The sequence below is a fragment of the Nuphar pumila genome, chromosome 1 (genome assembly GCF_984573655.1).
Source record: "Nuphar pumila chromosome 1, dmNupPumi1.hap1.1, whole genome shotgun sequence".
NCBI classification, from domain to species: Eukaryota; Viridiplantae; Streptophyta; class Magnoliopsida; order Nymphaeales; family Nymphaeaceae; genus Nuphar; species Nuphar pumila.
The window spans coordinates 47,440,409-47,512,497 of NC_143249.1; the positions used below are offsets into that span (position 1 = coordinate 47,440,409).

At 37.4% G+C, this 72,089-nt stretch overlaps 1 protein-coding gene and 1 pseudogene across 1 annotated transcript; one reads left to right on the forward strand and one right to left on the reverse strand.

Moving 5' to 3' along the window:
• Positions 1–9,189: 9,189 nt before the first annotated feature.
• LOC149848879 (lysine-tRNA ligase) lies at positions 9,190–28,747 on the reverse strand. The gene is made up of 6 exons (XM_089997842.1): positions 28,426–28,747; positions 26,971–27,120; positions 25,740–25,998; positions 24,871–25,089; positions 10,057–10,199; positions 9,190–9,782 (listed from the first exon to the last, which is right to left on the reverse strand). The coding sequence occupies exons 1-6, from the start codon at positions 28,702–28,704 to the stop codon at positions 9,483–9,485; spliced, it is 1,350 nt and encodes a 449-aa protein (XP_089853968.1). The 5' UTR covers positions 28,705–28,747; the 3' UTR covers positions 9,190–9,482.
• A 24,808-nt stretch (positions 28,748–53,555) lies between these two features.
• Positions 53,556–55,871, forward strand: LOC149848880 (uncharacterized; annotated as a pseudogene).
• Positions 55,872–72,089: the final 16,218 nt, after the last annotated feature.

A 72,089-nucleotide genomic window follows, 5' to 3' on the forward strand; every position in this document is an offset into this window, starting at 1 on the left:
AATATATTCTGTCGCTAATTAGAGTCAAAAAAATCATGATGGAAGCTATCCGTCGCTAAACAGTTTAGCGACAGATTAGCAGCAGATTAGCGACGAATTTTGGTCATCGCTAATCCACAGATTTCTTGTAGTGGCACTAGTATTGTGAAATTACTTTTTCTTGCAAAATTTTGTCTCATATAAATAATGCTTTATTTCTCAACCCTTTTTTTTAATCTGGATGCCCTATTTCCGCAACACCTAGCATTCTTGTGGTATTCAACCAGTGGTCCTTAATCTTTTAGATGATATTCAGGCGAATATTTTGGTGGATGACGACTTTGCAAAAACCCCTCATCGACGGCGGTTCATCGATGGTAGAAAACCTCAAATTTTCCAGTGAATCTCTTGTGAATATTCCTATAAAATCTTCGACAGTGACTTCATCGGTGTCCCTCAATCAAGTTTTTTTCCAGTAAGGTTATTGATGGCTACATTTTCCAGTAAATAGTTTTTCAATATTATTTTTTCAGTAAAAAAACATAATTTTTTAAAAATTGGTTGTATGTGTTTGTTACATCTCTCATTTTTTTCATGCATATTAGCCAATTTAATCAGTTGTCTTTTGGGTTTTTAGTGTGTAGAACATTCATGTTAGTTTCTTCAATTTTTTTTTTGATTTTTGCATGTATATTATTCATTGTTATCATTTTTTATTATGAGATGACACCAAAGTTTGTTTCAGGTATATTATGCAGTTGTTATCAGTAAGGTCAACCAAGTTTTATTTCAATTTTTGCATGTATAGGTGTTATTAGTTTTTGCATGTATATTATCTAGTTGTTATCAGTAAGGTCAACCAAGTTATATTCCAATTTTTGCATGTATAGGTGTTATTGGTTTTTGCATCTATATTATCCAGTTGTTATCATTTTTTATTATGAGATGACACAAAAGTTTGTTTCATGTATATTATCTAGTTGTTATCAATAAGGTCAACCAAGTTTTATTTTGGTTTTTGTATGTATAAGTGTTATTGGTTTTTGCATATATATTATCCAGTTTATTGTTGTTATCGTTTTTTATTATGAGATGACACCAAAGTTTGCTGCATGTATATTATCCAATTGTTATCAATAAGGTCAACCAAGTTTTATTTTAGTTTTTTCATGTATAGGTGTTATTAGTTTTTGCATGTGTATTATCTAGTTTAATATTATTATAGTAAAAATTAAGTTTTTTATTACGAACATCAAAGAAGAGAAAAAATACATAATTTACACCTATCATCACAAAGAAAAAAACTTAACACTGAGCATAATCAACCTAACAAGTAGAATGAGCCTAGAGGGCCTATAGCATTTGACGGTTAGGTGGTGTTTTATAAGACATATCTTGACACATACAATAGGCTTGCCACTTCGATAGAGAGGGATCATTCTCTATCACCAAAAATCTAGCTATAATATCTTATCCACCAAAAATACAGCTTAAATGTTCTACAACAAAGAAATTTGCGCTTATCCAAGCAGACATATACAATTCCAACTAATGAGCTGTCAAAATTTTTAGACTGGCCCACAAAGTTCTGTTGAATCTGCAAAAAAAATTAATGATATTATGGCCAAATATTTGTCTCTCGTCCTAGAAGCATCGAAGGAGGGGAAGGGGGGAGGGGGATTCATTGGTGAAGTAATTTAATCCATTAGCTCACAGTGAGGTTGTTGCCATCCTCGATACCTAGCTTGAATAAAATGGAGACATGGTCACTTTTAGTAGTAGTGGCAAGAAAGAGATGAAGGCAGTTCTTCAGGATGTTTTCAAATTGAAGGAGAGTAGTCGGCCAGATATAGAAGAGAGTGAGGCTGTGGTTAGGGCAATTATGGAGGGTCCTTAGGCAAAAGATATGATTATAGGTTCAGAGGTAGAGCAGAGTGATGATCTAGAGGTAGAGCAGAGTGAGGGTTCAGAGGTACGTAGAGGAGAGCAATGTGGTACCACATAGTGCATAAGAGGTTCTCCATCCCCTCCTTTGGCAAGAGTGGATACTTCGAGTAGGAGGTCATAACAACAAACAAAGTCTGGTGTCGAAGGGCAAGTACTTTTCTATATAATTGTTACTTGATGTTTGTAAGCATTGATGAACCACTTGATATTTGTGTGTTTGTAAGCTTAATTCATGAACATAAGGCTTAAAACAACATCTTTGAGTCATCTTTAAAAAATAAAAATAAAAAAGTATTTGTGGGTGTATATATATATATATACAACCATGTTTTTTTTTGTATTTGTGTACTTGCATTTTAATTAGTGAAAATGCTATAACTACTGAATATGTGCATGTATATTTGCAGCCACATCAGCTTCCACAAACCTGTGTGCATTGATTCTTCTGGCACAAAGTATACTTGTGGTTTCTAGCACTGACAAAGTCTCATAAGGATTTGCCAGATCGGATGCATTTTCAAAAATTCTTGGAGATCACTCCATGGAACATCGACCACAGTCTCGTAGATTCTATTGTGCAGTTTTGGAGTTCATTTTTAAATACATTCATCTTCGGAGACATTAAAATTATAATTTGTTAGAGGACGTGGCATGAATTACTGGATTGAAGTGCCATGGTAAGCCAGTTATTGGACGTCGTTTGGGGGGAGGGGGGGTCAGTCAAGGATCTAGGTTGTATCCTCATATATGCGAATGATGAGGCATGAGACGGTGGTAGGGTCAAATTATTATGGTTGAGGAATCACTATGACCCCACATTGACAAAGAGTTTGAGTAGAAAATTGGTGTCGACTTTTAGAATGAAGGGCAGAAAGAATTCGCAGAATGACATCAAAGTATTCTTACTCTACTTTTTCGATACATGCTTATTCATCGACTCAAGTGAGAAGACAATTCATGGATCATACTTAAAATTGTTGCAACCATTGACTTCTATCAATGAATATATAGAGAGAGTTGTCATACTTGCACACATGTATGCAGAATTATCTTAGTGCAAGACTGACAGAAAAAATATTGTAGATGTTTTTATTTTATTAGAGGTATTCATTCTTTCATGTTTCTTATTTGATATTTATTTGCATTCATTATTTATAAATTATTGATTTGATATTAATCCTTATATTGGTCCTTACAAATTTGGTTATGAGAGCACATATTCATTGGGAGGCCCTTGAGATGTAACCCTTTTCCTGAATTTCATGTGCTACAATATGGAGACAGACACATGACAATGAGGGTTAAAATAAGCGAAGCGGGTTGGGTCTTAATATCAATAAGTTATCTTGTATAGCATAATTACAGAATATCACTAAAGTACATGTAAGTTTTTTTCAAATAATCTATTGGAGGTATTCATTTTGTTGTTGGAGGTGCTCATTCTTTTGTTGGAATCATTCATGATGTTTGTTACGTTTTAGGTAACGTGGTGCCCCTACATGGACATGGTATATGAGGACCGTGCAGTTGTATTTGTGCATGTGAGAAACCTCGCAAAGAGTGATATTTGGTTGCATAACATGAATGAAGTTGAGCAATAACTAGCCAGTCGAGTAGTTTGACAATTTGGCTTTGTTTAACAAACACCTCGTCACCTTAGAATAGTTAGTAAAACAATCCATGGCACAATAAATGATAAAAAAAGGATTACCCCATTTTGTTTGAATATGAACTGGAAGATTGGTATGATAGTGGAAATGACATCAACAAGGAATTAATGGCTACACAAGAATGAAGAGGGAGATAAGGTCTGCATCTAGGAGGAAGTTGAGGCTACAACAAGTACTACTCGGGCATATGTTGGAAATACCCATTTAAGAGAAGAAAATGCTCGTTTAAGAGAGATGCATATTTTTCAAGGTGCTCTCATTGCTAGTGTGAATTAATTAGACTTTGTATATTGTTGAAATTTGTTATACACATTAATTGATTAATTGAACTTTGTATATTATTGAAGTTCTTTGAATTTTGTTATGTATATTAATTGAAGTTGTTTGAATTTTGTTATGTATATTAATTAATTGAGGTAATTAAAGTTGTTTGACTGTTGTTTTTTTAGGAGGATGAATTATATATTTAACACGAAATAAAGTTGTTTATGAATAAATTGTATATATAGCAGGGAATGAAGTTGTTTGATTCTTTTTGTTTGAGGAGAATCAATTGTGTATATAAAAGAGAATACAATTGTTTGAATCTTGTAAGTTGTTGAATATGTATTTTTTTGTAAAAGGTGATTAGTATGTTTATGAGAACCATTTGTGTATAATGTGTGAAAAAACACAAAATGAACATGTGTTTGTAACTGGTAAATTATTTTACTAGAAAAGAAATTTGCAAGGTACATGTAAATTTTCATTCATTTTTAAAAAAATAAAAAGTAAAATGTTCGTACAATTTTTTATTAATACTTGTTTAAATATAAAAGAATGAACAAAAATTAGCACGTACCTTGCAAAATTTCTTTCTTGGTTTAAATAGGATGATAAAATTTATTCATATTAATTATGAGGATGATTTAGTTGCTTGTGAATTTATTATAGAGAAACAATAGTGAGTTTGGACAAACTAATGACTAAGTTTGCCAATTATGCATATATTTTTGACATGATTCAGTATCCCATGTGACTCTTAGTAGAGATAATTAGGCAAATTCTCTTATATGGATGAGTCTTGAGGGCCACAACCAAAAGTAAAAGATACTCTAATTAGAAAAAATTTAACTCTAGAATATATAGTATCATTGTGTGATGAAACTAATTCATGTAAAATTTTAGTATGTATGGTAATTTTATTTTCAAAATATCAACCGACTAACAACCTCAAAATCAAATAAAAGATACCATGGCCAACTACAAAAATACAAAAAAAGGGTCATTAGCTCATTGCTTCGTTATGTCACTCATGATTGTCAAGAGCTCTTGTAAACACTCATCACTATTCTATGTCATCTCTACATCCTCAAGGGAAAGAGCATCCTCTAACTTATATTCTTCATCATCTATCATTTTCGCAAGCTTAGCCTTCTTTTTTTTTTACTGCTCATGGGTGATCTTTTTTTCACGTTTATAGAACTTTATCATTTGACACCTAACTGTTACTACATTAACTTGAAAAAATGTCACTCAGTAAACGTGCGACAAATATCATAGAAAAAGAAACAAAATATAAACTCATAGTCAGTAAACATGCGACAAATATCATAGAAAAAAAAACAAAATATAAACTCATAACATAGTGTACCTGTATAAAATTTAATAGTTCACATAATCCAAAGTATTACATATACAAAAGGACATATATTCCACAATCATACTTGTAACATTTATATACCAAGTAAACAAATATGTATAAAAACAATTATCAGTTTGATTATTTAGGAATGTTTTGCACAACATTGGTCGACTATTCTGTGTAAATATTGTAACCAATCCATCCTTGAAAAAAATAAACTAGCAACAAAATATTAAACTGAATGAGTACTTGAACAAAAGAATCACAATATAGAATATGTAATAACATTATGTACTATTTTACGGTATTTCTATCAGCAAGTTTTGTAGTCCCCGTCGAATTGTATAACCTTAACTCCTTTGCTTTCATATTCATCTCCCAAAGAACCCAATGATAATTGTCTTAGTTGACAGAAATCAAGATCTGCAATATAAATCAATTTTAAGGTAGTTGTGCAGTTCAAATTTTATGTTACTTAAGCATATACATTGTCACATTCATAGAATAGATATGGCACATAGTCGGACTCCAACATGCGTGTATCCTATCTCGATGTAGGAGAGTTTTGAGCATTTGCTGTAAGTTTCAATATTTATCAATTAGTTTTTATTAAAAGGAAAAAAAGAATATGAACATTGCTTTATAGATTCACATAGAAGTATGGGGCCATGTAAATGGTCTTCGGCAGTGCATATCTTTTGGCTATTTTTTTGCTGTGAAAATTACTAACTCTAAGCATGAATCATTCTAGGTATTGTATCAAATAGGTAAATATACTCATGTTATTTTTAAAAGAATCAGCATACGATCAGTGCATTCGGCAGATAAAAAGTTCAACATTTTCATGTAGATTTGTAAATTGAAGGCTCTCATGTTTTAATGGCTAGAAGACTTTTATGTTCTTTAAAATGATGCATTGATTGAAGAAAAGATCATAGAATTATGCAATATTTGATACCAATTGCTTTTAACTCATAATTACAACCTAAATTATAGACAAACATAGTTTTCTTAAGAACAATTATGTTTGATGCATTCAATAAACTATAAACTAGAAAGCAAAATAGATAGGTAACAAAAATTGTTGACAAAACTCCATAATGACAACATGCTACTTAAAGGCAAACCCCATGATGCAGATTGGTGCTAACCTTTATAGGTAACTATATGCAAAAATTCTTAAAAATCATAAACCCTAAACAATAAATATGGTGATAAATATTACATGTTTATATAGTGTAACATCCACAACAACGAAACATACATAATAAGTCAACAACAACCAAACAAAAAAAAAGAAAATATTGTGTTGTAAAGAAAAAGAAAAAGAAAAAGCAATAAAACAATAGATACATAGTATGAAACTCACCTTAATAATTAACCAAAAAAATAGAGAAAGATACCGCAACTTTGCATGAGGTGGAGCAAACAACTTTCACTAGAATGGCCAAAAGGGTTAGGGTTCTAAAGGCAGGAGGATTGGAGTTACCACTTTTTATGGATATAAATGAGAAAGAAAAAAAAAACATGCATTTATATGGGATGAAATTTCACAAGAAAAGTAATTCACAATATGGGTGCGATTTGAATAAGAAACTTTGCAATATCAGACTTTCATAATTTTTCATAATTTCACAATACTTCATGCAATACTCATCCATAATTTCATAATTATCAGATTTTCGCAAATTCTATGATTTTCGTTGTTGATCTCGTGAAACTCATTACAAGTTTCACAAATTGTTTGAAATTTCACAATAATTTTTGAAATATCGCAACCTCCTATGTGATTTTGTTGACGATTTCTATCTATGTATTATTTTAGCATCATGATGTGCAAAAATCAAAATTCTCATAGGAATAAAACCAGCAAAAAAATTGAAAACCTGCAATATTGTCCATTCGATGGATTTGGTAAATTGTAGGGCATTTTCGAAAACACATCATTTTTGCTGTAGAGTACGATCATTTTTTCAAATAAAGAAACTCTTGGCAAGCCTAATCACCAGTATTGAATCCCCACAAAATATGCTTGCAGTTGCTCCAAGACGTGCCTCTACGTGAATGATTTAGACACCAACCAAGCTTTGTTTACTTGAAATTGATAAGAAAAAATAACATGTGAATAGGGGCCCTCTACTGGGTCCAAGTGGGTTAAGACCCAAATCTAGTCTGAGGTGCTGGTACCGGATAAGTATCTCGAGCCCCAGTCCTATAAGTATTCCATAAGCTAGACCTGGTCTATACCCAACAAAACAACATTTTTTAGTTTTTAATTGCAAAATTGCATATACTAATCGGAACTCAAGTGACCTGATCATAGTATGAAATTTCATAAACAATACTAGGCTCTATATACTAATTGGATCCTATGGGCCTGATCCAGATTCCTAATTGGACCTCCTTTTTTATTACCAAGCCCAGATCCTATTAGATCCAGCACAGGTTGGGTGTCGGATCATATCCAAGTGGTTAGCAAGATGGTCATGTCCTAGCATTGCTGAATCAGAACTGGTTCAGATAAAGCTTCAGAATGTGACTGTGAATGCTTGGGCCTTACCTGACCGGACCTGGTACGGACCCAACAGTATTATGGCATAGACCTACTAAGGTAGATTTGACGGATTCGATTAGCTAATGAGGTCGCCCACAAGATCCAAATAGTGACCAATTCAGGCATGGTTTTGGAAGTTTACAAACGACCCTAATTCTGGTTAATATATGAAATGCTTTACTAAATGGTACGGAATGTTGGGCTGCCAAGAAACATCATATTCAAAAAATGAGTGTAGCTGAGATGCGTATGCTTAGATGGATGTGTGGAAATACAATAAAAGATAAGATTCGGAACGAGGAGATACATAAGAAGGTAGGCGTTGCACCCATTGAAAATAAGATGAGAGAGAATCGTTTACGGTGGTTTGGACATATTCGGCGAAGGCCTAATGATGCTCAAGTTAGAAGGATGGAAAAATGGGAAAATATATTAGTTAAAAGAGGTCGAGGTAGGCCTAGGAAGACATGAGTGGAGATGATAGGAAAGGATATGAATGATTTGAACCTCACCGAGGACATGGCATTGGATAGAAATGATTGGAGGAGAAGGATTCATGTGGAAGACCCAGAATGATTTTCTTTTTTGGTTCATATCGCCGACCCCAATTGTTTTGGGATGAAGGCGTAGTTGTTGTTGTTGATATGAAATGCTTACATGTAAAATATTTTTAAAAGAGACTTCAATGGGTCCACTTGGATCTGGTCCTGCCTATGTCAAATTTTTTTATATAATGCTGTCAAAAAATAAAGTGGTCATTTATCAAATCCCACGTCTACAAAAACCATAAATTTGGTTGTGCCAATATTGAACAAAAACGTGGATTATTAAGAGTTGGGAATCCTTTCTGAAAGTGATCAGTTATGCTGCTTTTAATTAGATTTTCAGGTCATTTCTTCTGACCTTTGTAACTACCGTGTACTTTCTGACCAATCTTTGCAAGTTGAGAAAAATGGTTAATGAATTTCAAAGCTCAAACAAAATAATTAAACACAATTTAGGCAATGAAGAAATAATAGCAGGATCCATGATTATGTGACTTTAACTAGATTAATATCATCTAAATCTAGATAACATGAAATAGTGAAGCAGATCACAGAAAATCAGGGCCCCCACAAGACCATCGGATTGTGTGGAAATGCATCCTATCATTAGTGAGGATATTCACTTGGACAAAAGCACAAGTTCTGTGGACTAATTTCCCCTAACATTTTAACATCCAAATTGTGTTAGCTGCAGTATCCTACAGCATAAACACTTGTTTCAAGTGTAAATGCAAAAATTTGAATTCAAGTGTGTGTGTGTGTGTGTGTGTGTGTGTGTGTGAATGTCCTAGACTTGTTCCATAAACCTGTGGTATGACATTATATACTCTTGCTTTCTTGCCAACCTCATATTAAAGAATAACAAACTCATTAAAGAACAATGAAACATGTTATTCATATATAGATTGCAAATCTGCAGATTCATCTCAACAGCTCCTAGCCTGTGCTTATGTAAGACACGCACACATGCACTTTTTCAAGTGTGGCACTCAACCAACGATTACCAATCTGTGGGTATGAAAAACATGTACACACGTATATGAATATATGCAAAAAGAGCCTACTACTATCAACTATCAAGCTAAGTGGGATGGAAGGTAGTAGAGGAACAGACAAGCTTTACATATTTTACTTTGACTACAAAAGAATGTACATGGTGCAATCTACCGCTTCCGTCCTGAAACGGTCTTCTTCACAGCTCCAACAGAAACTAAGAACTGATCAAGGGAGGACAAGGTTTTCATATCATCAGGAGGGAAATAACTTGCTGCTTTCCCCATCAAAGATGTAAACAGTAAAGATAAAGATGGCCTTGTGATGTAACGTTCACCCAAGAGATCATCAAGGAATGCAAAAGCAGCCAACAATTCTGACCTGCTTGCATTCACAGGAGCAGCAAAGTGCGCAGGAATTATTCTTTTGAAGGGCCAATCTTTAACAATGCTTTCGATCCAATCTCTCACCTGAAAATATTAAACATTAACAAACACCTGTATAGTGAACCTGCTAATGGAAGCATAAAAGCAGGAACCAAGTGCGTGCTACAATGTTGCATGGTCATGAATAGCATTCATAGGTACTAAAGAACATTGATGAATGTTCCAAATACGGAGAATTGAGAAGTCAGGAGAGCCGTATAGATATTTGACTCAAATCTGAATAATGAAATTCCACTAACTGAAGAAGGAAACGGAACATCATTTCAGCATGCATTTTGAGAGAGAGAGAGAGAGAGACCTTTTCTGGGACTTTACTGAAAACCAAGGTTTTGACAATGGGTGAAACTATCAATTTCTGAGACATCTGAGCAAAGGATGCATTTGGCTCCAAAAGATTGGATGGTCCTAGGAACAATATCTGGAGAACCATTCTCTCCCACCCTGAATGACAGAAAACAACTTTCATTAGTGTGACATTCACTGATAAATCTAAGTTTTTTGTACGTACATAATCATCTACTCAGGAAGCATGTGCTTGGCACCATATTCACAAATATTATCGAGATTTTGAAACCTTGTTATATCATTGAGAGAGATATATTCACAAGCCATAAAAAATTTGATAATATCATGAGATTTTCAAAATCTAAAGCAATTCCAATATATCATGATATCATTATGATTTTATTGTGATGTTATTGCGAACTTTAAATTTTATATTTTTTCATTTTTATTAGATTTTTAACTGGAAATTTACTGGTCTTTTGGCAGAGAGAACAAAAAAAGTCCAATTATGGTGGGATTTTCCCTTGCAAGAAACTCCTGAGCATGAGACTTGTGACTATGCTTTAAACTTATCAATTTGAAGTGAAACAACGAGAAATTCATATAAAACATTTTTGGAGACAACAGTTCAACAAAAACATTAAAGTGACAACAAAGTTAACAGATGAATTCAAGTCAAGCAACTTATAATGTAGTCATATTGAAGAATATTTTTGCCTTTGATATAAATAATGGTTTTTACTTTTGCTCCACGGAACCTTATCTCTAGGGAGCAGAGCCTTGTTGTGGGTAGGGTGGGCACTATTAAGATGGATGTATTCTTTTGTATATATACACGTATATATTTATAATATATATATATATATAATATTAAATATATGTATATACGAAGTTGTATATATATATATATATATATATATATTGAGTCAACTTAGGTTGACTTTGTATAGCCGTTGGAGACGTTCCAACAGCTAGATTTCTAGCCGGTGGACCCTCTCCAATGGCTAGAAGGGATATCCCCTTCTCTCTCTTCTCTCCTCTCTCTTCTACAAGTATGTGGGTGTGTGCATGTGTAAGGGTTGAGAGAGTGATGGGCAGTTTTTATGTTTTTGAGTGTTTGTAGTGAGGATTGTTTGTAATTTTGTATTTCTTTTTGTATTATTTGAATTTTATTCGTAATGAAATTGTTTATTTTTAAGTCTTGTGTTCCATTGTTTTTTTTATGGTGAATGTGTATTCAAATACATTGTATTTTTTGTTATTGGTATCCATTCTAAAGTGCATCGGGATTCGTGTCATTTTCATGACATGGTATCAGAGCAAGACAACGTGGTCTTGGAAAAGATTCATGTGGTATGGATTCAATGTCTTTGTATTCCGATATGTATCTTTGGTCCTTTTGGTTTCATATGTATGTTAGGTATTTTTAAAAAGATTATATTAAAATGTTTTTTTTTGAAATTAGAATTTGTTGTCTTCTGATATATAAAGTATATGTTTTAGATTATGGATATGTACGTTGAAAAATTATACTTTACAAAAGAACGTGATTTCTTGTATTCTTATATATGTCTCATGTTTTTTAAAAATACTAAATTTTTATGTTGTATTTCTCTCTTAAATGTCTCTTAACGTATGTGTATGCTTGTTCTTATGCTCATATATGTGTATACATGGCTTATCCTCGAAATTTTTAGTGTATCATGATGTTTCCTTAACAATTTTAATTATGTGACCGAGCATGATTTGTTTTGGGAACTTAAGATTATGAATTTTAGAATTTTTTTGCATAGTATTGTCTTTAGTGATAACATGAATATCTTCCATGAGTTTATAAGGTCCTTCTATCATTATGTGAATGTATTATTCTATGTATGTTTTAGTGATATTGTTTTTTTTTGAAAAAAATATCTTATTGAGTAAAAATTATTCTCAAGTTGATGGCTTGAGTATAATGCTGATTTAAGGAATTCTTGAATTATATTCCTACGTATATGCCATGAATAGTCTACATGATTACTATTGATGGGATACTTATGGTTTGTCATCATGTATTCAAATGCATGTTTTAATAATTTTGAACATATTATGCATTTTGTGTGCATTTCATCTTGAATAAAGATTATATTTTTTAGTGTTCTTTTAAGCTCCTAAGTAGATATTGTGCTTATATCTCTTTCGTTATGAGTTCGTATTTGCCTATTGTTTGAAATATGTGAGTAAAATCTCTATATGTTTGTCTTCAAGTGTCTAATAGTAGACTTTAGATCTAACTTCTTAAAAGCTTCTTTTTAAAAATAATATATATTGTTCTTGTCTCCTTGTGGAGAGTTATTGGATCTTTTGTATGTGATGTGCCTTAGTGCACTTGTTCCTTGATTTGTGGATTTATAATTTCATTTTAAAGAATTTTCAAATTTCATCTCTTCTATATAGATTGCTTATATTGAGCATGATTCTTGTTTGCTTATTCAAGGTTGTAAAAATTATCATGTGACATATTGTTGTTCATATGATTGCACTATATTCATTCTAATATTTTATCTCCTTTATTGGATTTTCATTTAAAACTTTTTATTTTCAAATCGGTTCTTTCTTTATGAACTCACCTATTTGGAAATTAATTTTAGTGAGTATGTATTGCCTTTTTATGGCATTTGGATTATCCATCACTGAATTTTATACAATGCATCATTTATTTTTTGCTTGTTATTGAATCAGGGTCTAGATTCTCAAGTTTATGAGTGACGTGTTGTCATTTGCCTTAGGTCTGATTGATGAATGATTGGCCTCTAAACTCATTGTTGTTGGAAATTTGAGTTAATCATTGGGATGAGTTGTGTGTGCACTTCATGTCATCTTGTCAGTTTAGGTATGTATCTATCTGGCAGGTGATTGACCTCGATTTCTATGAGTGTGTTTTACCTTTTTAATTATCATTAAATATGAATAATGAATACATGACTTTGGTTAAAACTTAGAATTTTAAAGTTTTTTTTTGTTCCAATTAGCATAGATGAGAATTTTAGGGTTTTTTTCAATTAACATGTATCTGTTTTCAAATAGCAATAATCATGATTTCATCTTTGATTTCTATTATGGTTTGATGTTTTTTTGTGTTTTTTTCTGATTTGCTTTAGTATTCGATATATGTACATTTTATGGAGTTAGTTTAACCATTCAAATATTTTTGCAATGTAGACACTGGATTGATATTTCATACTTGAGACTTCATTTATCAAAAGTCTCTAGGAGATTATATCGATGAGACTCATCATTAACCTCATCGGTATGTTTTCAAACTTGATTATTTTCACTTTTCATATCTTAAATACTTGAATTAATTTAGTTCTTATTCACTTATTAAATACTTGTTGTTAGTAATCATTAGTATACAAGTTTTTTAGAAGTTCCTTGAAAAACTTTGGTTGGTTAGTGATTTGATTATATAAATAATTAAATAGGTTTTATTTAAATATGTTAATATACAAATGCACATTAATGTTTTTCTATTAGAAAGTATGTGTGTAATTAATGATAAATGATTCTTACCTTTATTCTTATTTGGTTTGTTAATGTATAGGGATAGATAAATTTGTTATAAGAAAGTCTATTTCTCATCAATCTTCTTCAATTGAAGAAGACATAAAATGTGACGAAGGAAAATCACAGGAGAAACAAAGTCGAACAAAAATTAATCTAACCGAATTATTTGTAGATCCAGAACTTCGTATTTCTATTTCTAATTATCATCCCAACAAACAAGATAATGTTCATAGGGAGTATCTTATGTTAAAATAAATAATTTAAATATATTTATATATATATATACATTTATGTATATATATATATATTATATATATACCTTTGTAATTAATCATAACCCATAAGGGTATTTTGGTCTTTTTATTGAATCTATAAATAGAATAGTCCACTAGGGACTATATTGTAATTTTCTTTTTAATTTTTCTCTTTCTTTTTTTTTTGGTTTGACCAAGGCCTTTTTGGGCAACTCATAGAGCCCTTGAGAGCCACCCCAACGGTCATAAATATGACCGTTAGGGGGGCTCCCAACAGCTCTATGGGAGCCCCCCTTGGTCTCCCTTTTGTGTATAAATAGAGGGGATTGGACTCTCTTTATATCATTGCCTTATTAGCACTTTTGTGCTTATCTTCTTATGTATAAAGGTTATTGTCTTTATGTGTTTGTATTCTTATGTTTGGTTTAACATTATTAGCACTTTTGTACTTATCTTCTTGTATGTGGCTCTTTATAAGCCTTACTAGCACTTTTGTGCTTGTCTTCTTGTGCATTGCCTCTTGGCTCTTGTATAGTCCCTTAGTGGACTCTTTTGTACTTGTGCACTTATGTTTCATTATATGGTATCAAATGTTAAAATGTATCATTCAACATTTGTAATATTATATATATTATATATATATAAAAGATAATACATATTCATATATGGTATATATGCATATGTATTATCCTAATTATATATATAAAATATATATTTCTCTATTTATAGGCATAGGAGTAGTTTAGACATTTCACAGTTTTACGCATATTCCATTTGGAATATGTTTGTAATTTTACTTTTAATTTTCCTTTTTTATTTTTCTCTTTTTTGTGGTTTGCACCACCTAAGGAGGCTCCCCAAAGAGTCGTTGGGGAGCCCCCAACGGTCACAAATGTGACCGTTGGGGGCTCCCAACAACTCCTTTGGGAGCCCCCTAGGTGGCTCCTCTCTTGTGTTATAAATAGGGGTCTCCCTCTTGTAATTCCTTCACTCCTTGTAGGAGCTTATGCTCCATTGTATAGGGTTTTTACCCTTTTCTTCCTTTTTCCTCAATAATATTCAACTTATGACTTTAAGTCATATTTACCCCTTTTATGGGTTTATGTATTAGCACATGATGTGCTTGTGTTGTTCCATTGAGTGGGTATATTCGCACTTCGTGTGCATGTGTATGGGTTCATTATTGAACTCAATGTATTCAAAGTCACTTTCTAATATCAAATCCCATTGGATTCATTTAATCTTGGTGCCCTTGTTTATGGTGATTGAAGATCGGGTGCTCGTGATTAAAGTGTATTGCTTACTCTTCTTCTCTATTCAACTCTTTTTCATCATGGAGCATGAAGCAAGAATATAGCTCTCCTATAAACTCAATAGAACCAACTATATAATGTCTCAAAGGTAAGAAACTTTGGGGGTTTGTAATGGGTACTACTCTTGAACCCTTTCTAAAGCTTACCAAAATTGAAGAAGGTGTTGAGAAGGCCCTTATAGGAGATGATCGAGATAAAGCTATCTATGAACACCAAATAAAGATAAAACATTGGGAAAGCAATCATGAAAAATTTTTGGTATGGTTCATGAACAATGTTGACTTAAAGATATGTGCCAACATTGCTAAGTTTAGAAGAGCCAATGAAACTCAATTTTTTCTTAAGGGTATGTATACCTAAAAAAATCTTGTTAGACAATATTTTTGTCAAGACAAGATTAGAACCACTAAACAAGGAGACACATATCCGTGACTATTTTAGTGCTTTGTCTCCTCTTTGGGACGAATTGAGGCCAAAATGGTGTTAAAATATGTACACTATATATATAGTTCATTATATACCGAAATACCCATCAAGGGTATTTCGGTCCTTTCACAGTAATTAGCGTCAGCCCACTAGGGGCTGACAATCACCTTTTTCTTTTCATCTTTTATATTTTTTTTGTTTTTTTTCTTTTTGTCCTTATTAGGAGCAGCTCCAAAGTGACTGTTGGAGCTGCTCCCAATGGTCATAAATATGACCGTTGGGAGCAGCCCAACAGCCACTTTGGGCTGCTCCCTTTGCATCCTTTGTATTATAAATAGGTCATATGTGGCCTTGTACATATCATCTCTTTAGAGAGAGTCTTTATGCAATATTATTTTCGTTAGACCCTTGTGTGGGTGGTTTGATTCATGTTACCCTTGTGTGGGTGATTCGATTATTCAATCAAGTGGTTCACTCACTTGCTTGAGAGTGTGTTCTTGCATGTATACTGGATTCAATCCATTTCATTACATGGTATCAGAGCTTTGGTGGTTAAAAAAAAAACTTTTATGAAGAAAGGTCATGACAAGATCAAGAGGAGGATCATGAGCTTGGCGGAGTCATCTAATCGAAGATAGTTGCATCGGGAAGTGTGTCTCTCCTTAAGCAAGTTTTGTATCACTCTTTTTTTTTCTCCTCTTTGCCTTTATTTTTTTTTTCTTCCTTCTTCTTCACATTATAAAGAAATGGAGAATGAGAGGGAATTAGTTGTCTCCATTCCTGTATGCCTAAATGACACCAACTATGTGATGTGGGCATCCATAGTGAAGCACAAAATATGGGAAAATGGACTTTGGGGTTTGGTGGATGGTACAAAAAAAGAGCCTAAGCTCATTCTTACAAAGATTGAGGATGAAAAAAAGGTTGCCATTCAAGGAGAGGAAATAGGTAAAGCCGTTTCCGACTATAAGAAAAGGTGGAAAGAGTGGAGGATGGGCCACTCTAAAATAATTGGATGGCTCATCAATACTGTGGACATCCACAAATGCTTTAGTTTGGCAAAATTTGATTTCGCTAGTAATGCGTGGAAATATCTTAAAGATATGTATAATCTTAAAGATATTGCGCATATTTGCAATGTTCAAAACAAGGTAAGGGTCATGACACAAGGAGAAATGAGCATTAGGAAATACTATAATGCTCTTTCTCTTCTTTAGGATGAATTGGCTCTTCTTGAGCCAAAATGGCATTGCCCACAAGATGTAGAGCTTCGTGAAAATCAAATTAAAACGGAGCATTTCTACCAATTTATTAATAAGCTTAGGCCCAAATTTGAAGGAACCAAGTCCGCTCTTCTTCACAGAGGAGGTATTTCTTTCATAGTTGAAACTCTTAAAGAATTAACTATGGAAGAAAATAGATTGAAAAGACCAAATATTTCAAAGGATGAAGAATCTGTGTTTGTCATGACAAAGCCCGAAAATCACACTAGAAGCTACAAACCTCCTCATTTTATAAAAAATGAGAATGGAAGGATCCCCAACAACTATGAAAGAAATGACAAGAGGGGTGATCATGATCACAAAAAGGGTGGAAAGATAATTTGTTATCATTGCTATGAACCGGGACAAATCAAACATTTTTGTCCCAAAAGAAAGAAGGATGATCATAAAGAAGACAAGAGAGTTGCTTCGGTTGAAAGGAGTTATATAGACGACTCCAAATGCATCGACTCACTCTCTTTGGCCCAACTAGTAGAGGCACTACAACCCATGCTTAAAGCTCAAACCTCATCTTTTTCCGAAGCGGTCATATCTACAAGCGGAGACCATGGTAAGACCTCTTGGATCCTTGACTCCGATGCTTCTTTTCATATGACACCCAATGAGTCCATATTGTCCGAACGTAAGTCTAACCTAAATAATTTTTATGTTTCAACCATCCATGGCACATCTTTGAAAATCAAAAGTTTTAAAAGTTTTCAAAAACATCCAATCTTTCATGTACCAAATATTAAAGTAGTACCAAAATTAAATTTAAATTTTTTATCAGTTTCTCAAATTTCTTTTGAATTTCTTTTTTTTGGTTCATATCGCTGACCCCAATTGTTTTGGGATGAAGGCGTAGTTGTTGTTGTTGTTGTTGTTGTATCAGTTTCTCAAATTACGGACCATGGTTGCAAAGTACTATTTTTATCTAATGATTGTCTAATACAGGATCTTCAGTCCAGGAAGCCGATTGGGCGAGGCCATAGAAGAGGAGATCTATATGTTGTGGACAATCTTGAATTACCAAAGCAACCATTTTGTAATTTTGTGGAAAAAAAAGATAATGATATTTGGTACAAAAGACTAGGACATCCTAGCGTGGCAAAACTATAATTGTTTCCATTTCTTTCAAATTATAAAGAAAGTGATTTTGTATGTGAAGGTTGCATTCTTGGCAAAATGAAGTCCTTGCCTTTTGGACCAAGGCATCTTATAACTAAAAACACATTTGAGTTAGTACATTTGGATGCATGGGGACCGGCTCCAGTCGTATCCAAAGGAGGGGTATCTTATTACGTTGTGTTTGTAGATGACTATAATAGACATTCTGGGATATTCTTTTTAAAACAAAAATCGAAAGTATTCGAGTGTTATAAAAAATTTCATTGTTATATTAAGAATCAATTCAAAAGTGATATTCAAGTTTTTAGAACCGATGACGGGGGGAATTTGTGTCAAAAGAATTTGAAAATTATCTTGACCTAAATGGAATTATTCACCAAAAGTCGTGTCCATACACTCCTCAACAAAATGGATTAGCCGAAAAAAAACATAGATACATTATTGAAACCACTAGAACTCTTCTTGTGTCTAGAAATGTTCCAAAAGACTTTTGGGCCGAAGTGATCCCCATGACAGTTTATTTGATAAATAAAATGCCTTTCAAAAACATTGAAAATATCTCTCCTATTGAAAAACTTTTTAAAATTTCTTTTGATTATAAAAGATTAAGGGTTTTTGGATGCAAATGCTTTGTTCTTACTAATGAAAATGACAAATTGTCTCCAAAAGCAATCCCTTGTGTTTTCTTATGCTATGGCAAAACCCAAAAAGGATATAGATGTTGTGACATTGAAAGAAAGAAATTATATGTTTCTCGAAATGTCACTTTTCTTGAAAATGAAAATAGCTTTTCCAAAGAGAAAGTTAAAAAAAATTGTGACTACTCGTTTCTTTTTTACCTTGCCAATGAACATGAACGATGTGAAAATACCCCTGACACACATGAAAGTAGAAATGAAGACGCACATAATGAAAGTGAAAGTATGAATGGGGATCTTTATGATATAAACCCATCTCACAATGGTATACAAACCTATACTCGACGTATCGAAGATCATCCACCGTGTGCTTTAGAAAGATATTCCTAAAATCAAGAAGTAGATTCTTCTTGTCTTAGAAAATCCACAAGAATCTCAAAAGCTCCTAGTAGATTTGTCTTAAAATGTAACCAATATAATATATATATATATATTTATATATATAATTATTTTTCTTTACCGTTTTTCTTTTTATTATTTTTTTATTTTGTTTAAACATATTAGTATATTCTAGTTTCTTATTAGTTTTATTATCTTTTGTTCATTAGATTGGTGTTTTCATTTATTGACCTTATGATAAAGATAAATTGGTGAAAGAAAAAATTTAATAAATATGTTTGATGTTTCGCTTCATTTTGAGTGGCTTGTACTTTTTTAACTATTTATAAAACATTTATGATGTTCTTTATAGATTTTTTGAATGATTAACTAATTAATTGAATATTTATTTGTAGAATGTTTGTGTTCCTTTGTCACGTCTTGATAAATGCATTTCAAGATAGAAACTTGAGCTTAGTCACACTTTCCATTATTCATGGAAGGTAACGTAGACACCCAAAATTTTTACAAATCCCTAAAATGATAAATCTAGGGATCTAGGAAATAACCCCATCAAAAAGATGTCTGAAAAAACTTATTTCAGTATAGGATGACAATCCAATTTGTAGTCCCATTACTAGACATTCAAGTGTGTAGTCCCAAGGGACGACACACCAGCGTGTCATCCAACCTGGGACGACATACCCTCTGTGCCGTCCGATCCCTTCAAATGTGTGGATAAACCTCTCAAAGGAGGTGTGTCTCAGTTGGACTCAACCTCCTCCTGTGTCTTTTGTGTGGGACTCTTCCTGAATGAGTTTTATTCCCATAAGTATAAGAACAGATCCATTTGAGTTGGATTAAAATCCAAAAAACCCTTATACATATCCCATCTACGATTATTATAAATAGGGGTAGCCCCTTAGAAACTAAGACATCTGAAAATAATATACCTAAGTGTTGGCCCTAGAGAAGAAGCCTACCCAAGCCTTGCCTGTGCTCAAACTCTTCCTCTTATGAGCCCTAAATTGTTATATCTACGTGGAAGTGATGCCAAAGCCATTGCAAGAACTATCGAACCTATGCGGAGGTGTTGTTGAACCAAGGAGGAGCTCCAGAGAACTAAACATACCCCAAAAGTCTGAAAAGGGTATTTTTCAGATCAATCTACACATTTCTTTTGATTTTATACAATATGTTAATCGATATTCATACACATTTAATCGAGGATCCATGCAAAAAAATATTGTGAGGTGAGATGCCTTTGCATAGTGATTCTAGTTGCTTCTGCTCATTATTGCAAGAAGCAGGTGCCTTTAGGGTATGCCAACTATTTGGGTATATAGTCATCTGCATAAGAGTGGTTTAATCTTTTATTATTGTGCTTGTACTAGAGGGTTGTTTTCTTTCCTTTTAGACTATTGTAAACATAAAATAACTGAACCTCAATGTTATTTATTGATTGGGCATTAGAAGCTTTTTGGGTTTTATTGTGGATATATGTCAGCTTTTTGGCTTTTATTGTGGGATTTGGTCTACGTGCCTTTTCTAGTTTTATATAATCTTATTCGCAGTGCTCATGAGTTTGTTGATCTTTTATTTTGTATTTTTATTTTTCTTAGGATCCCTTATGGTTTCTTTGTTTTATAAATAAAGTATGGAATATCAACGGCTGCATGTTTGAAGTACCTTCATCAATTTTTTCTTAGCTGCTAAAAGCCATGGAGATCATATAGCTAAAAGAACTATTCATCATCAAGCATGGGCATGTTGCGGTTCATGCTTCTGCTTGCAAAATTTCACTCCTATAAATACATATATATTTTTATTGTTATCGGCTACTAATGCTTTGCTATGGTACCCATCTTCTAACTCATAGATCTTGTCTGTTATCATGCAGGAATCAAAACTTAAAGAGCTATTTCACAACGTTCCTTCTGTTGATGAGCTTTACTCTTTGGGTCTTGAGGGACTCAAAGCAGATGTTATCCTTGTTGACTCAGAAAAAGATAAAAAACTATGTAAGCTAAAGAATTTCATTGTAGCATTGGTGAAAGGATTGCACTCAAATCCAGCGTCAATGATAAAAAAATAGCAGGAGTTGTCAGTATTCTAAATTTCTAACATTGGTTGTAAGGATTCTGTCCATTATGCTGAATTGCATGTCACTGCTATGCACTCTCATCAGACTTTCATGACCAAAAAGTAGTCTTTGGGCCCTTTTACATATTACGGTTGTGCTGTTAATTGTTGCAATAGCAATCCATATTGGTGCTGAATTCTCTAATCTTTTTTCTATTCTAGACCTTCTAGAACTCTCTACGTGACTCGCCGTAGTGTAAAAAAACGTACCTTCTGTTCGATGAAATCATGAGACATGCCTCGTTGTTTGAATAGTTGAATTATGCAAAAGTCCCATACTTATGTATTTGTATTATGGGTATTTTGTGGAACGACGTTATGTTCTTTTCCTCTTCTGGATAAATAAAATTTTTTATTTTGTATATCAGAGTTATGTATTGGTGATTGTAAAAAATGATATGTAATAATTTTGATATGAAGTATAAAAATGCAGTTATGCACTATTTAGGCATATAGAATTTGATATCCGAATTTGGATGTGATCACAACAGCCATCATTCCCCTGTATCTATGTCACAATGATACTTGTACTCTGGTGTTGTATTGCATACATGCTATTCTTAACATGCAACACCACAAAATTAGCTACACTATATCCTATATCCACATCTATGTGATTTAGAGGATAGTTATTTGGTTGTGAATGCAGATAGCATTTCTAGTTAGTGTCTTGGAAACTGATACAACTATTGAACAGTTGCAAGCATGAAGTGATAATTTTACTATTTCTTTAGGAGTGGGAAGTCAGTCTAGTTTTTGGGATGGTCACCTGTAGCCTAGAGGTAACCACCTAACTAGTTAGGCTGTACCTAAAAAGATTTTTTTTTTTTAAATTTTGTGACGGATTAGCGATGGATATTATCTGTCGCTAATATTCAGCGATGGATTTTCTAAAGAAATCCAGTCACAAAATGGCAACGATATTTGGCGATGAATAATATGTGTCACCAATTTAGCGACGGATTAGGGATGAATATTTATCTGTCTTAAAAACTGAATCAGTCGATGTTTTGCGACGGAATGTAATCCATCGCTAACATAGCGACAAAATTTAGAGACAGATACATATTCGTCGTTAATTTTTCGCGATGGATTAGTGACAGATATGTATCTGTCACAAAACTAAATCAGCGCCTATTTAGCGGCAGACTCGCGATGGATCATGGCATTCGCTAATCCATCGCAAATTAGCGACGAAAGTAGCGATAGATCAGTTATGTCGTTAATTAGTGACCAAGGAATTGAGACGAATGCTATCCATCGCTAAACAGTTCAGCGACGGATTTGCGACGAATTAGCGTCGGATAACATCCATTGCTAATCCACAGAATTCTTATATTGAGCATGTTATGCGATTGTTATTTTTTGATGGCTCGAGCCCAAATGAGTGACTCCTGACCTTGTGCATGGTCAACTGGACCAATATGTGATAGTACTTCAAATGAGTGATAAAAAACCTTATGATAAGGTTAATTAAAAATGATATGTGCTTATGGTCCATAGAGGCTATTGAAAAGATTAATTATTATCTAAAACATGTATTTCAAGAGAGTTAATCAAAAGATAAAGAATGATACAATGATTCTCTTGAAGCTTACAATGAAAGGATAAGCGATACATAAGGCTCAGTGAGATATTGTTAAGCATGAAAGGTTGCATCTTCGGCCACAGAGAGAGGGGATAGTTACCACCGATGTCACGTGGTGGTAGTGACTAAGGCTTCAACTGAAAGTAAATTATGATATATCAGGTTATGGGTATCAAGGTTTCTCTCTCCACTAGGTCGTCCCTCACCCTGGGACCGGAGAAGTCAGTATATGTGTCATACCCCTAGAGAGTTATGAAAGATAAACAAAAATGTATTGTGAATATGGCTAAGCATGACATGCACAATCTAAGAAAGAAAATGTAAATGAAAAGAATTATAAGTTATCGATGCCCGTGATGATTGCTTCGCTAGTAAGTCACACATGAACTGAATGATCATACATAAGTAAAATTGTTGTGTATGATATTGAACTATTATTTACACCGATAATTATTTATTTATATAAAAAAATATCATTTCAGGTTTGTCTGTTTCTATACAAATATGTGTTGTTATTATATTCCTGCTTGGGGCTATTATGATCTCCTACTAAAACTTCTTTAGGTACTGAGTAGCTGAGACAAAGCAGTTACAGGAAGCTGAGGTGACGCCATAAAACCGATCATTTTCCTTTATTGGGAACTGAATTTTTGGACAAACATTACTAGGTGTTTTTGGAACATTACTATTATTCTAAATTTTGTAATTAACCTGTTATATGAAATTGAATCATTTTGATAAATGTTAACTGCCTTAAATTCAATATTATTATTATTGATCTATCAGTAGTTAAAAAGGTTTTCGCTAATGGAAAAAATGTTTTAAAATTTTTGCATTTTTTCGAGTTTGAAATCTTGGGGCATAATTCTTTTTTTACAATGACTCTTTTTTCACCAGTCTTTGCGTATCTGAATCCCTGGTGGTGAGCTTCAAAACTACAAAGATCGAAAACCTACCTTCACTTTACCATTTTCTTGGAAAAAGGACGGCAAGGGCTTGAAATGAGCATTCCCACATCTTTTAAAGGATTTTAAAAAAGGAGCTTGCAAATCCAGGTAAGTTAAACCTTTCTATACAAATTGTTTTATCAAGAGGTACTTTATTTGGTCTTTATATCAAACAAAGCTAAATTTTAAAGTATACAGGTATGCAATTATGGCACTCTGCAGTTCATAAATAATTTTCTTTATTATTGAAAACATGTTATTTAGTTTCAACCAAGGTTCCTAATTATGAATATGGCACTCTGTATTTCCTGATTTTTTTTTGCACTCGCTAGTATAGTATGTTGTTATAAAAATTATTTTTCCTTTTCACTGGGGCATTTATTCCCACCCCAATTTAAATTTCTGGCTCTGCCCCTGCCCCTGCTTAACTTACCATATTTGATGTGACAATCCTAATTCAACTGAAAGCATTTTCTATAATGAAAATTGAAAAGTATAGAGGAAAGGTATTAGAGGGTTTCTTGAAAATGGAGCATAGAGAAACTTCAAAACAGAAAATGCCTTGAAACTGAGAAGCTACATCTTTTAAGAATCAATACATCAGTTCCTTTCTAAAATTAATTAAGACTTTAATATATAGAAATTTACAAGCTCATACTTGTAACCCCAAAATACAAATACTGTATGCAACTTCTGCAAATGGGAATTGCAATGAGAACCAGAGACTCTTTTGTGAATTTGGATAACCACAAACATGACTCATCAAAAAGACAAGCATACCAAAAATGGAAAGTCATCCCAGTTAAATCTAACAAATAACACAATGAGCACACAAGATAACATCGAAATATTTAAACTGGAGATGAGCTCCATGTGTACTCAAAGAACAAAATTAATGCTAATTTTGTTATGAAATATCAAAATAAAAAAGACTAGGGCATGAAGATAGAAAAGATTAAACATATACAGATCTAAGCATAGCTATGGCACTATTCGTCATAGAACTTAGCAGAAAACAGCAATCAACAGTATCAGGACAAGTAATGAAGGATATGGAATACACTTAGAGAATACTAATAGTCTGGGGATATACCTTGCTTTACCATTAAAAAGGGAAAGGAAAACAAGCTACTGCACAAATAAAACTGAAACTACAATGGTGAAATTGGTGTAGATACCCACAAAACATCAAGCAAGAAACTGACCTTTTTGTCTATTTAATTTGTTGTCAATTACAGGTTCTTCAGGTACATCTTTTCCTTTACTGAGGAGCTTCACAGCTAAACCATTCTTTGCAGATGCTAACAATGATTCTTTACTAATACATTCAGGAGGTTGTCTGGGTACAAAAATTACAGCATCAGTTATCAACAATGTGCGGGATCGTTTATGATAAAATGCTACCTCCACATAAGGACCAATACCTGAAAAAAGGAAATGATGTTGTCAGTTGGCACAAGAGATTACTCCAAACTTTGAATCAACAGTACAAATAGAATAGACCAAGCTTAATTTCACCAAAGAACTTTTGGACATCTATGAATAGGTGGAACGGGCAGCAAAAAGAATTCATAATATACCAAGTCAGATCATCTATGTAGTCCATATGATATGATACACCCTGTTCAATAAGAAAAACAGAGTGTACCTCACAGTACTGGACTGCATCATAAGATATGGTACATATTGTGCAGTATTGCGTGATACATGCCCTATTGCAAGATACAACTAGTTTTTCAGTTGAAAACTTTCAAACTAAAGAGACCTATTTATATATACAATACTTTAATAAAGTCTTTATTTATTTCATAAGCTAAGAAATAAAAGAGAATTTTCTTCTCAGTTTACTGTGGTTAGTGAAGACAACAACAAAGAGAACTACTATACTAAAAGGCTGATTATCTTTTTTTTTTAATTTTAAATAACTTTTTATGTACCTTATGGTAAGAAGGTACGATAAATCCTGTATATTGTAACACACTTTTTACAACATTGATTCTTAGAGCATAATAATTGAAGTGACAGCATCACTGACAAAAACTGAAGATAAATAGAAAAACAAAATCCACCATACCTACTTCAGGAGAGCTTAGAACCTTCTGCTCAATCTCATCAGACCAAGGTGTGGACATGTCCGCATCTCTCAAAGTTTTGGCACCAAATATTCCAAAGAACTCAAGTGGCAAATTGAGTGGCCAGCTCCACTGTCTCGGAGTAACCCAGACTTTTGCTTTGGGAAACTTTCTAGAAAATGGTCCCACAAATATTTTGTGTTCATAAGCAAATGTGGGGAGGACAATGCACTCAACAGGAGCACCCAACTCCTTTACAAGCTATATCAATTCATGCAAAAAGAAAAGAGAGGCACAAAGAGCATGAATAAAGTAAAACAAAAAAGTTATGTAGAAAATATAAGCATGCAAAAGGACATGAAAATGGCAGAAAGTGTATTGCCTACTCATGTATAAAGAACACGCATGCACACTCCACACAGAGCAGTGAGAAAAGCCAAATCATTGCTGTAATAGTTGAATAGATATTTCATGTTTGTGTTTTTCATCATCATCATTTCTACCATTTTCAAGTTTGCATGTTGACAGTCATAATGGCTGTATATCGAAGATTGTGCCCACTGGATCAACTGGCATGCTTGCCTCAACCTTCTATATGGCTTGACCTCAGCTGGGAAGCATAATAACACTGTGTAAAAGGACAAAAATCAGTGGGCCAGAGTTCATTAGCATGATTTCCTTGGAGAAAGTGTTTTCATGTCAATCTTGGATGAATCAGGCTGTCTAGCATGTAATAAACCATATGCAATCAGCAAGATCCCATTCATAGTGATTGCATTTAGTGAAAGCTCAAGCTGAAAATTTAGATCCAGTTCAAGAATTAGTATTTTAACCTAGCCAGCCTTCCTAATTGGGAATCTATGCAGATTAAACAGATGAAGATGAAAATTCCTTATCTAATTCTTCCCAGTTCTGAAATGATAAGCAGCATTCAAACTTGAAATTCTGAGCCTGGACTCAAAACATGACTACATGCAAAAAATCCTAAAGCAATCAGAGAGTTGGTATGATTCAGAAAAATTTGTATATCATGCATGAAAAAATTTACTCGATTCAGTAGGTGACTTAGCAAAGCCAGTGAAGTGATTGGATAGCAAGAAAGCATAGAACTTGAATCTCAACCAGCTGAATGAAGACGAATGTTAGGCATACAAAAAAAAATCCCAATTTAATATGAAAAAGAAAAGAAAAAGAAACTCAAATATATAAAAGAATATCAGAGGTATTGAGAACCTTGATACATTCTTCAGTTGGAGCAATTGGTGCATGTATCCATAACCCGCCAGACTTAAGCTTGATGGCTGTCATTCGGATGTTTGTCGAGACACTGCTGAAACCTAGTGCTTGCTCTTGTTCAAATGCCCAAATGCATCCTTTCACAGCCTTAAAGAAAATAAAAAAATTGCACGAGTCAGCAGCTGTGAATTCTTAGGCTTCATCAAACAATCAGGCATAGATGAGCTCACATTGCATGGAAGCATTCCAACTCAAGTGTCACCTTTCTCACCTTTGAACCATTTAATTGTTGCATAGAGAAAAGCAAAAAGTTATCCCCATTGAGGAGATAACAACACAGAAACTGCATATGCTATTAGATGGGATGCAGATTCAAGGAAGAACAGGATGAGAAGCAACATTGATATCAGAATATTTATTAAGAATTAAAAGTCTGCTCAATTATACACATATTAAAGGTTAGAGACACATTTATGCATTCAGTGAAAGCATCGAACATGATCTCAAATATGCAATTGACATAGATAAAGCAAAACATCAAGTGCACAGGTTCTTCCAATATGAAGCTTGACCTTTGAATACATGGACTGTTTCAGCTCAAACAAACGAAAACATTTAAAGAAGTATACCATCTCTCTGCTTGTCACATAGGCATCATATGGACGAGCTAAGATTATGCAAAGTACTATCATTTTTTCTTTCTTTCATATGGAAATTTTAATCAACATTTCCCAGCAGGATTCAAAACCCACGCCTCTGGCTAAGTCAGGCAACTCTACCAATACAGACATTACATTCAAACCATAAAAGCGGGACTTAACACCAAAGTTACACACATTCAAACTGACTCTACTAAATGGGACACGTATTAGCACAAATTCCGGCAGAAATAGGGAGAAATCTAGTCTTATTTATTCCTACAATAGAATCCCATATTCTCAATAAAGGTTCTGAAATAACTGAACGGATGCAAGACCAGGTTAGGCAATACTTGGTTCAACTTGAACAGTAATTCAGATAAAGCAAAAGTTCCAAATTCGTCTATAGGATTGAGCACGTCAGAAACAACAGCTTAGTTTAAGATTTTGATCCGTCAGGCTTCACCAAATTTAGTGACTTATCCGCCCCAAGAACAGAAATTCCATACTTAAAACTCAAACTTACAGCAGAATAACGTGTAGAAAGTACCTCAAATCGTGATAAATAGTATAAAATAAGAAAAGGGTGTTGCTAATTGCTCTCAAATATCCAGCAGGATGAACTCAAAAACAGAAAAAATCTAAATGCGCAAACCCATACCGACCTTTTCTAGAGCTCCAAAAGATTCATAATCATGGTTCAACCATCACAACAATCTTACCAATCGGAACCCTCAAAGACATATCCATTGTAGAAACAGAAAAACATAAAAAAAAAGAGTACAAATTTAAATTACAGGTGATTCTTGCAAACCTCATTCCTTATTGTTCTCCGGTTGAGAAAAGGACCCAAGGGGAAAGGAAACCCAGTGAAGTTGAGGTAGAATCTGCTGGTGTTGCTACTTGCTGCTGCAGCAACGACTACGTTTATACCGCCTTTACTGGTCTTCCTTGTCTTGGGATGGAACCCACCATTCTTTACAACCCCAACTAGGAATGGGGAAGATGGGTTGTTGGGAATGGTGACATTCTGCAGGAATTCGGATCTAGTGAGAGAAAGAGAGGGAGTTACAACAGCAGCGGCTGCTACCATTTCTACCAATGAGCAAGAAGCGACCCCTCACTCCTCTTAGCTCCTATGGGCACCCTGTTTTTACCGTTGCGTTCGTGGGCATGGTTTTGACACGTGGATGGTAGATCTCTCTCTCTAGATCTCTTTCATGTGTTCTGAACCATGAAATATGTCTTGCTACTTTGCTTGCAGAAGCGCCACGTGGAAGAGAGTATAATGTGATAGCGAGTCCACAAGGGTCATCGTTCCACAACTCTGGGTTGAGGACAAGCCTTGCATCATGCCTCAAAGCAGCGGCAGCCCCCATGTGTCTGTGCAATTCAATCCTGAGTCTTCAGCTTGACACAGGACCCCGGCTGACCTCATGAGAAACCACCACAGTAGTAGCCTTAACTAGAGGTGGCAATTGGGTCGGGTTGGCGGGTCAGCATACCTCAATACGAACCTGACCCGTTTATTAAACGGGTAGGCTGTGGCAAATACGAACCCGACCCATTTATTAAACAGGTAACCCGACATGACCCAGTTAACCCGTTTAATAAACGGGTTGGGTCAGGTAAACCGGTTGGCGGGTTAGCGGGTGGGTTGGTGGGTTGGCGGGCGAGTCGGGGTCGAGGTCGGGTAAAGGGGTTGGCAGGTCAGGTTCGGGTAAATGGGTTGACCCGTCCGCCTAACCCGTTTATTAAACGGGTCAGCCGAGTTGGCGGGTTTGCATACCCCTAACACGAACCCGACCCGTTTAATAAACGGGTTAGGCGGGTCGACCCGTTTATGACACGAACCCGTTTAAGCCAAACCCGAACCCGCCTAAGAGGCGGGTTGGGTTGGCGAGTCGTGTCAGGTTTTGCCACCCCTAGCCTTAACTATTTTACCTTGGATTAAGCCTTACGGGCAAGGCTTATACGCCGGGCACTGGCCAACTATTCAGGCAATGGACTTGCAAAATTATTTTTGAAGGAAAAATATAATGGACTTGCAAAATTGTGTTTGCAGCCTCGTTCTTTGGTTGAAAAGGGGCCGTTTTCTTGAGTGAAACGGTTTTGCTTCATTCTTTCCAAGTGACGTGGTTTCCCACTTATCTTTGTAGTCTCATTTACGAGGGTTTTTTATTTTTTTTTTAAGACAAGCTGAGGTTAGGCAGACCCGTACGAGATATCTCTTAAGCCTCGTATGACAGAGGGATTCGAAACTGAGGCTTCAGCTTGGCACAGGACCCCGCTTACCACATGGGATACCACCTCGGTGGTACGAGGGCTCTTGTTGATAGTTCTCTCATCCATTAATTTGTTAGGCTAACGACTATTTTTGTTTTGATCTAGCCCTCTTTTTTTGTTCAATTTTTTTGGCTACATGTCCATATTAAGAATTTGAACATTAAGTCGTTATTTTGACTCTCTTGTCACACGAGACCAAATCCCATTTTACAAGTATTGGTGCTTTTCTTTTATGCACCGATAGAAATGTGGATCCATTCTTTACCATCTTTTTTTGGTTGATCCGCCCTTCTTTTCTCACGACATTCAAAAAATGGCTGTACTATATGGCAAAAACGGTGTGCATCTAAAAAAAAACCTTATAAATTTTGAAAATCTGGTCAATATCTAAAGCCACAAATATTTTTCGTTAGAGGAATCATTTTAACCTTCACATAATGAACCTCTTTAGGTTTGCACGATATATTAGTACGCTTTCTGCGCATCACACCATCTCACTTGAAGGTAGATTCATACAATCACGACAACTAAAGATCCATACAAAAAAAATGAACTCATAACCTGGAGTTAACAATCATAATGTTTATATTGAACATCTAGTGGCACTACCTCTACAAAGAACAATTCAAGGTATTTACCGATCACAAAAACTTCAAGTACCTGTTCTCAAAAAAAAAAAAAGGTAGCGTCGTTGAATGAAATTCAACAAGAACTATAAATTTATACTTTTCTATCATCCAAAAAAGACAAATGTCTTAGTTAATGCCTTTAGTCACAAGTACGGTGGCAATCTTGCTAGTCTTATGGGTAATGGATGAAAGCATGTTGAGGATTTTGTTGAATAGAAATGCTTCGCAGACCATTAGGAATCCATTTAGTTAATAAGTTTAGCAGTCTAGCCTGAGATCCTCGCCAAAATTACGATAAGTTAGAAAGATGATCCTCAATATGAAAAGCTGAGAGCACGAGATCAACAGGAGGATACCTCCTTCTATGTTAAAGAGAATGAAAGCATTTGGTTGAAGAATCGACTTTGGGTATTAAATGACTCTAAGTTGAAGGAAGAAATATTGGAAGAAGCTTATAAGACTAAGTGTAAGGTCCATGATTTATTTTGAGGCAATGTTACGCAAATTGTGTTGAGATCGAGAATTTTTGCTGAAATTGGCAATTTTCGTATTGAAGCCTATATAGAAATATGAGTCAAATCGTGTAATTTTACATAAAAAGACAATTGAGGGAAATCGGTAGCGTATTAACATTCAAAATTTTTAGGGCAAGTTTATAATATGTATATTGTGATTGACCCCAAATTTGAGGTCCGAATGACGAAAAAACCTTGTCAGTGCATGTGATTTACGGGAGATCGCTTAAAAACTTAGCGAGGGCCTAAACGAGACCCATTTCATTTATAACGAAGATTTCTTCGCTTGGGTAGCTTTGAAATGTTAATTACATTAATAAAATAAAATAAAAAATAATTATACATGATGGAAAAATATCTGAAATCTAATTAAAAATAAAATCGGTATAATAAATAATAGTTCTTTCGTTGGTCAAAGTCGACCAAGGCCATGATCGTCCATTCAGGATGGCCTTGGGAAGACCATGGCCATGAAACCAGCTGGTCATGTTGACCAGCTGGATAAGTGGCAGTCTCGTAAGAGACTCAAAAGCAAATCCTAAGGGAGGGCCACGATTGGCCCTACCCAAATCAATCAAAAAAAAAAAGAGAAATAATGAAGTGTAATAATAAGTTTAATAAAGTAACAAAGGAGAAGATGACATTGCTAGATGAGTCGACATTCCCCCTTGGGAATGTGTGAGCATGGGAGCTATTTTGCCTTGGGATTCAAGGAATCCCAAGGGCTCTTCCCAAGAGGGAAGAGCCATTAAGAGGTTGGAGAAAACCTCATTGGATGCATGGGGCGGCAGCCCCATGGCATTTTTGATATTTTTAGGAGGATTTTTGAATCCTCCAGTTGTATGGATAAGTTGGGCGGCAGTGGGGAACCGTGACCCCCTCCTAGCCCCTCATCATGGTGAGGCTAACCCTCACCGTCCATCCTTCACCTACCCCCTTTAAAGCTTCTTTGGAAAAATTGAGAGCCCAAAAGAGGGTGATTTTTCCTTTCACTCTCTCTCTCTCTCCCATACTCTCTTCTCTTCCTCCTTCCCCAACCGTGGAGTGCATCTCCACCATTTTCGTTGAAGAAGCTCTTGCAGCCGTGACTCTCACCACCATTTCCAAATCTCCAAGGTGAAGGCTCAACCCGTTCTTCCTTATATCGTTTTAGTACACCATGAAACCAAGAGGCATGGCATCTATGAATGCATGCTCCATTGGTGGATTAGCTGGTTAAGTTTCCTTTTACCCCATGTCTTCATTTGCATTTGATGGCTTATGTGTTTTCCATGTTGCTGCATTCTTTTAAATTTTTTTTTTTAGCCGTGAACTTTGCTGGAACCTTCTTTTGCTTTTTCTTCTTGTTGGTGTTTCTTCCCCTTGTTGTTGGGCGTGTTAGCCTTGCTGGGGTGCACTGGACCGAGGTGGGCTTGTCTAGAATGCACCCAACCCTGTTTGGCACTTCCTTGAGTGTAGGCGTGCTGCGGCTGGTTCGCCACCCCCCTCTTTGAACCTTTGGTGTGCTGGGTTCAACCTAGTCCCAATGCGTTTGGGACTGGCACAACAACACTTTGGCCTGGGTCACGGCGTGACCAGGCTCCATTAGAAGAAAAAGGGCCCTGGCCCTTCGGTGTTACCGTTCTTTTTTTTTGTTTTGTTTTTATTTTTGTTTCTGGTTGCTTGAGTTGGTGCATCGGGTCACCTAAGGGTTTTGGGCACATGGCTGGACCCTGTTTCGGGGGACTGAGGCACCGACCTATGTGACTGGTCTGAACCCAGGGTTCAGACCAGACCTATGTCAGGCCGTGTGGGTCCGATCCTATTGACCAGACCCCAGCCTCTCTTGTTGCATTTCAGCATTGACCACAAGGCAGCCGCCAAAGGGCGAGCTGCTGCTGTGGGTTATTGTTTCCCTTTTTGCTGCATTGTGTGGAGGTTGGTCTGAACCATGGGTTGAGACCCCTCCTTTCACAGTTGCGTGGTTTGGTTCAGCGGACCAGACCTATGTCTGGTCTAGCCCAATCTCACCGATCTTGGCGCCACAGATTATATATATACATATATATATACATATATATATTTTTCTATTTAGTCTTCGGTTTTTGGGTAGCCGATTCAGGCTCACCCAGTCCGACGTAGGGCCTGGTCTGAACCGTGGGTTCAGACCAGAACCCTTATTAGTTTATGCAGTCTAGTTCGGAGGACCAGACCAGCATGCATGTACCCCTCCTTGTTCGGCGGCCATCAGCATGGGAGTGCCGGCTGCGACTTGCACCCGGGGTCCATTGCCACCTTGGCACTAGTTTTGCTGCTGTCACCATCGGTGACTTTGAGGCCAAATGTGGCAGTTGAATGCAGCCATACCTCCAGCCTGGTCTGGCCCACATGACCAGACCCGCACACCTACCCATTTGTTGTATAGCAGCCTTAGGCTACCGGGTGCCGGTGCACCCGGATCTCTTGCAGACTTTGTACCGTGAGCTTGCTGTCACCACTAGTGATCAGCTAACTTTGTCAAGACCCTTGATTGTAGCGAAAGGACAGTTGCGGTCTAGCCCGAATGGCCAGACCCGATCACTTTGTACCTCGCATCTTTGCAATCATTGAAGGCCCCGAGTATGGGTTTTCAGATGCAAGCAATCGGCTAGCTGCGTGCACTGGAGCACGTGTGCATATACAAGTGAAACATGTATATACATGTGTATATGTACGTTTAGACATAAAAATATGTATATATATATAAGTTAATACACATAGTTGAGTTGGGTGTTTCGGTGCAACCGAATGGACATGTGACACTCTTGTGTTTCGCCCAAGTGTTTCCACAAATATTTTACACTCCGAAATGGGTATGAGTTACATAGTATTTAATTTACAACCGTCCTGTCGGATGTCCCAAAATTCTTGCCGATAGGTCCATAGTGGACCTCACACTCTCCTCGGTTTTCGCATTGGTTGACTAGTTGTGTCTGAAGGTAAGCATTGTTGCTAACCCCATGTGTTTGGAGCCTAAGTGGTTTCGAGTCACGAACATTGTCCGCTGCTTTGTCTTGGGTCCCTAGGCGCGACACCCCAAACCGTGGAAAAGCCAATGTAATCCCCATTAGATGGGTTATTTTCAGAATTCGCTCTTAACACGTAAGTGTGTCGCACTTCTTAAGCAAAATACTCACACCTTGGTTTCCGTTTTGATTGACTAAGTTGTGTAAGCGAATGAGCAGTATTGCAAACCCCACGTACATAAAATCTACGTTGGTTACAAGTCACGAACACTGTTCAGTATTTTTGTATCGGGTCCGCAGGCGCGACACCCACACCATGAAAATGCTAATGTTATTCCCATAAGTTGGGAATATCCTAGATTTCAATCCCAACACCTAAGTACGCCAAATCATGAGTTTTTTTCTACGAGAATGGTCTCATGTTACGCAAAGTGCCGATTGTAATGAGTTAGTTCCAAGTACTTGAGTGATGAAATTGATGAAATTTCATATGTATGAAACTGTACACTCACATGCACATTATCTTGTCTCTCAGACATGAAATTATATAATGCCTCTCTTCCTTATGTTTGTGCAAATGATAGAAAGCATGTGGTATTTAATTACACTTTGCACGTAGCACATTCTGACACTTGTACTGAGTAGTGCGTACCTCGACTGATACATTGCTTGAGGCATTAGTGAGTGCACAAGGTGCACTTACTTCATGAAATGAGAAGGGCTGAAACATAAGTTTAAACACCATAGGGTATGAATGAATATGATTTGTATTTGGACTCAGTTGGAGTCTCTGGGCAAAGGCCCGTCTGTCGTGAGTGAACTCACGTGTGACTATACCCTAAATTAGAAAAGAAAGAATATGGTGTTATGATCACTTTCAGAAGCGATGTGCTCTTGTTAGCCGCGTGAGGCTAAGCACGTGGATGGGCATGCTAAGACCTCGTATTGTGTATCCCGCGGGGACCACGAGGCATAAAATCTTCGTTAAGAGGTATGACTAAAGAATGAGCCTAAGAAAGATAAATCTGCTTCGCCCCATTCACAAAACGGTTCACCTTGGAGAGGGTGGATGATACAACCATGCGTGACTTGTTGTTACTACGACACGTGTTTTGACAGGAGTTGTAACGCCCTTTGGCCTCCAGTCACTTAGAGTCAGGGAGGTCGAGGTTGCCTTCTTAGGACCTCACTACTGCAGTAGTATGGATTGCAATCCTTGCCTATGCGAGAGTTTCTCTCAGTTGCGTGCTGCTCGCATGAGGTTTACTCAGTCTGTAGCATCTCCAGTTACCGTACTAGAATTTGAATAACAGACGCTGGGTGCATGTCTCAAAGAATGCGAGGTTCCTTTGCGTACCCGAAGGAGTAAAAAGAAGAACTTAAAGACTAACCAATCACAACTGACATATTGTAGTTGTTTCAGTTACTTGACTTGTTCAACAGTTGTTTCAGTTACTTTACTTGTTTAGTAGTTGTTACAGTTTTGTTACTGTTCTTAGTTACTTGTCTTACAATTACTTCAGTTTTGTTACCTGCTTCACTGGACTAACACTTGTCACATACGCACTTATTTGACACAAACACATACACTTGTTAGTTCTTGTTTCTGTTTCATGTTTTCCTCTTAGAAAGAATATATATCGTGGTTGTTTCTTCACCACCTCACAAAAGGACTGACCCCATTTTATTAGGATGCAGGTGACGAATATGTACAGTGTTGATGCGACGGCACACGGTGGAGGCTTGGGGACCCACACTTAGCTGCAGATCCTGTCCCAGTTGGTTTTGAGTTTTGGTTGTGATACATTCCCTATTTTTGAGATTTTTGTACTATCACATTTTGTAACTTTTAAACTGTCGGGTTGTATACCCCCTTGATACTTATGGTTGTATATTTATTTACGTTTTTAGTTACTTTTGTTGTACTTACCCGTGGCTGTCCAGACTTGCGGCCTTGCCACCTTCTTTACACCTTGTTTCCGCTGTTTTCAGTAAAACCTTTCAAAAAAAATTCATAGAAAATCTAAGGTTTTTCCAAGGACAGGGTTTGGGGCGCCACAGAGCTTGGTATCAGAGCAGCGTTTAAGTGTGGTCCAAGGCTTCATCATGCATCGTCCATCGCACTGTAAGTATGATTAAACTTTATTTATTTCTTTGTTCCTTATTTCTTAGTTAGAATTATGTGCTTGGTTCTATGTGTGGGTTAGATGGCGACAAACCCAAGTTACAAGAAGATTTTGGAAGCTCTAGAACTTGGTCTGATGCGAGGAGTCCTTGGGTGGAGCTGTGCAACACTTATCACGTAGCGTGCATATGTTGGCACCTCCTTGTGCCAGGTGTTTGGTGGATCACGCAGGACAAATTTGTCCCCGTGAATTATCTGATTACCCTTATTGCAGTCTTCGGGGGCATATCGAGGAAGAATGCCAGACGAAGCTGCGAGATGAGCTCCGGAAGAGCAATGCGGATGATATCGATGATGTGTCTTTGGTCACTAGACTCATGGTGGTTGAAGTGGATAGCCAGGATGGAGACATGCGTGGAGCACCAGACTCTCCCCAGTATTCTTCTGAATCGTATCTTTATGCGGTTTCATCGAAATACATGCCGGAACCTCCTGTGCCGCCAATACTGATGGAAGTCCAGGAGATATCTGATACGCCGTTGAGAACTCTGGCTTCTCCTCCTCGTATCAGGCAACGACGCTGTGGAAGTCGGAAGGACTACCGAGATTTTTACACTAGCAAGCCATGAGAAGGTTATGTTATATTGTTAGAAACACGAAGTCAGTGTTTCATTTCTGAGTTTTGCTTAAGTTGTTAGCAATGTTTTGGTTAACTCTGTCTGGATAAAGGGTGTTTCTGTAATGCATGCAATTTTCCTATTAATGCAATGAATTTCCTACATTTGAGTACTTGCCCAGTTGCTTATGTGTAATTCTGTTTATTTAGATGGCATGACATATACGATGTAACGATCTTATGGAGACGCTCAACAACCTCACTGAGGTAGTTGGATGTCAAGTCGAGACGATAAGGAACATGGGTGAACACATACAGTAAACAACCTAGGGTCAGGAAACTCCTGCCCAAGTTCCTGTCGCAGTAGTACCGTATAAGCAGTTTATGAGCATGAATCCTCCTTCATTTGACGGAAAGGCGACACCAGAAACAACAGAAGACTGGGTACAAGAGATAGAGCTGATCTTTCGTGTCCTACAGGTGGGCGACGATCGTAAGGTTGACTTCGGGACGTACCGTCTCCCAAAGGATGCTGAGAGGTGGTGGGCTACCACCTACGAGATCAAGTTCGACAACCAGCCGATCGAGTGAGAGCAGTTTGTAGAGGCTTTCTATGCTGTATATTTCCCGGCTCATGAGAGGAGCAGGAATATGCAGGAATTTCTCGATCCACAACAAGGAAGTTCGACACTAGCGAAGTACGTCACTCATTTCTGAGTCTTGAAAGATACTGCCCCAACTTGTATGCAACCGAGAAGGAACGAGCAGTGAAGTTTGCTTGAGGTCTGAAGTCAGTTTTGCGAACAAAGGTGTATACACATGCACCTATGACAGTGGACGAGGCTCTGGAGACAGCCTCACTTCTAGAGCACGATTGAACGGAATCCCAGAAGGCACCAACATAATGAGAACAACAACAACAAGGACAAAAGAGTTGGCCTAGAAAGCGTCAGTTTCAGAGAAATCAGGGTGAAAAGAAGTTTCATCCCCCTTCAAAGAAGAATAGAAACAACAACAACCAGCAGCAATACCAAAACCGACGACCCCAGAATCAGCAACAGCAGCGCCAGTATCAGTAGCCCCAGAGGCAGATCACCGCGGCGGGTTGTTCGAAGTGCACCGTCGATCATCCAGGACAACTCTGCCCACGTGATACGGGCGGATGTCTTTACTGTGGCAAGATGGGCCACTATATCAAGGACTGCCGGAAGAAGCAAGCAGATGATCAACGAAGAAACACGCTAGGGACATCTCAACAGGCGCAGCAGAGGCAGCCTCAGTCGTATCAGCAGCAACAACAGCATCAGCCAAAGCAGGGCAACCAGAAGACCATTGTCGGACGTGCTTACACAACAATTGTGGAGCAAGTGACCAAGGATGAATTGGTCCAAGGTACTATTTCAGTAGCAGGACATGCAACTTTTACGTTATTTGATTATGGTGCTTCACATTCTTTTATAGATGCTAGATTTGTTAGTACTTTACCTTTGACAGTAGAATCCTTGAATTACCCGTTGGAGGTCCGTACTTCGATAGGTGATCAATCCTTTTGTGATTCATACATTCCGAGCATCGAGGTGTCAGTGACAGAGCAAAACCTGTCAACTAATGTGATCCTGCTAGACATGATTGAGTTCGATGTCATTCTAGTCATGGATTGGCTTTTTGAGTATCACACTCAAGTTTTCTGTCGAGAAGGCAAGGTTGTTCTTTTTCAGCCTGATTATCCTGTCTTGGTGATCAAGCTTCCTTGACCCTTGCGTGATAGCCGTTTGATTTCTTCCTTCAAGGCCGAAAAGTATTTGCGGAATGGGGGTACTACATTTTTGGTCAGTATTACCCCAGTCGAACATGAGATGATTTTGATCGATGACTTAGACGTGGTTCGAGAACGTTTCGATGTGTTTCTAGAGGAATTGCCTAGTTTACCTCCGAAGCGAGAAATCAAATTTTGCATCAAGTTGTTGCCTGAAATGACTCCTATTTCCAAGGTACCTTACCGTATGGCTCCGACAGAGCTTAAGGAATTGAAGCGGCAGTTGGAAGAACTTTTAGATCATGGTTTCATTTGACCCAGTGCTTCTCCGTGGGGAGCACCAGTGTTGTTTGTGAAGAAGAAGGATCGATCTTTGAGGTTGTGCATCGACTACCGGTTGCTCAACCAAGCGACGATTAAGAATAAATACCCATTACCCAGGATCGAAGATCTCTTCGATCAGTTGCAGAGAGCAAAGATTGACCTCAGGTCAAGTTATCATCAACTTTGTATTAGAGAGGAAGACATTGTGAAGATTGCTTTTTGAACGAGGTATGGTTTATATGAGTTCACAGTGATGCATTTTGGCCTCACGAATGCACCAACAACATTCATAAATTTGATGAACCTGATTTTTCGTCCATTCGTGGATACGTTCGTGATCGTGTTTATAGACAACATCCTGATCTACTCAGAGAGTTCTGAGCAGCATCAAGAACACTTGTGTATTGTTTTGAGTACTCTCTATGAGCATCAGTTGTTTGCTAAGTTCTCCAAGTGCGAGTTCTGGCTTGAGCGAGTTATGTTTCTTGGTCACGTGATATTCAAGGACGGAGTGTCAGTCAATCCAGCAAAGGTTGAAGTAGTTTAGGCTGGAAATAGCCTTAGAATGTGTCAGAAATTTGCAGTTTTCTCGGGTTGGCAGGTTATTATCGATGATTCATCCAAGACTTTTCAAGGATTGCCTTACCGTTGATGAAGCTTTTGCGCAAAGGTATCAAGTTTGAGTGGGATAGCGCTTGTAAAGATAGTTTCCAGATCTTGAAGTCAATGCTGACAACCTCGCCGGTGTTAGCTTTACCGTCAGATAGAGGTGGTTTTGTGGTATACACGGATGCCTCTGGTACCAGATTGGGTTGTGTGCTAATGCAGCACGACAGAGTGATTGCTTATGCCTCTAGACAGTTGAAGACCCATGAGAGAAATTACCCGACACACGATTTGGAGCTAGCAGCAGTTGTGTTTGCTTTGAAAACGTGACGACATTATTTGTATGGAGAATCGTTTGAGGTCTTCTCAGACCACAAGAGTCTCAAATATCTGTTCACTCAAAAGGAGTTGAACATGAGACAACGATGTTGGCTCAAATTCATCAAGGATTACGACTTTACGTTGTCTTACCACCCTAGTAAGGTTAACGTAATGGCAGATGCGCTTAGTCGCAAATCGAGTGGTGTTCTGACTAGTCTCGTGTGGAGCCAGAAGCTGATTAAAGATTTCGTAGTTTGGAAGCCTTTTTCAGTTGGAGGCGGATAGATCAGATTGTCTGGTCTGACCATTCGATCAGAGTTTTAGCCTAGAATTGTGGAGGCTCAGAAGCTTGACGACCAGTATAGTAAGTTTCTAGCCTTGGCAGAACAAGCAAATACCTTCTTTAGTGTGTCATATGATGGCAACATTCGTATGAGAGATCGACTTTGGGTTCCGAGCGACCCTGAGCTGAAGAAAGAGATTCTTGATAAAGCACATATATCGAGATATACGATTCATCTAGGCAAAACAAAGATGTTTAAGGATTTGCAACGCAAATATTGGTGAAATGGTATGAAGTGCGAGATAGCAACGTACGTTGCGAGATGCTTGACTTGTCAACACATCAAGGTGGAACACCAGCGTCCTGGCGGTTCCATGCAGAGAATCGAGATTCCTCAATGGAAGTGAGAAGATGTTACGATGGATTTTGTGGTAGGTTTACCGCAGACGAGACGTAAGCATGATGCGATTTGGGTAGTCGTGGACAAACTCACCAAAGTCTGTCTATTTCTTACCTATCAGGATCAGTCAATCCCTCGAGAGTCTAGCTGACCTGTATGTCAGAGAGATTGTGCGACTGCATGGTGTGCCAAGATCGATTATTTCTGATCGTGATCCCCAGTTTACATCGCGACTGTAGGGTCAATTCCAGTCTGCTTTGGGTACAAAGTTGAAGTTCAGTAAAACTTTTCACACTCAGACGGATGAACAATCCGAACGGACGATTTAGACGCTAGAAGACATGTTGCGAGCTTGTATGCTTGACTGGAAGAGTGAATGAGATTCACACTTGTGTTTGGTTGAATTTGCATACAATAACAATTACCATGCTAGTATCGGGATGACCCCGTACGAAACATTATATAGGAGACCTTGCCGATCACCGTCTTATTGGGACAATATCAGCGACAGATCGAGAGAATCGCTGATTGTTCTTCAGCACTACACTCAGCAGGTGCAGAAGATCCGAGAACGTTTGAAGGCAGCGCAAGATAGACAAAAAAGTTATGTCGATAAGAGACGACGCGAGTTATCATTTGAAGTTGGTGACATGGTTTTTGTCAGAGTTTCACTGACCAAGAGTGTGTTTCATTTCGGTAAGAAAGGGAAGTTGAGTCCAAGATACGTTGAACCGTTCAAGATTTTAGCAAGGATCAGTGAAGTGGCATATCGTGTCAAGTTACCTCAACAATATGCCCACATTCATAATGTTTTTCATGTGTCGATGCTAAGGAAGTACATTCCTGACCATCGCACATCATTTGCTACGAAGATGTGGAAGTGAAGGAAGATCTGACTTTGACAGAATAGATTATCAAGATAGTTGATCGACGAGATTAGGTTTTGCATACCAAGACTATTCCACTAGTTAAGGTACGTTGGCAGCACCATGACATCAAAGAATGCACATGGGAACCAGAAGCGAGCATGAGAGAGAAATATCCGGGACTTTTTGTAACCTAAAATGGGTGATTTCGCAGACGAAATCCTTTTTAAAGAGGGAAGGATGTAAGGTCCATGATTTATTTTGAGGCAATATTACACAAATTGTGTTGAGATTGAGAATTTTAGCTGAAATTGGCAATTTTCGTATTTAAGCCTATATAGAGATACAAGTGAAATCACATAATTTTACATAAAAAGGCAATTGAGGAAAATTGGTAGCGTATTAACCTCCAAAATTTTTAGGGCAAGTTTATAATATGTATATTGTGATTGACCCCAAATTTGAGGTCCGAACGACAAAAAAAAACATGTCAATTCATGTGATTTACGAGAGATCACTTAGAAACTTAGTGAGGGCCTAAACGAGACCCATTTCATTCGTAACAAAGATATCTTTGCTTGGGTAGCTTTGAAATGTTAATTACATTAATAATAAAAAATAAAAAATAATTATACATGATGGAAAAATATCTGAAATCTAATTAAAAATAAAATCGGTATAATAAATAATAGTTCTTTCGTTGGTCAAAGTCGACCAAGGCCATGATCGTCCATTCAGAATGGCCTTGGGACGACCATGGCCATTAAACCAGCTGGTCACGTTGACCAGCTGGATGAGTGGCAGTCTCGTAAGAGACTCAAAAGCAAATCCTAAGGGAGGGCCACGATTGACCCTACCCAAATCAATCAAAAAAAAAAGAAGAGAAATGATGAAGTGTAATAATAAGTTTAATAAAGTAACAAAAGGAGAAGATGACATGGCTAGAGGAGTCGACATTCCCCCTTGGGAATGCGTGAGCAAGGGAGCTATTTTGCCTTGGGATTCAAGGAATCCCAAGGGCTCTTCCCAAGAGGGAAGGAACATTATGAGGTTGGAGAAAACCTCATTGGATGCATGGGGCGACAGCCCCATGGCATTTTCGATAATTTTAGGAGGATTTTTTAATCCTCCAAGTTGTATGGAGGAGCTAGGCGACAGTGGGGAACCGTGACCCACTCCCAACCCCTCATATTGGTGAGGCTAACCCTCACCATCCATCTTCCACCTACCCCCTTTAAAGCTTCTTTGGAAAAATCGAGAGCCCAAAAGAGGGTGATTTTTTCTTTCACTCTCTCTCTCTCTCTCCCATACTCTCTTCTCTTCCTCCTTCTTCCCCCAGACGTGGAGTGCATCTCCACCATTTTCGTTGAAGAAGCTCTTGCAGCCATGACTCCCACCTCCATTTCCAAATCTCCAAGGTGAAGGCTCAACCTGTTCTTCCTTATATCGTTTTAGTACACCATGAAACCAAGGGAGGCATGACATCTATGAATGCATGCTCCATTGGTGGATTAGCTGGTTAAGTCTCCTTTTACCCCATGTCTTGATTTGTATTCGATGGCTTATGTGTTTTCTATGCTGGTGCATTCTTTTAATTTTCTTTTTTTAGCCGTGAACTTTGCTGGAACCTTCTTTTGCTTTTTCTTCTTGTTGGTGTTTCTTCCCCTTGTTGTTGGGCGTGTTAGCCTTGCTGGGGTGCACTGGACCGAGGTGGGCTTGTCTAGAATGCACCCAGCCCTCTTTGGCACTTCCTTGAGTGTAGGTGTGCTGCGGCTGGTGAACCACAGTCGCCACCCCCCTCTTTGAACCTTTGGTGTGCTGGGTTCAACCTAGTCCCAATGCGTTTGGGACTGGCACAACAACACTTTGGCCTGGGTCACGGCGTGACCAGGCTCCATTAGAGGAAAAACGACCTCTGGCTCTTCGGTGTTACCTTTCTTTGTTTTTTGTTTGTTTTAATTTTTGTTTCTGGTTGCTTGAGTTGGCACATCGGGTCACCGGGGGGTTTCGGGCACATGGCTGGGCCCTGTTTCGGGGAACTGAGGCACCAACCTATGTGACTGGTCTGAACCCATGGTTCAGACCAGACCTATGTCAGGCTGTGTGGGTCCGATCCTATTGACCAGACCCCAGCCTCTCTTGTTGCATTTCAGCATTGACCACAAGGCAGCCGCCCAAGGGCGAGCTGCTGCTGTGGGTTATTGTTTCCCTTTTTGCTGCATTGCGTGGACGTTGGTCTGAACCGTGGGTTCAGACCCCTCCCTTCACAGTTGCGTGGTTTGGTTCAGCGGACCAGACCTATGTCTGGTCCAACCCACTCTCACCGATCTTGGCGCCACAGATTATATATATATATATATATATATATATATATATATATATATATATATATATATATATATATATATATATATTTTCTATTTTGTCTTCGGTTTTTGGGTAGCCGATTCGGGCTCACCCAGTCCAACGTAGGGCCTGGTCTGAACCGTGGGTTCAGACCAGAACCCTTATTAGTGTATGCAGTCTGGTCCGGAGGACCAGACCAGCATGCATGTACCCCCCGTTGTTCGGCGGCCATCAACATGGGAGCGCCGGGTGTGACTTGCCCCCAGGGTCCATTGCCACCTTGGCACTAGTTTTGTTGTTGTCACCATCGGTGACTTTGAGGCCGAATGTGGCTGTTGAATGCAGCCATACCTCCAGCCTGGTCTGGCCCACATGACCAGACCCGCACACCTACCCATTTGCTGTATAGCAGCTTTAGGCTACCGGGTGCCGCTGCACCCGGATCCCTTGCAGACTTGGTACCGTGAGCATGTTGTCACCACTAGTGATCAACTGACTTTGTCAAGACCCTTGAGTGTAGCGAAAGGACAGTTGCGGTCTAGCCCGAATGGCCAGACCTGATCACTTTGTACCTCACATCTTTGTAATCATTGAAGGCCCCGAGTATGGGTTTTCTGATGCAAGCAATCAGCTAGCTGCGTGCACTAGAGCACGTGTGCATATACATGTGTATATGTACGTTTAGACATATACATGTGTATATGTATACGGCTAGCAATCGGCTAGTTGGTCGACTAGTTGTGTCCGAAGGTTAGCATTGTTGCTAACCCCATGTGTTTGGAGCCTAAGTGGTTTCGAGTCATGAACATTGTCCGCTGCTTTGTCTTGGGTCCCCAGGCACGACACCCCAAACCGTGAAAAAAACCAATGTAATCCCCATTAGATGGGTTATTTCTAGAATTCGCTCTTGACACGTAAGTGTGTCACACTTCTTAAGGAAAATACTCATACCTTGGTTTCCGTTTCGATTGACTAAGTTGTGTAAGCGGATGAGCACTATTGCAAACCCCACGTACATAAAATCTACATTGGTTACAAGTCACTAACATTGTTCAGTATTTTTGTATCGGGTCGGTAGGCGTGGCACCTACACCATGGAAATGCTAATGTTATTCCCATAAGTTGGGAATATCGTAGATTTCAATCTCAACACCTAAGTACGCCAAATCATGAGTTTTCCCTACGAGAATGGTCTCATGTTACGCAAAGTGCCGATCGTAATGAGTTAGTTCCAACTACTTGAGTGATAAAATTTATGAAATTTCATATGTATGAAACTGTACACTCACATGCACATTATCTTGTCTCTCAGACATGAAATTGTATAATACCTTTATTCCTTATGTTTGTGCAAATGATAGAAAGCATGTGGTATTTAATTACACTTTGCACATAGCACATCCTGACACTTATACTGAGTAGTGCGTACCTCGACCGGTACATTGCTTGAGGCATTGGTGAGTACACAAGGTGCACTTACTTCATGAAATGAGAAGGGCTGAAACATAAGTTTAAACACCATAGGGTATAAATGAATATAATTTGTATTTGAACTCAGTTGGAGTCTCTAGGCAAAGGCCCCTCTGTCGTGAGTGAACTCACGTGTGACTATACCCTAAATTAGAAAAGAAAAATATGGTGTTATGATCGCTTTCACGAGCAATGTGCTCTTATTAGCCACGTGAGGCTGAGCACGTGGATGGGCAGGCTAAGACCTCGTTTTATGTACCCCGCGGGGACCACGAGGCATAAAATCCTTGTTAAGAAATATGACTAAACAATGAGCCTAAGAAAGATAAACTTGCTTCGCCCCATTCACAAAACGGTTCACCTTGGAGAGGGTGGATGGTAAAACCATGAGTGACTTGTCGTTACTATGACACGTGTTTTGACAGAAGCTGTAGCGCCCTTTGGCCTCCAGTCACTCAGAGTCAGGGAGGTCGAGGTTGCCTTCTTAGGACCTCACTACTGCAGTAGTATAGATTGCAATCCATTCCTATGCGAGAGTTTCTCTCAGTTGCATGTTGCTCGCATGAGGTTTACTTGGTCTGTAGCATCTTCAGTTACCACACTAGATTTTGAATAACAGACATCAGGTGCATGTCTCACAGAATGCGAGGTTCCTTCGCGTACCCGAAGGAGTAACAAGAACTTAAAGACTAACCAATCACAGCTGACATATTATAGTTGTTTCAGTTACTTGACTTGTTCAGTAGTTGTTTCAGTTACTTTACTTGTTCAGTAATTGTTACAGTTCTGTTACTGCTCTTAGTTACTTGTCTTACAGTTACTTCAGTTTTGTTACCTACTTCACTGGACTAGCACTTGTCACATACGCACTTACCTGACACAGACACATACACTTGTTAGTTCTTATTTCTGTTTCATGTTTTCCTCTTAGAAAGGATATATATTGTGGTTGTTTCTTCACCACCTCGCAAGAGGACTGACCCCATTTTATTAGGATGCAGGTGACAAATATGTACAATGTTGATGCAACGACACACGGTGGAAGCTTGGGGACCCACACTTAGCTGCAGATCCTATCCCAGTTGGTTTTGGGTTTTGGTTGGGATACATTCCTTATTTTTGAGATTTTTGTACTATCACATTTTGTAACTTTTAAACTGTCGGGTTGTATACCCCCTTGATACTTATGGTTGTACCTTTATTTACGTTGTTAGTTACTTTTGTTGTACTTACCCGTAGCCGTCCAGACTTGCGTCATTGCCACCTTCTTTATACCTTGTTTTCGTTGTTTTCAGTAAAACCTTTCAAAAAAAACTCATAAAAAATCTAAGGTTTTTCCAAGGTTGGGGTTTGGGGCGCCACACTAAGTAGACCATTCATCGTGAAAGCATGAAAATGTTTAAGGACCTTCAACAAAGGTACTGGTGGAATGGTAGAAAGCGAGAAGAGGCAACTTATGTCTCGAAATGTTTGACTTGTTAACAGATCAAGATAGAATATCAAAGGCCTGGCAGAATGATGCAACAAATAAAAATTCTGCAATAAAAATGGGAAGACATTACCATGGAATTCATTATGGGTTTACCAAAAACTTGAAATCAGCATGGTATGATTTGGATAATCGTTGTCAGACTCATCAAATTTTCATATCTCTTGTCGATTTGTATCAATCAATTACTGAAAAGTCTAGCAGATTTATATGTCAAAGCAATTATTAGATTGCATAGAGTATTGGTCTTGATCATTTCTAATTGTGACTCTCATTTTACTTCTCGGTTTTGAGGAAAATTATAACAAGCCTTAGGTACGGAGTTGAAATTTAGTATGACCTTTTATCCCTAAATCAATGGACAATCAGAATAAAGTATATAGACTCTAGAAGACATGCTACGAGTATGTGTGATAAATTGAAAAGGCGATTGAGATGCACATGCAATGCACACCAAAATCACATACAACAATAATTATCATGCTAGCATCGGGATGGTTCCATATGAAACATTGTACGAGAGACCCTATTGATCATCAGTCTATTGAGATAAAGTTGGTGAGCGACCGATGGACTCACTAATCGCACTGCAATACTACACTCAACAAATTTAAATGATTCGAGAAAGACTATTTATCACTCAAACTCAACAAAAGACTTACATTGATCAACGACATAGAGAACTCACTTTTTCGGTAGGAGATAAGGTATTTGTTAAAGTATCTTCGAGCAAGATTGTTTTTCAATTTAGAAAGAAGAGAAAACTAAAACTCAAATTTGTTGGACTTTTCAAAATCTTGGATTGGATCGGTGAGACAGCTTGTCGTGTGGCACTACCTCCTTAGTATATGCAAATACATAACATCTTTCATGTACATACACTATCTGTCGCACATCATTCAATATGAGGACATGGATATTCGCAAAGACTTAATAATAGAAGAAAGACTTGTGAAAATCATAGATTGACATAAGCAAGTATTAAAGATAAAAACCATTCATTTGGTCAAAGTAGGATGACATCGTCATCATAGGATCATGGAATGTACTTGAGAATCAAAATTCAGCATGAAGGAAAAATATCAACTTTTTGGAGTAGTCCTTGCAATTATAATTTTGGAGACAAAATTCTTTTAAGAGAGGAAAGATGTAAAGTTCGCTAACTTTTTGGATTTTTCAAAAATAATAAAGGATTACCCTGGTATTTTTCTGAATAATTGATTAATAGTTAATTATCAATGAGATTTTTAGATTTTATCAAGTTATTTAAGATTTACAAGCTTTTTAAATACCTTTGGATTTGGATCTCGATGGAGATCCACAAGGATCGACCCCCATAAAACCTAGTGCAAAATATGAATTTGGAACACTTAGAATCCACTAGATCTATAAGTTTAAATGAGTTTGGATCCAGAGAGAGATTTGAATTTGTAAACCAATATAATAATGATTTGGATTCATTTAAAGGACCCAATCCAAAGCAAGAATAGATTCGAGTGGGATCTTGAAAGAGATTTGGATTACTCAACCCTAAGACTTAGATTTGGATCTATTAGGTGGATTTAATCTCAAAATAAGTTGGATCCAGATCCAAAATATTATATATATCGAATCTAGAATTGGATCCATATAGACAGACCAATTCTAAACATACTATATATATATATTGATTTCTACGTTAAAGTGGATTGACCCCATTCAATGGATCCAATCTAATTACATGATCATGTATATAGATTGGATCAATTTATTAAGGATCATGTAATTAGATTGGATCCATTGAATGGGCTCAATCCACTTTAACGTAGAAATCAATATATATATATATATATATATATATATATATATTTATAGAGAGAGAGAGAGAGAGAGAGAGAGAGAGACATTTGGATCAAAGATCCAAAGGGGGTCTCATTTAAAATGACATAGGATTTGGGTCCATTCGGACCCAACCCAACTAATAAGACCATACCATTTAGATGTTTAAAACATCATGGATTGGAGTTGGATATGAAATGGTCCCAACCCAATCCCAACCAAATCCATATGTATCCCTTGGATTAGACATTACAATAAGGTTTGGGTTGGATTTGGATTTAAAATCTGAATTCAACCACAATATATATATATATATATATATATATATATATATATATATATATATATATATATATATATATATTAAAAATATGGTGGATTGAGTTTGATCCAAATGGACCCAACCCAGTTGCATGGTTTTAAAGTGTTTAAACACTTTGGATTGGGGTAGCATAATTTGAAATGTATTGAGAATATCATACTGACACGCAATCGAACACACTTTTCAAAAACGACTAACCTCTCGTCTGGCAAAAATGGCAACAAAAGAACTCAAACTGCGGTAAGATGCCAATGACTCAATGTTGTCAGTATCGGTCCTGAATCGTTGGGCCACCGATTCAGCTGTATCAGTCGATACCGATACTCAAGTGAATTGTATAGGCCAAAAAATAATAAAAAATATTATGTGCCAATCATAGCATGACACGTGTTAAAACATTAAAATAATAATAAAATTATTTTTTTTAGTATTTTTTGCATTTATTTGAAAAATAGCCGATTCAGGGTGAAGAGTATTGATTTTCAGACGATACAGTCAGATACGCACCGATACTGATAACATTGGTCTGACTTAATTTAGAATTTAGGGCAACATTAAGCGTATGTTTGAGTGCCACAGATCTCACTCAGAGATCCATTAACACGTACACCAATCAAGGAATGCATGCGTCCCACGCCAGATTTAAGGGCTTCCAACAAACTAAGGATCTCTGAGTGAGATCCTTAAATCCAAAGGACAAAATTTGTTGAATTGTAGGGGGGGTCCCCTAAACGGAGGAATGCTACCCTCGTAGTTGGCAAACCTACTTGATTGGAGAAAAAAGGGTTGTGTACATGATAATCGCTTTAAAATAGAAATGTTATTAAAAAACTATGGCTAAGCATTTTTAGATGATTAAATTGCAGGAACAAAAAAATTAAAAGCAAACCACTAGTGGGTTCGGGAAATTCGTAACCATACTCTTTGGCCAAACCGATCTTGTCAACTCTTGAGTACATAAATCTCTCTCCACATTTAGCCTGTCCAGTTGGTTTTTGCATTATATGGATTAGCTTCTCTATAGGAAGATTGATGTAATCTGACTTTCTTTATCAATGGATTGATAGGGTCTACCTAACCCCGGTTTTGCCTACAAAAAAGAACATTTTTATTAAGATTATGTTATTTGTAAAAGCATGTTTAATTATTGTGCTTGTGATGAATTCTCTTCGATTTTATTATGATTTTGATATTTAAAAAAAAAATTAACTGTTTTAACATTAAATATTTACATTTTCTTTCAATAATTGTACTTCCTTATACCATGATTTGCAACTATAGTTTCAATCTCTAAACCATTTGGGCTTATTATCTGCTCTCCAACTGATCGTGTGGGTGTCCAAAATACGATATATGAGGGGTAAGCTCATGGAGTTTTATGCTGCCGGAACAGTGATCGTATGTAGAGGCATTGTGTCTAGGTCTTTAATCCTGGAGCGGTTTCTTGGTGTAAATATAAAAGAAAAACTGAACATTGCATCTCCTTTTCTTTTAACATGCCAATAGAAACTTAGATCCACTGCCTATCAATGTCTGATAGCAGCAGCTAGTGCATGTCACCTTGTGTTGGGAAGTTGCAGGTTTAAAACCCAAAGGTGTAGTTGTATAACTGGTAGGGGTATGCTTAACCCCAGCTTGCCTTTCAAAAAACAAAAAAAGTTCTCTAGTCTTGGCCTCGACGGGCATTCCCACTTGGATAGGGAGCCAGCAGCAGTGAAAACCTTATGTCACATTTCAACCCGGCCCAAAGGACAGTGGCGGAGCCACGGGTGGGCATGGGTGGGCGGTCGCCCACCCTAGATTTCGAAACCGAGTTGACTCGCGACTCGGGAAACCGAGTCGACTCGGGACTCGTGAAACTGAGTCGACTCGGGACCCAGGCTCTCGATGAGTCTAGAGCCTGCCGAAAGGGGGCGAGGGGTAAAACCCTCGCCACTTTTTCTCTTTCTTATGTGCTCTGCCCTTCTGTTCCGGCGTTCCGTCACCGGCAACCCCATTCGCCGGCTCTCCTCCCCTGTCCTCTGCAGCCACCGGCGACTGTCGTCGGCCTCCCTTCGGTGAACCCGCGGTGCCCCCCAAGCTCCGACGACGCGAGGCACGAGTGTAGCAGTCAGACCTTCCTCCTTGTTCGCCGACGACCATCGCTAGCCGGCGTAGCCGCCGATCGTCGCACTGTCGCAGGTAACCTCCCCTCTCTCTTGCTTTTCTAGTCGATCGGCAGACACCGCTCCGACATTGGTACTATTGTTTCTTGGTTTATCCCAAATTAGGGACAGTTCATTTGCTGCCTTGCCTTTTATTCACGACATAATGCATGATTCATCTTTCATCAAGGAAGCAAATCTGTTCATGACATGGTGGATTCTTTTTGTTTGGTCTGCTTTCACCTTCGTGTGTAGTGCAGTTCATCATTTTGGCATTATATTTGTTTCTTAATATATTTTATTATATTAATCACAATTGTCAATTCAAGAATTTTATCCTTGTAGCATTTGGTTTCTTACCTTGACCTTGAACTGTGGCAATGATTTTTTTCTGTCTAGATGAAATCTCTGGAGGTGATTTTCATTAAAGATGTTTGATTTATGTATAGGTTTCATGTGGTGGAAATTCATTCATAATTGATATAAAGTCAATATGTTATTTCAGTTGTTGATCGTACCAAATGTGATTGCAGTTCATAAAAGTCATTCAATCTTAACAACCAACAGCAACCAAAAGCATAACAGACACCACAAATGGCAAAAACTACAAATTCAAAGAACTATCAGATATTGTGTCCTTTAGTTCATGTAGCTTAGCATGAAATAGAATTTTGACAAAGTATGCAAAGCTGGGCCTAAAGAACGTTTCCTGCATTGATGAAGAAAAGCTAGGATATAAGGGATTTGAACTGATGATTGTGTGGTTACAACTGGTTTGTGGCTTTCTCTTTTCTCATGTTGTTCAGATTTTGTCCATTTTTTACCTTTTCAGCCTACAACATATGCCCATAAGAGAATTATTTGACCCCTTTTCTCTCCTTGAAATATCAAGTAGCTACTAGTTAGGAACTTGCAATGCTATCGCCATGAACTCATGACTCTCATTGCTTGTGTATCAAGAGTAGTACAGTCAGGACCACTTGGCTATTTTGTTCATACTTTTGTTGGTTGATTGTTGTCAAGTTTGGTTGACACTTTTCTCAACCATTTGTGAATTCATTCTCTCAGATAACTTGAGAAACCTGCCTACTAAAGCCTTGCTATGCTGCTGCTTTTTCTGGTCTTTTCTCTTAAGAAGACACCACGATAATTCTTGAGGCTAGTCTAGTTAGAATTGAGGCTGCAATGATTGTGTGCGCTTAGAGGAAACCCATTTGCCAGGATTAATTTAGCCCTGGGCTTTTTGGTGGCAGCAAATTGCTCAATGTGTCATAGACTGGTGTTAGAATGGAGCTCCCTTGTCAAGTTTTTAGGCGAATTCTGTTGGTTCTTTTGCACAAGTAGACTGCCTAAGGGTCTGAATGTTGTAGGCTCCATGTTATCAAAACTGGAAGGTGCATACTGTAAAGCAAAAGAGGTTGACAAAATCTACAGAAAAGTTGAGGCCCAAATAACAGGTAACCAAGAACTAAATATCCTGCTTGGAGAGGTGCCTCTTCAAAAGGTCATGAATATGGGGAACTCAATGGAAATAACTATTGCAGCTTTCTATTAGTCATAGTGGATGACTGCTTATTATGCCACATTAAGTACTTTGCTTGTAAGCAAACTTAAGACAAATTGCAAGAAATATACTCGTTAATCGAGTCATGTATCTGTTTCCTATAGTATATACCGAGTTACAATAAGGTGTTTTTTTCCATCTTTTTGGAAACAAAACCAAATATTATGTAGAAACAATCCCATAATGACACTTAAATTTTTTGGATATGACAGGCTAAAGATAATGGTGATAGCTTTGACTTTAAATTCTGATAACTTCGTTTCATATCCCTTTGATTTCACTATTTGCTGAAAAGAACCAAAGCTAACTTAACCAAACTAAATCTACTGCATGAGATAATGATGCATAAAGTTTTGAGAATTGTCCGTGTGTGTGACCATGTTGTTGTTTCTCTTCTGTAGTCTCTTGAATTAAGTGCTTCATGTTATGCAATACATTGTCATTTAAACTGCCCAACTCCTGGCTTGATTGCAGTCAAGATAGTTGGCAGGGAATATTTCATAGGATTTATGCCTCAACGGGGTCTCTTAGGATAATACTAGTGCTGTTATTATGAAGGATTAGCAAGAGTTTCAGTTATCTCAGAGTTCTTGAATGAAAGGAATCGGGTACACATGCACACACACACACACAATTGATCCTTAAGTATAGGACTACAATTCTCTGAGACTTCTGCTAGGTACTATTTGTGGTGTCAATGTTTTGCTTGGGGCTTAGGTTGGCCAGTGTGAATGCTTTCTGCTTGGTTGTGCTATCTGAGTAGGAAGATGTATAAGATTTATCCTGTCAAGTCATTGAATGGAAATGGTAGTTCATACATCATCTGGGTCGCTTGACTTTCCCAACTTGTGTTTTTCTGGTGGGGGGCTTCATCCCCCTTGCCTCTGCGATCCCTTCCCGACAGGGGGCTTTGCCCTCTGTCCCTCGATTATCGGTTGGGGCTTTGCTTCTGATTGCCAACAGGGGGCTTCGCCCCCTGCCTTGTTCTTGTTTTTGTTGTCATTTCATTTTACTCGATCATTTTTTGCAATGAGATTTGGCTTATATAACATTGTCATATTTTTTTTTTGTTGCGTAGGAATGGATAAGTTTATAACGAAAGGATCAATCTTTGATAAATCTTCTGTAACTCGAGATGGAGAACCAAGTCAAAAAATATGCAAAACAGAAAATGATGAATCAGAGTTACCTGCAGACCCTGCACTTCGTCCTTCTATTTCTAGTTATCATCCTAATATCCAAGATAATGTTCGTAGAGCATATATGATCCGAGGTCCTTGTCAACCTCGAGATTGTATGTTTCAACTAAACCATCAAAAACGAAGGTTCATTCCAGCTTGGTATGATGAGTATAAGGATTGGTTGGAGTATAGTACAAGTAAGCATAAAGCATATTGTTTGCAGTGTTATCTTTTCAGGCCAAAAAGCACAGAGAAGATTAGTTTAGAGGCATTCGTATATGAAGGATTTGATAACTGGAAAGACAAGAAGAGGTTTGATAAATATGTTGGAAGCTCTGGCAATTTTCACAATTCAGCACGAATGAAGTGTCAAAAATTGATGCAACAAAAACAACATATTGATTCTATACTTTATCAACAAAGTGTTCGACAGAAAGATGAATATAGACTTCGCCTTTGGGCAACTGTTAGTGCAATCAGATACTTGTTAAGTCAAGGATTGACATTTCGAGGGCATGATGAAGCTGAAGAATCTTTTAATAGAGGAAATTTTATTGAGTTGTTGAAGATATTTGCAAAGATCAATGATGACATAAATAAAGTTGTATTGAAAAGTGCTTCAGAAAATAACAAATTGATATCTCCTGATATACAAAAGGATATTGTCAAGGCTGCTTCTATACAAACCACAAATGCTATTATCATGGAACTTGGAGATACTTTTTTTTCTATTTTACTTGATGATTCTCGTGATGTATCAACTAAAGAACAAATGACTATTGTTTTACAGTTTGTTAATGAAAAAGGTCGAGTGGTTGAGAGATTTCTTACACTTGTGCATGTTCTTGAAACAAGTTCTTTGTCACTCAAACAAGCAGTTGAAAAAGCATTCTGTAAGAATAAATTAAGCATATCAAGTTTGCGTGGACAAGGTTATGATGGAGCAAGTAATATGAGAGGGGAGTTTAATGGATTGAAAAGTCTTATATTACATGAAAATGCATCTGCATATTATATTCATTGTTTTGCACATCAACTTCAATTGGCATTAGTTGGTGTTGCTAAAAAAAATTCATTGTTTGATGTGTTTTTCAATATATTAGGCAGGTTGTCAACTTTTTTCTCCACTTCATGCAAGAGATCTGAGCTTATTCAAGAAGCAGAATTTATGCGAATTGCTGAAGCACTTGCATTGGGTGAACTTGAAACAGGACGAGGATTAAATCAAGAAATAAGTTCCAAACGACCTGGTGATACAAGGTGGGGTTCTCATTACGATGCTTTGGTTAATTTACTCAGTATGTATTCTTCTGTTATTCAAGTGTTAGATTTCATTGCAGAAGATACATATTCAGGAAAAAGTTCAGATGCAATTATTTTATATCATCAGTTGCAAGATTTTGAATTTGTGTTTTGCTTACATTTGATGTGTAAAGTTTTGGGAATAACTGATGATCTTTCACAAGCACTTCAGCGAAAAGATCAAGACATTGTGAATGCTATGAGTTTAGTCACTATATCAAAACAGTGCCTTCAAGGTCTGAGAGACAATGGATGAGACTCTCTCATAAACAAAGTGTTCATATTTTGTAAGAGATTTGATATTCTGATTCCAGATCTAGGGGACTCATATACACCTCAAGGACGACCAAGACGTAAGGTTAAAAAGATCACCACATTGCATCATTATCGTATTGATGTGTTTTATGTTATTATTGATTTGCAACTTCAAGAGTTGAATGATCGTTTCACTGAAGCAAATATAGAGCTCCTCCTTTCAATGGCATGCTTGAGTCCAAAGAATTCTTTTTCTGCTTTTGATAAAGATAAGTTGATTCGTCTTGCTGAGCTTTACCCTAAGGACTTTTCTAACGTAAACATAATTAGACTGGAAAATCAATTGGATATATATATTGCAGACATGCGAAACAGTGATCAGTTTTCAAATTTAAAATCTTTAGCAGAGCTAGCAGAGATGATGGTAGCAACTCAAAAGCACATTGTATTTTCTCATGTGTATCTATTGATTAAGTTGGCATTAACTTTGTCAGTTGCAACAACAAGTGTTGAAAGAGCATTTTCAGCTATGAACAATATCAAAAGTCGTCTACGTAATAGAATGGGAGATGAATGGATCAATGATGCTTTGGTTACTTACATAGAGAAGGAGACATTTGATACCATCAGTGATGATGCAATTATGAATTGCTTTTAAAATATGAAAAATAGAAGATGCCAATTGTAAAATTTTCATGAATTTAGTTGTTTGTATTTCTTAAGTGAATAATTTTTATTTTAGTTTAAAAGTACAATTTAAGGTTTTATCTTATTATGTTCATAAATTTAGTTGTTTGTGTTTGTAACAATTGTTATTTTAATTCAAAAGCTTATTTAAGTTTTATCTCTACACGAATGACTGTTCCTCCAGCGAAAATTTTTTGGCTCCACCACTGGTCCGAATAAATGGATCGTCCTTCAAGACCATAGCATTGTCTCCGAGACCCGAAGTCTGCCCACCCAAGGAAAAACTTCTGGCTCCGCCACTGCCAAAGGGGCCTTCACTTTGGCATTTTGGGCTGCCAAAGAAATTATATATAACTTGAGAGATTGAATAAAATAAAAAGGAAAGAGTGCGTGAGCTTTTTCTCGTGAATGCAGGCTTTGTCTGATGTGTTTTCTTGGATAATCCAAGAAAAAAAAAACCCGTTATTGACCCAACATTGTCCGGCCTCAGGTTGGTAAAACCCTTTTTTCTCCTACCCATTGGGGAGTATAATCAGCTTGGACTTGCTGTAAAGGCTGCCATTGGTGGGTTTTGAACTTGTGACATCCCAACAACTTAATTGGTGACATTCACAAGTTACCCCTGTCAGATGAGCTGAGCCCTTTCTCCTTTTTTTTTTTTTTAATTTAACCCATTATATATTCACCCCACATCTTGGGTTCGAAACCCACTGTGTTTATTCCCCTTGATTGATTATAAAAAATAAATGAATAAAAAAATAAATATCTCCTTGACATTAAAGTATATTTTTAATATGGACATTAAAGAATGGAAATTAACTACATGGAGGACAAATTTCATTGTTCAAGATCCAGGATGGTGTGGTATACATGCACTTAATGTGTCAATTGCCAAACCAGGAGTAAGTGAAAGATGAGCACAGCTGTCAATACGTTAAGCTCCTTGACATGAAGACGACTGCTGCCGGAGTCATCACCATCATCTCCTCCACCACCACGACGGGAGCCACCACCACCACTACTTCTGATCCCACGACCAGCACCAGAACCTCCATTCCTGCTGCTGCTGCTTCCCTTACCACCACCACCACCACCACCTCTACCACCACCACCGCCGGCTTTAATGGAAATATGAAACTTCTTGTGGACTTCGGCATTTGGTTCTTGTGGGGAATATGAACAGTTCAGGTTGGTTGTAAGTGCACTTTTGTTTTTGAGGATGACACAGAGATTGGAGACGTAACAAGCTTGAACCAAAAGCAAAAGATAACTAAATATTAAAATGGAGGTATATACCTGGTTGGTATCGGAAAAGCTCGCCAGAATCTGCTGTTTCTGACGACTGACATAACTCACAATTCAGATAGATTAGGAGGAGAAGGAGAACCGTTGTTGCAATCTTAATTGCCATTGATACGAAAGATTAGTTTCTTGTGTTTTTTTGCATGCCTTAGGAGAAGGTAACCATGTGCTTATATAATCACTTTAAGGTTTGCCACCAGACTGCAGCCAGGAAGCTTCAGAGAGGTCTTCGAATTGCGAGAATATAGAGGGTGACTTATTTTTATGAAGTTCAAAGTTGAAAAAACAGAGCAAATGGATCATTCAAAGCATTGTATTTCTTCATATTGCAGGCCATGTACACATTAGCTGAATTGAACACGGAAGCAAGTGCCGATGGCACTTCCATGTTTGACGTTGAACATGTAAACACGGCAACTCGTGTTACGCGATTCAGGTTTCAAAAAGCTCAAGCAATTGCTTGCGTATGGGACAAGGCACTATGTCTCTTTAAGAAGTTACCTAGATAACGCGACTAGATAAGTCCAAGCTCTCTCCCTCTATCTTAGTGCTGGGAAACGACATGAGCATCTCGCCGTTCCTCTCAGCTGGTCTCGTGTCCAGCTACGAGCAAGCTCATTCAGGTAAATGAGCCGAGCACGAGCACGAACATGGCAAGCTTAAAAGTAATTAAATATACAAGTTTAAAAAAGTGAGCCAACTCATCCTCGGCTTAAAAGATTTTTTTTTATGTCACACTCAGCCCGAAGACCTGGTCGCACTGGGCGTAGTCTGCCATACCTATGTTCATCGTGCCGGAAGCATAAAACTCAGAGGCTAGAACCCCTACCACCATCAGAATCAAACCTTGACTTGCCGTCTGGCAGCCAAGGCCCCCCCACCCCACTACGCCAACCCCGCTTGGGGCAACAAACAATGTACAGTTGATGACACAAAACAACGCTACAACAAAAAAAAACAGTAAGAGGTAGGGGCTCAGCCACGTTAATAGGAGGGCATGAACGTGTCCACCCTGACTTGTAAAAATCCCTTTAAGAGGAACATATCACAAGGGCAGTGCTCACATTTGTGCCCATCCCAATTCCCCTCTCTCGATTTTGCCCTAGCATCCAAATGTTTCTCTCTCTCTCTCTACCCTCTGCGCGGATCCGCCCTTGATGGCCTAAGTCGTCTGACAAAAATTGGTTTTCAGAATTATATTCAACAATAGAAACCCAAGTCTACATTTTTTTCAATAGCATGATTTTTCTGTGCTAAGTTCCTGGACATAAACCGACTGCTGCGTTTTGTTCTGAAAAGAATCTACGTGTTTATATTGATTAAATCTTTCTGTCTCAAACTTAGATAATAGAATTAAATGTGTGCAGGTGCGCATTAGTTGATTGTCTGAAAACAAATTCAATGGCAGAAATCGATGACTGCATAATTGCAAAAATATGTCTTTGGTGTTAGATTCCATGATTAAAAGTCAGTGTTTGCATAGCTGATTTCTATGTAAGTTCAAAACTAGAAATCGGTGAACAACTTGTATATCCTCTGACCTGTTTTATTGGTAATGAAAAGTTTATCTGGGAGATGTCATTATATTATCCCTAATCTATGCAATGATAAATGGGGACTGCGTGTTTTCCTCTGCAATTATCATTTTGTGACAACTGTGAACTGCATACATACCTCTGAAAATTTTCATCAATTACAAAATAGTTACATGCATGGTTTGCTTCTAAAAGTCTCTGCCAGCTATTATTATAAAAAAAAAATCAAATATACATATAATGTAGGGTGGTGTACCTTAAGTTTTTGCTTATAAAAATTTTTTTTTTTAAACTGTACCCTATGCCAATGGTCAAATTCTGTTTATAAACTCTTTAATGCAAGTGACAGAATTTATGTGCCCTGCTCCTATAAAGTATTAATACAATGATTGAGAGATAATAGAATTATGCCTTATGCAATGACTGCTATTTTGAAACATTATAATTGCATTTATGTGATTGACTATGGGATATAACTTACCTACAAATTCTCACATAATAGACTCATGACCGAGCCTGAGGGTCGGGTGAGACATTGTGTACATGTAAGCACGGGTTAGGACCTTATTTGTGTTTTAGAGGTGAGAGGTGTAAATAATTTGGTGTAGGATAATCCAAGAAAAATATTAAATAAAAACGTCTTGGGTTCATCAGTTGAATAAGGGATCGTCAGGTTTGCACTCTAACTTGTTAATGGTCACTTTTGGCATATGGTTATTTAGAAATAAACTCTCTATATCTGTGAGTTTGATTTGAGCCTGCTTTTGTTCGCATATTCTAGTTGGAGAGGTATAATAGTGAGATCGAACAAAACATTGAGAGCTCTATACCTGAACTTGTTTACTTGTGATTAGAAAATTGAACATGTGATTCAGTATTTAAACCAGTGTTACTTATTTGATTAGATGTTAAGTCCTGTTATGTTTTGTGATTTAGAATTTGTGCTATGTAGTAAATTAGTCTCATGTTAATTATTTCTTAGTGGCATGCTTTACTGGATATGGTTAATCAAACACATTGCATACTTGTTACACAGTACTCCTGCAAAAAAATCATAGTAATTACCTACTTAGACAGTTGTAGTCTAATTCCAATCAATTTACCATTTTTCAGGTAGCGAATAAATGGAGCATTGTGGCGTCGCATTTGGAAGCAGTCAAAAGATATCAGTTTTTCAGTGTTTCCTGTTTGAACTCTGATTAGTAGATTTACATTTTTGTCATGGGATGTAATTAATGACATTAATGCTTTAATTAATGGATGCTATGCTTTTATTACTTCTCTGTTTTACCCTGTAATGCACCCAACTCTTGTTTTCCTACTTCCGCTATTTAAAAAAAAATAAAAAATAAATTTACTCCAATTTTTTTTCTATAAAAGTTGGGGCGTTACAGTTATGGTATTAGAGCAGGACTGAAAAATCTGAGATCTTGGCTCTTCCAGTGACCGCGATGGCTCTCTAAGTATGTAGAAATGTTGTTTTCTTAATGTAGAGACAAAAATATATAATTGCATATTATATTTTCATGGATTTATCACTAAGGTTGTAATGGCCTTTTTATTGCCCAAACAAATGGCTTGGGTAAACCGTTGTAATGATTTATGGAGATGCTACATAACCTGGTCGAAGTGGTAGGCCGACAGACTGCTGCAATGCAGTTGATGAGCGACAAATTACATCATGTGAACCATTAGAGGATACATAAAAGATGAGTGCCACTTAAAGTACAGTATAGATTTTTCTGGATGAGAAACGTGAATGCGCTTGAGGGCGTAGCTTCCCAAGCTAGTCCTGTTATAACTCCTCCGAGAGTTGAAGTTCTTGACCTAAACCCAGAGACTGCTTGCGCATTATACCTTCTCAGAAATGATTGGTGAATCATGACAAATATCAAAATTATTATCCCAACCGCATTGGAAACGATGATTGTTTTTATAAGAGTCATCGGATGAGGCTCTAAGTTAATGTTTCCCTTTTCCAACTTCGTTGGAAAGGTTAGTGACCCTATCATTGATGAAGGGTACCTCCTCGAATAATCTTTCGAAAAGAAGGCGAAAGCCTTGTTTGTGCCCGTTAAACCTTTGAGTTCCTCGTTGGAGGATGTTGTAGATCCCCAGTTGTTCTTGGTGATGAGAACATAAATGATGTTATATGCTTAGCAAATGGATTCTGGGTTGCCGATGATGGCAATCGACTCCTGAGAGGGTCATAGTTGGGGACTACATAACACCAGACTTCTGGGTGTTATGGTTTTCAAAAGAGCGTTGTGGGAATTCTTGTTTCCCAACCACAGTTGAAAGGGATTGTGGTGAGTTGAGTTGGCTCAGGTGGTGATTCCTGGTAATGCCAACATTGCCATTAGGGTGGTGATGCTCTAATGATGTTGTTGAAGTAGTGATTCTTCAACGATGTCGCTAGAGTGGTGATTCTCTAACGATGTCATTAGAATGATGATTCTTTAATGAAATGGTGATTCTTCAGCAATGCCGTTAGAATGATGATCTTCTAACGATATCATTCGATTGATGACTCTTTATTTATGTTATCGGAGTGGTAATTTTCCGGATAGTGTGTTAGAGTGGAAATTCTCTAACGTGGGTCGTCTAGAATGGTGATTTTCTAACGATAGCGACCTTATGCGGTGTCGCTCGAGGTCGTTCGAAGAATATATGTATAGAATGATTTATTGCACCAATAAATTTTATAGGGACACTGTTTGAATTGTGCATGGTGCATTTGAGAACTATGAAAGGTTGCTACGGATATTACTTAACAAGCATGATTGTGTAACCTAACAATTAACTATTATTATGTTTCTGTCCTGATAGATGGCATGGGAGGCCAGGTGCAACGATATCATGAACACTGTGAACAACCTTGTCGAGGTTATGCAACAACAGGTGGTTGCAATGCAACAAGTGAGTGCGAACCTCAAACAGGTGGCCCAAGATAGGCAGATCATAGGTACAGTCACTTACAAGCCCTTTATGGAAATGAATCCTCCTGCTTTTAAGGGCAAGACGGACCCTGAAGCTGCATAGACATGGATACGTGAAATAGAACGTATTTTTCGTGTTCTGAATGTTCCAGAGGAACACAAGGTGAAATTCAGTACTTATTGTTTGAAGGACCACGCTCAGAAGTGGTGGGACACGATCTCTGTGGTCAAGTTCCAGAATGAAAAGGTTACTTGGGACGAATTTGTTGAGGTTTTCAACTTTGCATATTTTCCTAAGCATGAATGTAGTAAGAAGATGCAAGAATTTTTAGACCTACAACAAGGGGCAACAACACTGGCGGATTATATCACTAAGTTTTGCTGTCTAGAACGATATTGTCCAAATGTATACATCGTGGAAGAGGATCGAGCAATGAAGTTTGCTCGTGGATTGAAGCCAGATTTGAGGACCAAGGTGTTTACCCGAGGGCCAAAATCACTCGATGAGGCCATCGAAGTAGCGACCCTATTGGAAGAAGACTTGGTCAAAGAGCAAAAGAATCAATGGAATAAACCCGAGCAACAGATCAAGGTGAGTACTAATGAGAAAAATCCTAGTGAAAGGGAGTTCACACCACCTGCTAAAAAGCAAAAGCGTCAGAAAGGCTACAAGGACCGCCATCAACGAAGGCAATCACAACAACCAAATGTCCAACAAACGTGTTGACGATGCAACGAAGATCATCCCTTCGGAGTTTGCCCTCTTTATACTGGCAAGTGTTTTAAATATGAGCAACCAGGATATATTGCTAAATTTTGCCAAAAGAAGTCAACTAGAGATTTATTTTAAGCTGACATGACCCCTTGAAAGAGAAAATATCTCAGTCTAATTGTTTAGTCCTTGTAACGAATTTCGAGGACGAAATTCTTTTTAGGGGGAAAGGATGTAATAACCGTGAATTTTACTAGATAAATAAACTTAAAATTTATGTCTTTAAGCTGATACAGGGATATTTTATTGGTGTTTATTCGTATTTGGATCTCGGACATCCTATTTAGATCTTCAATGTTTCAATTAGAAATTTTTTTTTTTGGATCCATAATAGTGGTCTAGATCCATGTATGGTAACTTATATCCATAGCTCCAAATCAGGGTATGATGAAAATTTCAGACCCTTAGATCTGAATCTCTTAAATGGTGTATGAACAAAACGGATCTTGGATCCAGTATAATTATGTAAACTCCAGGATAAAGTAATCGGATCCATAATTATTCAAGTTGGATCCTTCTCTGGAATTTTTAAATATTAGTGTAAATAGAAGAAGATCTGGATCTGCGGATGGATCCGGATAGACACAAAACTTGGAATCAAGATGGCGTATGGGTCGTGGGTCGCAGACGATCCAAAGTCGCACATACATGTGCGTTAAAATGGAAGCACGAAAAAAAAATGTAAGGTTAAAATAGAGGATTATGCAAACCCTACAAAGGGATTTCTTTTGAGTTAAATGAGAGAACACAGCCACTGGAGAATTGGGGTAACTGACCCCCACTTTTCCACGATTTCCTCCCCGATTCTCTCTCACGCAACTCAAAACCCATCCCCACTCTCCATTTCGGGATCTCACTCACTCTTTTGTTATTTCTTCTTTCCCTCTGCTTCCTCTCCCTTTCATTGTCTTACTGTCGCACGAATTGGAGAACGACACACAGTTGCATCCAAGATCTGCAAAGAAAAGAGAATAAAAAACATCAAAGAGGTAGGATATTCTGTGATTGTTGCTATGTACTTAGTTTCAAGCCTGCAACGAGTTGCAACTCACCCAAAAAAAAAATGAAAAAGGGGGTTTTGTGTAGATGCAACAATATGTGATTTCTGTGAAGCTAATCGATCAATGTCTTCGGGTATGATCGATCGGCGTGAAATCAAGCAATGGATCCTATTTTGCCTTAGATATTTTCTGTAATATGTAAAAAAAAGTAAGAGAGAAGGGGCTTCACAAAATCACGACAAGAGGGAAAAGCAGCCAAGAGGTAGGATTCTATGTTGCGTTATGTTTTAATGTTCAGGGCGGTAGTGCTATGTATTTTCAATATATACCTAACACAAAAAAAAAAATAGAGAAGGGATTAACAGCCTTCGCACTTTGTTATTGGGCTTGATTTTATATTGTTCTGATGATTCAATGCCCGAAGGCAACATATGTATAAACTATTACTTATTTTCTGTATAATAAGTAAATGCAGAAGTCACTGAATAGCCTCATAAGACACTAGTTTCTGGGTTACGAATACGTGACAAAATTAACTATTGCATAGTTTCTGATAGGGTTATGTGTTTTTACATTTAATACAGATCTTCTGTGTTAGATATAGATGTCTGCGTTTTTATTTTTCATTAGATTGTTTGTCTATGTTAAGATTTGTAACAAAAACTGACTACTGTTTATGTTCTAAAAAAGAATTGCGCGTTTACATTGTTAACATTATTCTGTGTTAACTTAACGATAGAAAAAGTGGTTTGCATTTTTATAACAGTTTGTTCTTTTTGGTTCCATGGCCAAAAGTCGATGGCTACAGGGTCTCATTAGGTATTTTCTATACTAATGGAAAACAAAATTTAGAACCAGCGAGTTACATTAGTCATTATTTTCCAGTGTATGTCAATAATTGAAATCAGCCTCTGCGTGTTTCAATAGTTGTAATTTTTCTATGTAAGTACAATAATGGAAATCAGGATCTGTGGGTTCATATTAGTAAATTTTCTAGATAAAAATATTAAGACAGAAATTACGGGTTGAGTATATGCAGTAGAATATTTCTGTGTCAAGTTCTATGAATAAAAACCTGTGTTTGCTTATGTGTATTTCCTGAAATATTCTAAATGGAGATCGTGGTAGAACTCTACTTATTTCCATTTGACAAATCTGAGTTAAGTTCAATGACCAAATGACTATTCGTATGAAATTCATCGACAGAAAATAATTTCGGCTTTAAGATCAATAACAGAAATTATTCTTTTGTGTTGAGTTTATTGATAGAAATCCATTTCTGCGTTGAGGGAAATGACAGAAATTGGTTTTCAGAATTATATTCAACAATAGAAACCCAAGTCTACATTTTTTTCAATAGCATGATTTTTCTGTGCTAAGTTCCTGGACATAAACCGACTGCTGCGTTTTGTTCTGAAAAGAATCTACGTGTTTATATTGATTAAATCTTTCTGTCTCAAACTTAGATAATAGAATTAAATGTGTGCAGGTGCCCATTAGTTGATTGTCTGAAAACAAATTCAATGGCAGAAATCGATGACTGCATAATTGCAAAAATATGTCTTTGGTGTTAGATTCCATGATTAAAAATCAGTGTTTGCATAGCTGATTTCTATGTAAGTTCAAAACTAGAAATCGGTGAACAACTTGTATATCCTCTGACCTGTTTTATTGGTAATGAAAAGTTTATCTGGGAGATGTCATTATATTATCCCTAATCTATGCAATGATAAATGGGGACTGCGTGTTTTCCTCTGCAATTATCATTTTGTGACAACCGTGAACTGCATACATACCTCTGAAAATTTTCATCAATTACAAAATAGTTACATGCATGGTTTGCTTCTAAAAGTCTCTGCCAGCTATTATTATAAAAAAAAATCAAATATACATATAATGTAGGGTGGTGTACCTTAAGATTTTGCTTATAAAAAAAAAATTGTAAACTGTACCCTATGCCAATGGTCAAATTCTGTTTATAAACTCTTTAATGCAAGTGACAGAATTTATGTGCCCTGCTCCTATAAATTATTAATACAATGATTTAGAGATAATAGAATTATGCCTTATGCAATGACTGTTGTTTTGAAACTTTATAATTGCATTTACGTGATTGACTATGGGATATAACTTACCTACAAATTCTCACATAATAGACTCATGACCGAGCCTGCGGGTCGGGTGAGACATTGTGTACATGTAAGCACGGGTTGGGACCTTATTTGTGTTTTAGAGGTGAGAGGTGTAAATAATTTGGTGTAGGATAATCCAAGAAAAATATTAAATAAAAACGTCTTGGGTCCATCAGTTGGATAAGGGATCGTCAGGTTTGCACTCTAACTTGTTAATGGTCACTTTTGGCATATGGTTATTTAGAAATAAACTCTCTATATATGTGAGTTTGATTTGAGCCTGCTTTTGTTCGCATATTCTAGTTGGAGAGGTATAATAGTGAGATCGAACAAAACATTGAGAGCTCTATACCTGAACTTGTTTACTTGTGATTAGAAAATTGAACATGTGATTAAGTATTTAAACCAATGTTACTTATTTGATTAGATGTTAAGTCCTGTTATGTTTTGTGATTTAGAATTTGTGCTATGTAGTAAATTAGTCTCATGTTAATTATTTCTTAGTGGCATGCTTTACTGGATATGGTTAATCAAACACATTGCATACTTGTTACACAATACTCCTGCAAAAAAATCATAGTAATTACCTACTTAGACAGTTGTAGTCTAATTCCAATCAATTTACCATTTTTCAGGTAACGAATAAATGGAGCATCGTGGCGTCACATTTGGAAACAGTCAAGAGATATCAGTTTTTCAGTGTTTCCTGTTTGAACTCTGATTAGTAGATTTACATTTTTGTCATGGGATGTAATTAATGACATTAATGCTTTAATTAATGGATGCTATGCTTTTATTACTTCTCTGTTTTACCCTGTAATGCACCCAACTCTTGTTTTCCCACTTTCGCTATTTAAAAAAAAATAAAAAAATAAATTTACTCCAATTTTTTTTTCTGTAAAAGTTGAGGCGTTACACATTGGATCTAAACACTGTGGGACCATTTGAATCGCCCGCTCCACCAAACTCGCCACCATAGTGTCTCTGTCGAATATGGTCTACCGTCGTGAGAGTGGAGGTGGTAGTGGAACCATCATAGATGCATCGGCGAGAGAGAAGCAGGTGAGCAAGCGGGGCATTAGATCGCTTAGAGAGAGGGTCAAGGGGGGTTTGAGAGAAGAATTCAGTAGGAAGATCCTAATGGTGAGGGAGGTATAGGGTTAGATGTGGATGTCCTTGGTGGTCATCAATGAAAGAGGCATTTGTTGACACTATCGACTCCCCCTCCAACCATGAGGTGACCACGAAGGGGTTGCTGCCCTCCTCCATTGACTCCCTCTCACTCTCTCTTTCCTTTATGGTTGTGGTCCATCACCAGACTGTACAGCTTGGCAACGAGGCTCTCACCGGGGAGGTCAGGCTCTGGCTTTAGGAACGAAGAGGAGGAGTAACACGACAAGGTGGTGTCATTAAATCAAAATTTTCTTTTGATAAGAAACATTCCTTTACACTCTGGGTGGAGGAATGTTTCCTATAAAAAATTATACTTTTTAGGAAAACTCTCTTTGAAAATTTCTCTTCTATTCTGAACAGTAAAAAAAGCTGTACTTTTTTCTTTACTAGCTTTACTTTTCCTATTTTTTCTCACTTCCAAACCTGCTACGTTTGGAAGCAAAAAAAAATCTCATAGGAAAAAAGATTTGCCTATGAGAAGTTTTGATATGATAGCTCTTATAATTTTTTTTTACTTGTTTGTGTAGCATGAGAAAAATGGAATGAAAAATGTGAGAAAAATGAGATAGAGAGGTTGGGGGATTGTAGGTCATTTAAGGGTTTTATAGTTACTTGGACGTGAGATGGCGCCGACCATGACGACAAACTTGAACCCCCATATGGCAAAGATGGCGTTGATGAAGGCCCCTTGGTTCTCTTGTTGGTGTACTCTGACACGATGGTAGCAAAAAGAGGGTAGTCACTACTGATGTCGAAGCCCAGCCAAAACCGAAAGGGCAACCCCATTGATGGCCACCCCTATGTTCAGAGGCATCAGTGAAGAAACTCATGTTTGCAATCAGGATGGTGGTGAAGTGGTACCACTACATCTTCACCACATCAAGGGAGTTCAACAACTTGAGCTGCTGCTCACTCTCAGACGATTTGGAGGTTGCGAGAGAATTTGGAGGTCATTAGAGGGTTTTACAGTGATGGCTGGTGAGGGCAGGTTATATGTCCCCCCCCCCCCCCCCCCCCCCCGAAAGATGGTCGTTAGCTACATCTCGTATTCGAGGGTCCCAATGAGCGCCACACATGTAAGCACATGCATCTCGCATCCCCATGTTTGTTAGCATCATATAGCATCATAGTGTAAAGACTTAAATATCCTTTACCGCCATTCTCGTCATGGAACGAACAAAAATGCCCTCCATCTAGAAAAGTGAAATGCTGGTTCGAGAAAAAGACAAAACTGCCCTCCATCTAGAAAAGTGAAACGTCGGTTTGAGAAAAGGTAGGGAGGTTGATCTTAAGGATTTAAAAAGTTCAAACATTCCATTTTTTCCCTAAGCAGCAAAATCTAAGAGAGCACCGTTTGCCATCGTTTGCTGCCGTCGGAGCATCCTTTGCTTTCTTCTGCTACCGCCGGAGCATCCTTTTCCTTCTTGTGTTGCCGCTAGAGCATCCTTTGCCGTCGTCTGGGCAGTGGCAACATCGTTGCCACCATCAACTGCGTTTGCCTTCTAGGTGTTTCACCTCCACTATCAGATTACCAAAATCCTTTTCCTTCTTTTGTTGCTGCGAGAGCATCCTTTGATGTCGTCTGCATAGTGGCAACATCGTTGCCACCATCGACTGCGTCTACCTTCTGGATGTTTTTCCTCCACTGTTGGATTACCAAAACTCCTATCATTTCGGTGAGTCTCATGTAAGGTTTTGTTATGCAAACGAATTGATTTGTAAATCTGAATGCTAAATCTTACAACTGGATTGTCGTCTTCATGCTAAATAACACCTATTATCATATGGAAACAAATCGATTTGTACCTATCCACCTTGTGTGCATTGAAAAACTGTTAGCACGATTGGTTCTTACGAAGGCCAAATATTTCAATGATATGTACTTATAAAGGTTGTGATTTATACAATAATTTATAAGTTTGAAACAACAACGATTTATACATTTAAAGCAATAGCGATGTGTATTTATGAAGTTACCTCGATTTGTACTTAAGTTTGCTAAATCTTACAACGATGTTTACTTATGAAGCCAAATATTACGACGATTTATAATGTTGGTGATAATTTAATAAATGAGATAATTTGTATTATTATATACTTAGGGAGACGTATAATGATTCGGTTAAATTTATGTGTTGTGTAGGTTAGCAATGTCAGCATCTCGTTAGACAAGAAATACCACAGTGTTCTATGGGATGACTATTAGAGAAGTTATCCACCAGTCCCATCTATATGAGCGCTATGAAATGTACCAAAATATAATGAAGATTGAGAATGATAAAGATAGGGACAAAACATTTAAATTGTATTATGCCGAGGATTATCCATCAGATATTGAGGTTGAAGATCAAAAAAAGAATGAGGAAGAACTAAAGATGAAAAAGAAGGATGATGAAGAGAAGCAAAAGCAAAAGGAGGAAAATGAAAAGCAAAGGCAAATGAAGAAGGCAGAGGAGAGTGAAAGGCAAAGGAAGAATGAGGAGAATGAAAAGCAAATAAAGAAAAGGAAAATGAAGGAGGAGGCGGAGAGGGAAAGGAAAAAAAAGAATGAGGAGGAGGAGATGGAAAGGCAATTGAAGAATAAGGAGGATGAAGAGTTTGAGAAGGAAAGGCAAAAGATAATCAATGAGTATTTAGCATAGCGAAAGAGGATAAGGCAAATGAAGAAGGAGGCAGAGGAGAGGAAAAGGCAAAAAAAGAATAAGGAGGAGGAGGAGAGAGAAAGGCAATTGAAGAAGGAGGAAGAGAAGAAAAGGCAAATGATAAAGATGAAAGAGAAAAGGCAAAGGAAGAAGCATCAGGATGAGGAAGAGAAGAAAATGCGAAGGAAGGAGCAGGACGAGGAAGAGAAGAAAATGCAAAGAAAGAAGGAGGATGAGGAAGAAAAGGAAAGGCAAAGGAAGGAGAAGAAGGACAGGAAAGAGAAGGAAAGAGAAAGGAAGAAGCAAGAGGAAGAAGAGAAGGAAATGGAAAGGAAAAAACAGAAGGAAGAGAAGAAAAGAAAAAAAAGGAAGAAATTGAAAATCAGAGGACGGAGGCGATTGAGCGAAAAACGGTAGTAGTAGAAAAGCAGTGAGAGGCGGCGGAGCAACAAAAAAGAAAGAGGTTGGAGGGATGAGTTGAAGAGGAGAAAAGTGCGACCAAGGTACGTAAATCGATCATGTCTGTCATGATTTACTCTGTTAGCGATTACTATGTATATCAATTTTTGTGATAGCGATTACTGTGATAGGTATTACTATATACAGCAAATACTGTGATAGTGATTACTATGTATAGCGATTACTGTGATAGAGTGTGTGCAACGATTATTATTTTTAGCGATTACTGTGTACAACGAGGTGTAGAAGTACAAATGAGACTAATTTATAATTGATACGAATAATATGCTATTTTGTGTTATAAGGAGGTCAGAAGAGAAGTAGAGTACCAGGTGAAAAGCTCAGAGGGCAGTGTCAGTGGTCTGTAGTTCTGTCGTGGTATAGAAAGCTGAGTGAATATCAGAAGGATCAATTACAAAATATGCACTTTGGTGGCCTTCTGGACTAACATTATTTTGAAACATGATAGAACCCCATGACCTACTTGGTAAATAAGTAAAATCATCAGACGAACATATTTCAGTTTGATTCTTTTGAGATCACCACGACCCTAGAAGATGTGGCACGAATTACTGACCTTAAGTGCCATGGAAGTGTTGTCCTATTACGGGATTCAAACTATACCGCAAGGAAAAAGTGTACGACCCTTCTAGGAATATCGATGGATGACTAGAGTCAATGTATTTCTGGTAAAAGCAATTCCACATCGATGAAAGTTTCTTCTTTCTATAATAAATGGGAAGGCCGGTCCGCTACATGTGCATCTGAAAGAGTTGACCAAGAGTTGTGTGGCTTCCTTCTTTATTTTTGGTCTTACTTTATTTTCCGATTGTTCTGGTTCGAGAATAAGTTACTTGTGGCTGCAGTACCTGCTATACTTGCACACTTATAGAGTCAACTTTACCGTGCGAGTAAGGGTACGAAAACCGTCGGGGGGTTTTGGCTATTTGTTCAGGTATTTTTTTATTACATATTTAGTACTTGTAGATGTGAACACCTCAAATTTTCCAAAAAAAAAAATTCAAAAATTTCCTTTTTGCCCTTGACTCACATCTTCTGAATAATCGGGTCAACTTCTGATAAAAAAAATCTATTTATTTCTCGGATTCACTGGAATCCAGATTCAATTTTTATTTCTGACCCAATTTTTGATCCAAATCAGATATCCAGATCCAATTCTGATCCCAGATCTTCTATTCTTGAAAAAAATCAATTTGCGGTATTTTCTCAGATATTTTATCTGAATCCAATCTCAATTCGAGATCCAAAATCAATATTTTCTCAAAATCCAGGATCTAAATCCATTTCAGGGGTTATTTTTTGAAATAAATAATGTATTTTATGAAAAATCCTATTTCAAAAAAACTTAGAATTTTAAAACGAATATTTTATAAAAATCTTTCAAAAACCTTGTTTTGGATCCCATTTTCTAAAAACCCCCATATTTTTCTCATATCTTTAGAATTTTTATCAAAAAAATAAAAAAAAATTTCTGGAAAATATAGCTTCTTGTACCATTTTTAGAAAAACTTGTACATAGGCCTTCTTTCTGAAATTTTTTTATAACTAAACCTTCTTGTCAAAAATTTCAAAACTTGGAGGACCTAGGTTGAAAATCCTAACGGTCTTCCGTTGCAAGAGAAGCCGCAGAGACCTCCCTCTCTCTCTCTCCCTTAAGCTCTCTCGATCCTTCCCTTTCTGCCTATAAGAAAAGACATCCAAGCCTCCTCTTATCACCCGCTCTTCACCCCACCATATGCTTCTTCATCTTCTCGGATTCCCCTTTCCTCTTGATCTCCTTCTTCAAGCTTTGAAGTCCCTGCAAACAAGAGGAACCAACGGGCTTCCCTCTGGTTCCACCGAAGAGGCACCAACTCCCTCTTTCAGGACTTCTCCAGATCGTGTTTCACCCCCACACCTTCCTTCCTCTTTCACGATCCACCCTCACCCTTTTCCTCATCTTCTTCTGTCTTCTTTTCTTCTTCCCCTGGTTTCTCTTTGTCGATCAATCTTCAGAGCTTCACCATATCTACAGAGTATAGAAGACACCTCTCCTTCTCCAATTAAAACAAAACAATCTGGTAAGACCCTCTCCCCTCTTCTCTTGGTGATTTTCAATTCCTTGGGTTTTTTGGTTTTGCCCCAATTAAAGTATCTCTGGTAGCAGTGAATTGTTTATAGCAATATCGCTCTACCTATATGCAACATCAATGGAATGATCGATTCCAACGTCC

What these genes read in the sequence shown, in the direction of transcription:
- LOC149848879 (XM_089997842.1), bottom strand. Translation starts at nt 28,704, where the DNA reads ATGGTAGCAGCCGCTGCTGTTGTAACTCCCTCTCTTTCTCTCACTAGA. An exon ending in GGAGAACAATAAGGAATGAG is followed by an intron (nt 27,121 to 28,425) that starts GTTTGCAAGAAT and finishes ATTTTCTTTAAG; the next exon opens with GCTGTGAAAGGATGCATTTG. An exon ending in TCAGTAAAGTCCCAGAAAAG is followed by an intron (nt 9,783 to 10,056) that starts GTCTCTCTCTCT and finishes TAATATTTTCAG; the next exon opens with GTGAGAGATTGGATCGAAAG.